Source organism: Populus nigra, chromosome 5 (assembly GCF_951802175.1).
Source record: "Populus nigra chromosome 5, ddPopNigr1.1, whole genome shotgun sequence".
Taxonomy (NCBI): Eukaryota; Viridiplantae; Streptophyta; class Magnoliopsida; order Malpighiales; family Salicaceae; genus Populus; species Populus nigra.
Genome location: NC_084856.1, coordinates 5,712,653 through 5,784,741, shown reverse-complemented (window position 1 = coordinate 5,784,741; position 72,089 = coordinate 5,712,653). Strand labels below are relative to the sequence as shown.

At 32.7% G+C, this 72,089-nt stretch overlaps 4 protein-coding genes and 1 long non-coding RNA gene across 6 annotated transcripts; 3 read left to right on the top strand and 2 right to left on the bottom strand.

The window, feature by feature from the left end:
* Nucleotides 1–18,474: 18,474 nt before the first annotated feature.
* LOC133693144 (probable methyltransferase PMT24) lies at nt 18,475–23,737 on the bottom strand. The gene is made up of 9 exons (XM_062114285.1): nt 23,425–23,737; nt 21,212–22,326; nt 20,982–21,131; nt 20,539–20,809; nt 20,343–20,453; nt 20,082–20,256; nt 19,630–19,899; nt 19,081–19,275; nt 18,475–18,992 (listed from the first exon to the last, which is right to left on the bottom strand). Exons 2-9 carry the CDS (start codon nt 22,289–22,291, stop codon nt 18,764–18,766), a joined length of 2,481 nt encoding a protein of 826 aa, XP_061970269.1. The 5' UTR covers nt 22,292–22,326; nt 23,425–23,737; the 3' UTR covers nt 18,475–18,763.
* Nucleotides 23,738–27,536: 3,799 nt separating this feature from the next.
* On the top strand, nt 27,537–28,692 carry LOC133693259 (uncharacterized). Its single transcript, XM_062114441.1, has one exon. It carries the CDS (start codon nt 27,625–27,627, stop codon nt 28,597–28,599), a length of 975 nt encoding a protein of 324 aa, XP_061970425.1. The 5' UTR covers nt 27,537–27,624; the 3' UTR covers nt 28,600–28,692.
* Nucleotides 28,693–38,107: 9,415 nt separating this feature from the next.
* On the top strand, nt 38,108–40,359 carry LOC133693720 (magnesium dechelatase SGRL, chloroplastic-like). The gene is made up of 5 exons (XM_062115002.1): nt 38,108–38,399; nt 38,894–39,070; nt 39,243–39,401; nt 39,521–39,667; nt 39,966–40,359. The coding sequence occupies exons 1-5, from the start codon at nt 38,229–38,231 to the stop codon at nt 40,062–40,064; spliced, it is 753 nt and encodes a 250-aa protein (XP_061970986.1). The 5' UTR covers nt 38,108–38,228; the 3' UTR covers nt 40,065–40,359.
* Nucleotides 40,360–48,837: 8,478 nt separating this feature from the next.
* Nucleotides 48,838–50,367, top strand: LOC133695483 (uncharacterized). The gene is made up of 2 exons (XR_009842445.1): nt 48,838–49,156; nt 50,106–50,367. It is a non-coding gene; the product is annotated as an uncharacterized LOC133695483 (long non-coding RNA).
* A 2,399-nt stretch (nt 50,368–52,766) lies between these two features.
* On the bottom strand, nt 52,767–58,325 carry LOC133695267 (TOM1-like protein 4). Of its 2 annotated transcripts, none has more exons than XM_062117178.1 (10): nt 58,174–58,325; nt 57,493–57,658; nt 57,104–57,182; nt 56,802–56,900; nt 56,604–56,717; nt 56,026–56,171; nt 55,403–55,484; nt 54,412–54,497; nt 54,146–54,337; nt 52,767–53,645 (listed from the first exon to the last, which is right to left on the bottom strand). In XM_062117178.1, the coding sequence occupies exons 2-10, from the start codon at nt 57,600–57,602 to the stop codon at nt 53,000–53,002; spliced, it is 1,554 nt and encodes a 517-aa protein (XP_061973162.1). In that variant the 5' UTR covers nt 57,603–57,658; nt 58,174–58,325; the 3' UTR covers nt 52,767–52,999. The 2 variants fall into 2 exon arrangements, with proteins under 2 accessions (XP_061973162.1, XP_061973163.1); XM_062117179.1 differs by having other exon boundaries at nt 58,088–58,273.
* Between the last annotated feature and the right edge of the window lie 13,764 nt (nt 58,326–72,089).

The window sequence follows — 72,089 nt, the reverse complement described above, 5'->3', positions numbered from 1 at the left end:
CAAGGTGAAAATGTTTTACTAATGGTGTTAGAATAAGGTATAATATAAATTTAACATGGACTTTAATGTTTATATCCAAGATAAATTGTTATTAGCATGTCTTATCTTTTTATCTTACTAATTCTTAATACCTTGCTTGTTAAATGGTTAATCTAGATTTATGTTGTATAACACTTGGTACATCGAATGCTTGATCCTTCATAGTTTTCGGCCGACATCGTTGTTATGATAGGAACTTGATTTGTTGTTAACATAAGCTAGCAACATGAATGCCTGATGATATTTATAAGTATGGTGTTACTTAGACAAGATAATTAATATGATCATGTTAATACTTTATAATGAGCCATTAATGATAAATCATCCGATTAGAACCTCCTTTGTGTGTGGTTTCTAGTTGAGTAATAAAAAGAGTTTATATTATATTTATTTGAAATACCATTAGTGAATCCTCTAACCTTGACATTTGTTTTTATCATTGTTTAATCCTTACATTAATCTTCCATCTCAAAGTTCACATTAATTTCTTCCTCTTCTTCTTTTTATTACTACTACTACTACTACTATTATTATTATTATTATTTACATTCTTGTTATATGTTATGTACGTTAAGTATGCTCTGTGTTTGATCAAGGATCCTGACATTGTTGGTCTTGCCTTGTTCATTCGCATCAGAAATCTGTTTATATTATATAATATATCTCTTTGATCTTTTCATAAAATCAGTATATAGGCTGGAAACCTGTGACCCGATCTTTTAGATCATTCTCAGGTATAACAACGCCACGTACTGAGTATTATTATTATTATTATTATTACTATTATTACTATTATTGTTATTGTTGTTGTTGTTGTTGTTGTATTGTTATTTATAATTTATACAATTAACCTCTCTGTGGTTCGACCCCGGTCTTGCCGGGTTATTTATTACTTTGACACTCCTGCACTTGGGATAAGACATCAATCTTTTGGTCGTGACAACAAACCTTGAGCAATCATCTCCTCCAACTTCACCGACCTTTTCAGCCATTACTGAAAATATCCAAAACGAGCTGAATGTTTTGACTTCAGAGAAACATTTTGTTCTTGACAAAACACTTTTCAAAAAGGATTTTTATTCGGCCTATAACTCTATAAAACGAATTTGGTTTTTTCAGAACTTTCTCGAACATAGAAGTGAAATACAAAAACAATTTTATAATTTCATCAAGCTACATAAAATACAGATTCTATTCTTTGATTGGTTCGAATTATATTATGCATCTGAACATCACATTTCATACCCTTTTGCATCCATTAAACATGCATGCCCGGTCACATCAAGGTCAAAAACCCCTGTATGGAACCTCACCAGCGGACCTACAGTTGAGTCTGAACACCCACCTTTGAGAAATATCCAAAAAACCCATAATAACCAGACTGTCGAGGCAGCCCCCTACAAATTTTCCACTGATGACACCCTTTCCAATACAAAACATATCATTAACCAAAACAACTTTACAAATACCAACCTTAACACCTTGGGAAAACAGCTTACAAGACTAGAAAAACAAATACAAAGAACCACTACAAGCTCGATAGACATTAAAACCTCAACTGACTTGAAACTAAAAAACCCAGTCTTCAAACCTTACCAAATTACAAAACCAAGCCAAAAACAACTCCAAGAAAACCAAACAGACTTTCTCAAAGCTATCAAAACACATTTACAACACCTTGACAGTTCATCTTTAATTGTCCCAGAAACACCACAAATAACTAACCCTTCCACCTCCACAAATCAAGTTAGTACTCTACATAAAAGCCCTGAGGCGTCTTCCGATGAAAGTACTTCTCAAAACCAACCTCTTACCCTCAACAAACTTACATGGCAAAATCCAAAAACGTCCACTGCTCCAGACATTTCTATAACCACTGAACCAACTATCCTTACTCAAAACAAATATAATGCTTCTTCCCTCTATGAATGGAATATAAATGGAATGTCCGACTACAATATCCTCAACACCCTCCAGCAAATGACTATGGCAGCCAATGCCTACAAAACCCAAACAAGAACCTCAGACAAAGCTATTGCTGAACTCCTTATTGCTGGTTTTTCTGGTCAGTTAAAAGGATGGTGGGACTACCATCTAACTGAAACTGATCACCTACATATCCTAAACTCCTTCCAAACATATGAAGACCAAACACCCATCCTTGACCAGTCCGGAAACACTATCCAAGATGTTGTATCGACCCTTATTCTTACAATCTCCTTACACTTTGTTGGAGACCCTTCTCATCTGAAAGACAACAATGTTGAACTCCTTTCCAATCTTAGGTGTAAGAAGCTCAGTGATTTTCAATGGTACAAAAACACCTTCCTTACCCGTGTCATGCTTCGAGAAGATTCAAACCAACCCTTTTGGAAAGAAAAATTCCTTGCAGGTCTACCTATTCTCTTGGGAGAAAAGGTTAGAAACAAAATCAAAGGCACCTTTACAACTAAAACCATACCATATGACCATCTCACATATGGTGAACTTGTAAGTTTCACCCAAAAAGAAGGTCTTAAGATCTGCCAGGATCTTAAACTCCAGAAACACCTAAAGTGGGAAATGAAACGTACCAGACAAGAACTTGGTAGTTTCTGTCAACAGTTCGACCTTTCCACTAAAAAACCTTCCTGCAGCGGAAACTGCTCACAACCAAGAAAACATCCAAGCCACAAACCCCCTTATAGACGATCAGCCTATAAAAATCGACAACAATTTTATTCCAAACCAGATTCACCTTACTACAAAAAGCCCTACAAATTTACCAAACCCCAAAGACCTTTCCAGTCAAAACCCAAAACAAAATTTGACCCCAAAAACGTTACCTGTTACAAATGTAACCAGAAAGGACATACGTCTCGTTTTTGCAAAGTCAATACAAAATTCATGAGCTTCAAATAGATGAAGATACCATCAACCAACTACAAAATCTCTACATTGAAGCTACAGACACCGACCACTCTTCTTCAGACACTTCTGAAGAAGAATTTCAAATTGATGAAATAGCAACTACCAGTGCTTCTTCAGATACCTGCACCAATTCCAAACAAATCAACGTCTTAACCCAAGACCAGGAATTCATCCTTGAAGCTATCAAAAGGCTTGATGATCCTCACCTTCAAAAGACCTATCTAGACATATTATTGCAAGATTTAAATCAGCCAGAAAACCCTCCATCATCTAACCACTCTATATTACCCTCTACCAGTACCAATACCTACGATCTTACAAAAATCCTTAATAAAAAGAAATCCAAAACCACTGTTACCATTCCAGAATTACATTCTGAGATAAAAACCCTCAAATCCGAATTACAATCCCTTAAACAAGCCCAACAAAAAGACTATGTCATACTACAACATCTTTTATCCAAACTTGAAAGCCAGTCTGATAGTGAGTCTGATACAGAAGATCAGACCATTGAAACTCATGCATTACCACATACACTTACAAATATTGAGCATATTCCAGATGATTTTCTAAATGTATTAACACAAATATCTTCCAAAAAATATTTAATTAGCATTACTCTTGTTTTCTCAGAAGATTTCAAACTTGACACCATCGCCTTATTTGACACAGGTGCAGATTTGAACTGCATCAAAGAAGGAGTGGTTCCAAAAAGATTTTTGCAACATACATCTGAAAAACTCTCTGCTGCTAATAATTCAAAATTACATATTGCAGGAAAAACTCAAGCCTCTATTTTCAACAACGGCCTCTCTCTTAAGACATTTTTTGTTGTTACAAAAGATATTAATCATACCATCATTCTCGGTACTCCATTCATTGACATGATCACTCCATACCAAGCACATCATAATTGCATTACTTCCAAAATTAATGGCATCAAACTTGTTTTCCCATTTTTAGAACAGTCTAAAACTAGAAATTTGAATTTAATTAAAGCATGCTCCATACATACTTATCACATCAATGCACTAATTCATGGCAAAAAAATTCCATTTACATGATTTACAAAACCATGTTTCTTTTTGTCGTATAACCAAACAACTACAAAACCCTGATTTACAAAAGAAAATCGTTGATTTACAAAATAAGATTGAGCAACAGATTTGTTCGGACCTACCTAATGCTTTTTGGAAAAGAAAACAACACATTGTTGATCTTCCTTATGAAGATACTTTTTCAGAAAAACTAATACCTACAAAAGCAAGGCCCATACAAATGAATGATGATTTAGAACAGCATTGTAGACTTGAAATTCATGATCTCGAGTCTAAAGGTCTTATCCAAAAGTCTCGATCACCCTGGTCGTGTGCCGCCTTCTATGTGAATAAAAATTCTGAAATCGAAAGAGGCACACCAAGACTTGTGATCAATTACAAACCTCTGAATACCGCTCTCAAATGGATCAGATATCCAATCCCTAACAAAAAAGATTTGTTACAAAAATTGCACTCTGCATTCATATTTTCTAAGTTCGATATGAAATCTGGCTTTTGGCAAATCCAGATTGATCCAAAAGATAGATACAAAACTGCTTTTACAGTTCCCTTTGGTCAATATGAATGGAATGTCATGCCCTTTGGTCTAAAAAATGCTCCATCTGAATTCCAACGCATCATGAATGACATTTTCAATGCACATTCAAAATTCTGCATTGTTTACATTGACGATGTGCTTATTTTTTCACATTCCATTGATCAACATTTCAAACATCTACATATTTTCTTTCATACTGCCAAACAAAATGGTCTCGTTGTTTCTAAAGCAAAAATTTCTCTCTTTCAAACTCGTGTCCGATTCCTAGGCCATTATATTTGCCAAGGCATTGTAACACCAATAGAGAGGTCCCTTACCTTTACAAACAAATTTCCTGATAAGATCGCCGATAAAACCCAATTGCAAAGGTTTTTAGGCAGTCTTAATTATGTTTTGGATTACTACCCAAATCTTAGCCGTCTAGCAAAACCCTTACATGATAGGTTAAAAACAAACCCCATTCCTTGGTCCGATCTTCATACCAACCTCGTCAAACAGATTAAGAAACAGGTCCAAACCATTCCCCTCCTCCATCTAGCTAACCCGTTAGCTCCTAAGATAGTTGAGACCGATGCCTCTGACATAGGTTATGGTGGAATTCTCAAACAAGTTCACAATGACAAAGAACAGATCCTCCAATATACATCTGCCCACTGGAATGATTGCCAGAAAAATTACTCTACTATAAAAAAGGAGATCCTTTCAATTGTTCTCTGTATTACAAAATTTCAAAGTGATTTATTAAATCAAAAATTTCTTCTACGTGTTGATTGTAAATCCGAAAAAGAAGTTCTGCAAAAAGATGTCCAAAATCTTGCTTCAAAACAAATTTTTGCCCGATGGCAAGCTATTTTAAGCATTTTTTATTTTGATATTGTGTACATTAAAGGAGATTCAAATTCCATTCCAGATTTCCTAACCCGAGAATTCCTTCAAAACAGGTCTTGATGCCTCCGAAAGCAAAGGCCAAAGACAAGGGGAAAGCCCCTCAAACCCAGCCTACAAAACCAGAGAACCCCAAACCTTCTACAAAACTCATGTCTTCAGCTATCTCAGCTGCTAAACCAATCAAATCTTGGTATGAGGCAGTTATTGAAGAACAAGAAGCTACAAAACCCCAACAGGACCAAGCAGACGCCGTCCAGCATTGGGTCGACACCATTTCCAAATCCCCAGAATTACTCCTGGCACTATAAAAAGTTTCTCAACAGACCTCCGGTGATTCTGTCTCTCAAACAGGTAGTATTTTTAAACCACTTTCAAAACATCAAGGAGGCATTTCCACTTCAAAACCCCTCTTTTCTTTACAACAAACCAGTTTTCCAAAAACCAAATCCAAATATATTTTCAAAACTACTTTTCAAAATATTTTAACTATGGAAGAAGGATTTTATCATGAAAACCCTTCCATTGCGGCTTCAAAAATTTTCCCTCCAAATTGGTACTACAAACCCTGGAATCTAGCCAAACCACAATCCTATTATGCCGCAATCCTTGAGATTACTAATTCTGTTAAATTCAAACACTTCAAACTTCATTCTGATCACACCGAACCAGCATATTCTACATGTATCATTCACAAAATCCTTCACCCTAAAAACTGGGAACAACCCTTACATCAACCTCTTTCCTTCCCCATACATTTCCGTACAACCCCCCAGGACTTCAATACCACCTATACATACTGGGATTACCAATAGGCATGGTTCAATGCCTTCCTCCTACAAAATCCAAACCATAGTCATTCTTGGCTTTTCTACTTCCATAATGACATGAATACTACAAACCTCCCCCTCTGGTTCCTCCAATGGTGGGACTACTATGGTTGTCATGTTGATTACCTTAAAGACCATCCTTTAGTTGAAAATGGCTACCTCCATTTCAAAAACAACTTCCAACCAGCCCCTTCTGAAAGGAAGTTCTCTTCCCTACTCATTTTCTGTACAAAATTTTTTGTGCCGTGGGTATGTTCATGGTTCTATGATTATAATTTACAAAACGGACATCCAGTTCTGGTTCGCAAGTTCAAAATCAAATGGTGGGATTCTTTTGCAGCTGAATCCAAAAGTTCCAAATTAGTAGTTACGGAATGGTTACAAAAACATCAAACAGCTCCCATCATTGATCATCATCCTCAATCAAAGTTTCTAGCCAGAAAGGCTCAAACGGCAGCTCTCCTTGCCTATGCTAGAACTGAGGAAGAATACCTACAAATAGTCTAAAGCATTATACAAAGCTAAGACCCGAACACGGTCTTGTCCCAATCCAGCTCATCTGGATCGACATCTCCTGCCATTTCCCTTGGAAATGATAACGAAGATGACTGTTTTGGTATTTTACCACCTATCAAGCGACATTAAAAAAAATAAAAATAAAATCCCAAACTTTCTTAGGCTCATCTGTTCAAGAGCCCTATTTTTGACTCACCTGTTTTAAGTCCCTTTTTATTTTAAGCCTGTTTGTTTTAGGCTTTCTTTTTACAAATATTACCTGTTACTACTACTACAAACAACCAATATCAGTGTCGGTAGTAGCAAGACAACAGATGAAGGTCCCATAAAAAACATGGGCATCTTCCTTTTCTGTCTCCACATGGGCATCTTCTGTCACCACATAGGCATCTTCCTTTTCTGTCACCAGGCATTTTGGCTTCTTCCATACCAACTCGTCTATAAAAGGGGACTCTAAATGCTTCAGAAGGCAGACTAATCTTTTCCCTAGAAAATTTTATTTTCGCCTAAAAATTTGTAACCTATCTCCATTCTCCTCTGTAACCAATATCTCCTGTCTTAATTTTGTTACAAATTTAAGTAAGATAATCTTATTTTTATCTACGTTTCTGTTATATCTGTTGTCGTTCTTTTATTCTTGTTACATTTAAGTATGCTCTGTGTTTAATCAAGGATCCTGACATTGTTGGTCTTGCCTTGATCATTCACATAAGAAATCTGTTTATATTGTTCTTTTCTTTATTCTTGTTCTTTTATATAATCAGTATATAGGCTGGAAACCTGTGACCCGATCTTTTAAGATCATTCTCAGGTATAACAACGCCACGTACTGTTTACTATTTATCTTATTACTATTTATTTGTTTACTTCTTGTTCTCTATATTTCTTCTGGTATCAGAGCCTATTAGGATCTGGGTAGGAATAGTAACATAAAAGCCAGTATTCTTAGAAAGAACAAGAGATCATTAGACTATAGGTATGCAACTGAATGGTGTAAGTCCCGTTTGAGTTTTAGGGCAATAAATCCATATAACCTGCAACCTATTTCCTAGTTTATCTTTCCTTTCTATGGATTCCGTCTTTCACAGGACTACTTCAATTTCAGCTTCCTCTACCTCTGAATCTTCTGAAAGCAGAAGGATAGTACAAAGTGAAGAGATAACTATTGAAGACTTTACAAAAAACATTGATGACTGGAAAATTTCAAAAATTTCTCAAACTCAGATTTATCAAAAATCTAAATATGATATTTTCAAAACAGATTTTACTATCAAAACTGAAAAGCGAGATATTCAGCTTACCAAACCTTTTGAAACCATTCAACTCCTCTCTCAAAAATCCCTACAAAAACATCTAGCCCGAAATTATAAATATATTCATGTTGGCCTAGTCTAAGTCGGGATAAAACCCCTTACAAAAGAAGGATTAAACACCTCTATTCTAGCTGTCCTCCGTGATGCTAGATTTCAAAACTTCCAAGACTCCCTCCTCAGTTCTATTGAGTCTAGCCTTTGTAGTGGGCCAGTATCATTTGACTGTTATCCAAACATAACCATATCCCTCAAAGACAAAAATATCTTGCAGAGTATGCTACTACAAATAAAGACCCGCAATTATGACATGCTCGAAGGATCTATCCCTGTTGCTCTCATATTCAAAATCCATTACAAAGCCATGTTCTCAGCCTTTGCCAGCAAACACAAATTCCAGTCTCAAAAAGGCGAAACACTCCTACTACAAACAGATTTATCCCGCTCAAACACTGTTGTCCCAAAAGCAATCCAATGGAAAGACATATCCCTACCAGAAGATTGGATCCTTGAAGGTGCAGCACCACCAGAACTACCACCACCACCTCAACCCAATGTCCAGATTAAAAATATTACCCAATACACAGATGGAAAAGTCAAACTGTCTTTCCACCGACACTCTACAAGTTCCAGATTCTCAGAAGCCTCTTCCTCTTCCAGTACAATAGATTTGGGAAGAATTTCCAAAATCCCTTATGTTATCAACATCCCTTACCACGAAAACCTTCCAAGAAAATCTACATCCGATATCCCTTCTCCTAGTTTCCAAAATGCAGACTATACTACAAATATACCAAAACCTGTCTATACAAACCTTGAGCAATCATCTCCTCCAACTTCACCGACCTTTTCAGCCATTACTGAAAATATCCAAAACGAGCTGAATGTTTTGACTTCAGAGAAACATTTTGTTCTTGACAAAACACTTTTTAAAAAGGATTTTTATTCGGCCTATAACTCTACAAAACGAATTTGGTTTTTTCAGAACTTTCTCCAACATAGAAGTGAAATACAAAAACAATTTTATAATTTCATCAAGCTACATAAAATACAGATTCTATTCTTTGATTGGTTCGAATTATATTATGCATCTGAACATCACATTTCATACCCTTTTGCATCCATTAAACATGCATGCCCGGTCACATCAAGGTCAAAAACCCCTGTATGGAACCTCACCAGCGGACCTACAGTTGAGTCTGAACACCCACCTTTGAGAAATATCCAAATAACCCATAATAACCAGACTGTCGAGGCAGCCCCTTACAAATTTTCCACTGATGACACCCTTTCCAATACAAAACATATCATTAACCAAAACAACTTTACAAATACCAACCTTAACACCTTGGGAAAACAGCTTACAAGACTAGAAAAACAAATACAAAGAACCACTACAAGCTCGATAGACATTAAAACCTCAACTGACTTGAAACTAAAAAACCCAGTCTTCAAACCTTACCAAATTACAAAACCAAGCCAAAAACAACTCCAAGAAAACCAAACAGACTTTCTCAAAGCTATCAAAACACATTTACAACACCTTGACAGTTCATCTTTAATTGTCCCAGAAACACCACAAATAACTAACCCTTCCACCTCCACAAATCAAGTTAGTACTCTACATAAAAGCCCTGAGGCGTCTTCCGATGAAAGTACTTCTCAAAACCAACCTCTTACCCTCAACAAACTTACATGGCAAAATCCAAAAACGTCCACTACTCCAGACATTTCTATAACCACTGAACCAACTATCCTTACTCAACACAAATATAATGCTTCTTCCCTCTATGAATGGAATATAGATGGAATGTCCGAATACAATATCCTCAACACCCTCCAGCAAATGACTATGGCAGCCAATGCCTACAAAACCCAAACAGGAACCTCAGACAAAGCTATTGCTGAACTCCTTATTGCTGGTTTTTCTGGTCAGTTAAAAGGATGGTGGGACTACCATCTAACTGAAACTGATCACCTACATATCCTAAACTCCTTCCAAACATATAAAGACCAAACACCCATCCTTGACCAGTCCGGAAACACTATCCAAGATGCTGTATCGACCCTTATTCTTACAATCTCCTTACACTTTGTTGGAGACCCTTCTTATCTGAAAGACAAAAATGCTGAACTCCTTTCCAATCTTAGGTGTAAGAAGCTCAGTGATTTTCAATGGTACAAAAACACCTTCCTTACCCGTGTCATGCTTCGAGAAGATTCAAACCAACCCTTTTTGAAAGAAAAATTCCTTGCAGGTCTACCTATTCTCTTGGGAGAAAAGGTTAGAAACAAAATCAAAGGCACCTGTACAACTAAAACCATACCATATGACCATCTCACATATGGTGAACTTGTAAGTTTCACCCAAAAAGAAGGTCTTAAGATCTGCCAGGATCTTAAACTCCAGAAACACCTAAAGTGGGAAATGAAACGTACCAGACAAGAACTTGGTAGTTTCTGTCAACAGTTCGACCTTTCCACTAAAAAACCTTCCTGCAGCGGAAACTGCTCACAACCAAGAAAACATCCAAGCCACAAACCCCCTTATAGACGATCAGCCTATAAAAATCGACAACAGTTTTATTCCAAACCAGATTCACCTTACTACAAAAAGCCCTACAAATTTACCAAACCCCAAAGACCTTTCCAGTCAAAACCCAAAACAAAATTTGACCCCAAAAACGTTACCTGTTACAAATGTAACCAGAAAGGACATACGTCTCGTTTTTGCAAAGTCAATACAAAATTCATGAGCTTCAAATAGATGAAGATACCATCAACCAACTACAAAATCTCTACATTGAAGCTACAGACACCGACCACTCTTCTTCAGACACTTCTGAAGAAGAATTTCAAATTGATGAAATAGCAACTACCAGTGCTTCTTCAGATACCTGCACCAATTCCAAACAAATCAACGTCTTAACCCAAGACCAGGAATTCATCCTTGAAGCTATCAAAAGGCTTGATGATCCTCACCTTCAAAAGACCTATCTAGACAAATTATTGCAAGATTTAAATCAGCCAGAAAACCCTCCATCATCTAACCACTCTATATTACCCTCTACCAGTACCAATACCTACGATCTTACAAAAATCCTTAATAAAAAGAAATCCAAAACCACTGTTACCATTCCAGAATTACATTCTGAGATAAAAACCCTCAAATCCGAATTACAATCCCTTAAACAAGCCCAACAAAAAGACCATGTCATACTACAACATCTTTTATCCAAACTTGAAAGCCAGTCTGATAGTGAGTCTGATACAGAAGATCAGACCATTGAAACTCATGCATTACCACATACACTTACAAATATTGAGCATATTCCAGATGATTTTCTAAATGTATTAACACAAATATCTTCCAAAAAATATTTAATTAGCATTACTCTTGTTTTCTCAGAAGATTTCAAACTTGACACCATCGCCTTATTTGACACATGTTGAGAACTTGATTTGTTGCCTTCCAATTTTATGTGTATAAAACCAGAGCTTTATTCATAGATAACTTGTTGAGCTAGCTACTCAAGGTTATCATTAATCGAATATGTTTAACGCTATAAAATTAGATCCTACTTAACTAATTTATATGATTTGAATGAATTACTTATGAGCATTTAAGTTATCTATGAATAAAGCTCTGGTTTTGAATCTCCTTTAATATACACAATATCAAAATAAAAAATGCTTAAAATAGCTTGCCATCGGGCAAAAATTTGTTTTGAAGCAAGATTTTGGACATCTTTTTGCAGAACTTCTTTTGCGGATTTACAATCAACACGTAGAAGAAATTTTTGATTTAATAAATCACTTTGAAATTTTGTAATACAGAGAACAATTGAAAGGATCTCCTTTTTTATAGTATAGTAATTTTTTTGGCAATCATTCCAGTGGGCAGATGTATATTGGAGGATCTGTTCTTTGTCATTGTGAACTTGTTTGAGAATTCCACCATAACCTATGTCAGAGGCATCGGTCTCAACTATCTTAGGAGCTAACGGGTTAGCTAGATGGAGGAGGGGAATGGTTTGGACCTGTTTCTTAATCTGTTTGACGAGGTTGGTATGAAGATCGGACCAAGGAATGGGGTTTGTTTTTAACCTATCATGTAAGGGTTTTGCTAGACGGCTAAGATTTGGGTAGTAATCCAAAACATAATTAAGACTGCCTAAAAACCTTTGCAATTGGGTTTTATCGGCGATCTTATCAGGAAATTTGTTTGTAAAGGTAAGGGACCTCTCTATTGGTGTTACAATGCCTTGGCAAATATAATGGCCTAGGAATCGGACACGAGTTTGAAAGAGAGAAATTTTTGCTTTAGAAACAACGAGACCATTTTGTTTGGCAGTATGAAAGAAAATATGTAGATGTTTGAAATGTTGATCAATGGAATGTGAAAAAATAAGCACATCGTCAATGTAAACAATGCAGAATTTTGAATGTGCATTGAAAATGTCATTCATGATGCGTTGGAATTCAGATGGAGCATTTTTTAGACCAAAGGGCATGACATTCCATTCATATTGACCAAAGGGAACTGTAAAAGCAGTTTTGTATCTATCTTTTGGATCAATCTGGATTTGCCAAAAGCCAGATTTCATATCGAACTTAGAAAATATGAATGCAGAGTGCAATTTTTGTAACAAATCTTTTTTGTTAGGGATTGGATATCTGATCCATTTGAGAGCGGTATTCAGAGGTTTGTAATTGATCACAAGTCTTGGTGTGCCTCTTTCGATTTCAGAATTTTTATTCACATAGAAGGCGGCACACGACCAGGGTGATCGAGACTTTTGGATAAGACCTTTAGACTCGAGATCATGGATTTCAAGTCTACAATGCTATTCTAAATCAGCATTCATTTGTATGGGCCTTGCTTTTGTAGGTATTAGTTTTTCTGAAAAAGTATCTTCATAAGAAAGATCAACAATGTGTTGTTTTCTTTTCCAAAAAGCATTAGGTAGGTCCGAACAAATCTGTTGCTCAATCTTATTTTGTAAATCAATGATTTTCTTTTGTAAATCAGGGTTTTGTAGTTGTTTGGTTATACGACAAAAAGAAACATGGTTTTGTAAATCATGTAAATGGAATTTTTTTGCCATGAATTAGTGCATTGATGTGATAAGTATGTATGGAGCATGCTTTAATTAAATTCAAATTTCTAGTTTTAGACTGTTCTAAAAATGGGAAAACAAGTTTGATGCCGTTAATTTTGGAAGTAATGCAATTATGATGTGCTTGGTATGGAGTGATCATGTCAATGAATGGAGTACCGAGAATGATGGTATGATTAATATCTTTTGTAACAACAAAAAATGTCTTAAGAGAGAGGCCGTTGTTGAAAATAGAGGCTTGAGTTTTTCCTGCAATATGTAATTTTGAATTATTAGCAGCAGAGAGTTTTTCAGATGTATGTTGCAAAAATCTTTTTGGAACCACTCCTTCTTTGATGCAGTTCAAATCTGCACCTGTGTCAAATAAGGCGATGGTGTCAAGTTTGAAATCTTCTGAGAAAACAAGAGTAATGCTAATTAAATATTTTTTGGAAGATATTTGTGTTAATACATTTAGAAAATCATCTGGAATATGCTCAATATTTGTAAGTGTATGTGGTAATGCATGAGTTTCAATGGTCTAATCTTCTGTATCAGACTCACTATCAGACTGGCTTTCAAGTTTGGATAAAAGATGTTGTAGTCTTTGGGGTTTGGTAAATTTGTAGGGCTTTTTGTAGTAAGGTGAATCTGGTTTGGAATAAAACTGTTGTCGATTTTTATAGGCTGATCGTCTATAAGGGGGTTTGTGGCTTGGATGTTTTCTTGGTTGTGAGCAGTTTTCGCTGCAGGAAGGTTTTTTAGTGGAAAGGTCGAACTGTTGACAGAAACTACCAAGTTCTTGTCTAGTACGTTTCATTTCCCACTTTAGGTGTTTCTGGAGTTTAAGATCCTGGCATATCTTGAGACCTTCTTTTTGGGTGAAACTTACAAGTTCACCATATGTGAGCTGGTCATATGGTATGGTTTTAGTTGTAAAGGTGTCTTTGATTTTGTTTCTAACCTTTTCTCCCAAGAGAATAGGTAGACCTGCAAGGAATTTTTCTTTCCAAAAGGGTTGGTTTGAATCTTCTCGAAGCATGACACGGGTAAGGAAGGTGTTTTTGTACCATTGAAAATCACTGAGCTTCTTACACCTAAGATTGGAAAGGAGTTCAGCATTTTTGTCTTTCGGATGAGAAGGGTCTCCAACAAAGTGTAAGGAGATTGTAAGAATAAGGGTCGATACAGCATCTTGGATAGTGTTTCCGGACTGGTCAAGGATGGGTGTTTGGTCTTCATATGTTTGGAAGGAGTTTAGGATATGTAGGTGATCAGTTTCAGTTAGATGGTAGTCCCACCATCCTTTTAACTGACCAGAAAAACCAGCAATAAGGAGTTCAGCAATAGCTTTGTCTGAGGTTCCTGTTTGGGTTTTGTAGGCATTGGCTGCCATAGTCATTTGCTGGAGGGTGTTGAGGATATTGTATTCGGACATTCCATCTATATTCCATTCATAGAGGGAAGAAGCATTATATTTGTGTTGAGTAAGGATAGTTGGTTCAGTGGTTATAGAAATGTCTGGAGCAGTGGACGTTTTTGGATTTTGCCATGTAAGTTTGTTGAGGGTAAGAGGTTGGTTTTGAGAAGTACTTTCATCGGAAGACGCCTCAGGGCTTTTATGTAGAGTACTAACTTGATTTGTGGAGGTGGAAGGGTTAGTTATTTGTGGTGTTTCTGGGACAATTAAAGATGAACTGTCAAGGTGTTGTAAATGTGTTTTGATAGCTTTGAGAAAGTCTGTTTGGTTTTCTTGGAGTTGTTTTTGGCTTGGTTTTGTAATTTGGTAAGGTTTGAAGACTGGGTTTTTTAGTTTCAAGTCAGTTGAGGTTTTAATGTCTATCGAGCTTGTAGTGGTTCTTTGTATTTGTTTTTCTAGTCTTGTAAGCTGTTTTCCCAAGGTGTTAAGGTTGGTATTTGTAAAGTTGTTTTGGTTAATGATATGTTTTGTATTGGAAAAGGTGTCATCAGTGGAAAATTTGTAGGGGGCTGCCTCGACAGTCTGGTTATTATGGGTTATTTGGATATTTCTCAAAGGTGGGTGTTCAGACTCAACTGTAGGTCCGCTGGTGAGGTTCCATACAGGGGTTTTTGACCTTGATGTGACCGGGCATGCATGTTTAATGGATGCAAAAGGGTATGAAATGTGATGTTCAGATGCATAATATAATTCGAACCAATCAAAGAATAGAATCTGTATTTTATGTAGCTTGATGAAATTATAAAATTGTTTTTGTATTTCACTTCTATGTTGGAGAAAGTTCTGAAAAAACCAAATTCGTTTTGTAGAGTTATAGGCCGAATAAAAATCCTTTTTAAAAAGTGTTTTGTCAAGAACAAAATGTTTCTCTGAAGTCAAAACATTCAGCTCGTTTTGGATATTTTCAGTAATGGCTGAAAAGGTCGGTGAAGTTGGAGGAGATGATTGCTCAAGGTTTGTATAGACAGGTTTTGGTATATTTGTAGTATAGTCTGCATTTTGGAAACTAGGAGAAGGGATATCGGATGTAGATTTTCTTGGAAGGTTTTCGTGGTAAGGGATGTTGATAACATAAGGGATTTTGGAAATTCTTCCCAAATCTATTGTACTGGAAGAGGAAGAGGCTTCTGAGAATCTGGAACTTGTAGAGTGTCGGTGGAAAGACAGTTTGACTTTTCCATCTGTGTATTGGGTAATATTTTTAATCTGGACATTGGGTTGAGGTGGTGGTGGTAGTTCTGGTGGTGCTGCACCTTCAAGGATCCAATCTTCTGGTAGGGATATGTCTTTCCATTGGATTGCTTTTGGGACAACAGTGTTTGAGCGGGATAAATCTGTTTGTAGTAGGAGTGTTTCGCCTTTTTGAGACTGGAATTTGTGTTTGCTGGCAAAGGCTGAGAACATGGCTTTGTAATGGATTTTGAATATGAGAGCAACAGGGATAGATCCTTCGAGCATGTCATAATTGCGGGTCTTTATTTGTAGTAGCATACTCTGCAAGATATTTTTGTCTTTAAGGGATATGGTTATGTTTGGATAACAGTCAAATGATACCGGCCCACTGCAAAGGCTAGACTCAATAGAACTGAGGAGGGAGTCTTGGAAGTTTTGAAATCTAGCATCATGGAGGACAGCTAGAATAGAGGTGTTTAATCCTTCTTTTGTAAGGGGTTTTATCCCGACTTGGACTAGGCCAACATGAATATATTTATAATTTCGGGCTAGATGTTTTTGTAGGGATTTTTGAGAGAGGAGTTGAATGGTTTCAAAAGGTTTGGTAAACTGAATATCTCGCTCTTCAGTTTTGATCTAACTACCGTCTCTAATCTTAAATGCTCATAAGTAATTCATTCAAATCATATAAATTAGTTAAGTAGGATCTAATTTTATAGTGTTAAACATATTCGATTAATGATAACCTTGAGTAGCTAGCTCAACAAGTTATCTATGAATAAAGCTCTGGTTTTATACACATAAAATTGGAAGGCAACAAATCAAGTTCTCAACATGTATTTAATATAGTAATGAGGAATTTATTATTTTAATTAAGTCTTATCCATGGAATTAATGATATATCATACATAACAATTATATATAAACGTACACCCCTTAGCATGCCATTCTAAATGGATGATTATAGACATATCTAAAATAATTACCTTGAGCCATCTAAGAGAACTAAATGGTCAAAATATAGGTAGTTGCTGTAAATCTTCATTAGTTTTTTTGCAAGCACCATAGTTGTATCCTTCTTCGCCATTCTTTCTTTGTCTTGAATTACAAAATAATTTTTCTATCTAAATTCTTACATTTCTAAATTACATAACATTTATATAATTGAATACGAAATCTCGAGTTATATTCAAGAGGAATTAAATGAAAAAAGAATTTTACAGCCCTAAAAAAATAGAGAAAAGATAGGACATGAAGGTCCTATCTAATCATACAATCATTCAACCATAAAACACATTCACATTACTTTTAATGTTCCTAATCATCCATCATGCATAAGAACATATTAATATGCATAAAAAAAATTTCATGCTTTAATTATAATTATTAGCTTTATATGAATTTTTAAAAATAAACTTTCTAATACTTAAAAATATTAAATCAAATTTTATTTGATAATTTCCCTAACTTGATAAATTTTATTTCGTATAAATTGTCATTGAAAAACCATTATTCAAAATTTAATAAGAAAATTAATCATATTAAAATTATTATTAATATCATAAACTATTTTAGGATCACATAAATATAATTTTTCAACTTAAAAATTCTCTTTATTTTAGAAAAATTATTTTTCTAAACATTATTTATTTAAACATGTTAATTAAATCCTAATCCTATTAGGATATCACAAAATTCAAAGAAATTAAATTAAACATTTTTAAGTCAATCCTAATCTAATTAGAAAAATTAATTTTACAATTAATTTAAATTAGAGTTTTCATTCTAAAATATAAAATTAATATTTTATACATGGAGAGCCAAAATCTTAATACTGCCCCAATTATACCCTAAATGTAATAGTGTATTAATTTCAGTGGAAGAATCATAATTCCGCCCAAAAATCCCTAATCTAAGCAGCAGGGGCAGAATCATAATTCTTCCCCTGTCATCTTTTTCTTTTTGCTACAACCAGCAGAGTACACTGCCCACGTTGGTGGCAGCTTTAGCAACGACAACAATGGCTTTTGTTACGCGCAGTAGCACGAGGCATAGCCCTCGCGTTAGGTGTAGCCAGGTGAGGTTGCTACCTCGCGCTGCATCGCGAGCAACAAGTCAAACTGGCACTGCAGTGCAGGGGCAGCAGCCCTTGGCTGCTGCTTCTCCAACCTCCAGTGAACTGGCCTTGGATTGCTGCACAGGCCAGTCATGCCATTACTAACATCGCTGGTGGAGGCGTAACTGCAATTGTTTTTTAAATTATAAGGATTCCGGCCATATCTGACCGTAGCCGAACCTTAAATATATCCCTGAGGAATTATTTCCAATTTAGAATCCAAAAACGAAGAGATTCACAGAGCTGTCTAGAGAATGATTATACAGGGAGTTGGAAATAATAAATTTGTGATAATCGTCGAAAATAGAACTGAGAATTTTTTAGGGTCGAATTGAGAAAACAAAATCTTTTACAACTAATTAAAATCCACAAAATAGTTTGAGGACTAATTTGAGATTTGCCAAAAAATCTTAAACAGCGACATTAACTGGAAAAAAGGAGCACCAACAGCATTATTAATAAAGCAATAAAGCAAAAGGAGGAGTCCCCTTGTACAAATTCATAGGGTACAACAAGCATCTACCATTAAGCAATTTTATTAATCTGGAAAAAAAATATCCATGACAAGTATACAGCCAACATCCCTAGCAAAAGAATTAGCGAGGGATGATTAAAACAACATTAACGATCATGAGGAAAACTTTAAGAATAACAAACTAATTAACTATAATTTTACAATTGCTTGTGGAGAAATACAGCTAATTGATACTAACCCTCAAATACCTAAAGATGGCAGAATAATACCTCGAAGACATCAATACAAGCAGCTAGGTAACCTCAAATGGAAGATACAAGCTGAAGCATCAGGTTTATATAATGGCTGACGTTATTGTTTCTGGCTCTGTAGGACGCCACATTGTCTTGTGAACACAAAGCAGTCCCTCATTGTCTTTTGAGTAAATCATCCGGATATCCCAGTTCAGAGATTTGGCCAGGCTCTCAATCTCACCAATGATTTCAACATTGTCACGCACGATCAGATTTCCTTCTGGCCTCAGTATCCTGTCAACTTCTGCTATTACTGCCACTAAGTTGCACCTGTGGCCAGGAAAACAACAGAAAATCAAGTCACAGAAATTATAGGGATCTCTTTTTTCTTTAGAAAGCGGCGATGTGATGAACAAACCTCTTTGTGAGACTGGAAAAGAGATGATCGGCATGGAGAAGATCGTAAGTTCTAGGATAGGTGTTGAATGATTCGCACCAATCATGATACATTCCAAATAAACCACGCTCGTAAATTATTGGAAGCGTGTCTGCAGAGTCAATTGGGACTACATTCATAACCCACACTTTCAAATCTCTCAGTGCCGCAGCAAACCTAACACAATTAAAGAAAAGCATAAGAAACTACTGCGTGTCTTACCATGGAAAATGGAAAACATAGTAACAATGATAGTGAGCTACTAGGGGAAATCCCCATCAATCACTAAAGACGAATAACATGCAATCCCATCAACACACAGGGATAAACCAAAAGACATGATCCACTCCTTTAACCAACAGAACAAATCAAAGAAATGTAGCTTGAGTCTATACCCCAATCAGATATATAAAAAAAAGCATACTTTCAACAGGATAGCAAACAGACAAGAGAAACAGTGTCTTTACCAAACATAACAAACAAAAGTCTGCTTAAATAACTAGCATAAGATAAAATTGTCAAATTGCTTACCCTCCGTATACAGCTCTCATGTCCATGATATTTCTCACAGAAGACCAGTTGATTCCCATTCCATTCAAATAAGATTTGGAAACAACATTTTTCCAATGGCCATAGTCAGCAGCAAAATCCTCTGGCGCAGCTTTACCATAAACTCCAACCTGAGAATTCAGCCAGTATGGTGGTTTCTCCAGCCTTTGTGGCCATTGCTCAGGCCAACGAGACCCACGCACTGATGCATCTTCAGGCACTTTATGCATGCATGCCTCAAGTGGGACATTCCTGAAGACAAACATCCATAATCGTAGTAATTTCAAGTTTCCTCAATTCAAAGCTTATAATAAAAGTGGCAGCATGTTTACATCACTTCAATTATCTATGCAAGTTATCATGAAAAATCAGGATGGGTACTTGCGGAAGAAGAAAGAGGCAATTCTAAAACCATGGGACAAAAAAGAAAGTACCATGCTGCATTTGCATCATCAGATTCTTTGCACAGTGGAGGCTCATTTTGGGGTCTATTATTATAACAGTCATTGGAAGTCGGTTTTCTAAATATTGCAGCACCAACACCATTTAGCTTGTCCTTTTTAATCACCACCAGATCCCAGCACATTGACTTTGTTAGTTTGGACATGGCTGCCATCAAAAAAAGAAAAGGTTATATCAAGGCAAGCCACATACTATCCTCTAGAAAGGAATGCAAATGTTAGAAAATATTCTACCTTTCCAAATGCCCACATCTTCTGGAAGCTTTTGATAAACTGGGGTGGCAGACCAGACAAAGTAACCACCAGGTCGCAAAACTCGATTCAGCTCCAAAAGAAGTTTACCACCTGCAAGGACTCAAAATATATCTCTGAAACAAGAAAAACAAGAAGACAGAAATTTTTACTTGAGTAGAATAGACACAAACATCACCTTCAACATGCCAAGGAACCCTACAGCGTGCGCAGTGAACAACATCAAAAACAGAACTAGGAAAGGGTAATCTCTTGGTGCCCATAACAGCCAACATTGCAGGGATTCCCCTTTCAAGTGCAAATTGAACCTGAGCTTCATGTTCATCCTTGGGAGCAAATGACATTGCAAGAACATCTCTTTCAAAAAGATAACCTCCAAAGCTTGCCACCCCACACCCAACATCCAATATCACTCTGGTTCTTTTTCCCCATGCAATATCAGGATGTGACTGCATCATTCATAGAAAAAATTGATCGCATTATACTCTTCAGCATACACAATCATATTTACACACAACCTAGATCAGTTAAATCAGTGTCTCATGCTCAATCTGTTGACTTAGTGATTGTACAAAATAAAGGACAAGAACTGCAGCTAACAAGTGCAATAAAGAAACTCACATCCTGGATAAAATCAATATAATGAAGAGCACCGTGCTTGAACTGAGTTCCACCACCAGGAAAAGTCAGATATTCACCAGTAACTTTAACCCAATTCTGATGTCCCTTAACCTCAGCAAGCTTGGTGTGGGGAACATTATAGTACCATATCTGCAACGTGAGCCAAAATAAATATTTCTGCCGGAGTAAACAGGAAAGTTTTTTCATCAATCAAGTGGATCAGTGTTTACCTTATCCTTGCTTTTAGGCCACTTAATTGAGCGTCGATATCCTTTAGGTATGGATACCAGACAAGTGGGGGCTTCTTGAGGGCAGTGCCTCTCTCGATGTTCATAGTGCTTTGTGCTTGAAAGCCTTCTTATAACATACCAATTATCAAGGCAAGGGACGTAATCTGGTCCAGCAGTGACATTACAAAGTTTCCATGCATGACCATTTTGATCCTTAGATATTGAAGATTGTTGCGATATCTTCTCTTTCTGTGACTCCACCACTTGAGTTGACCAAGCCCCATTTTGAGTATTAGTTTCATTTAGAAGTTCTGATTGTGCACCGGCAGGTAAAATCTCAATGGAAGTTTGATCATTCTCTTGACCATCCACGTTATTCTCAGTAGCATCGTCCTGGTTATTTTCATTTGCACTCTCTCCTGAGTCTGAGTTTTTCTCCCCCTCGTCCAACTCGGATTTATTTTCACCTGAGCTCTCCTCTGATTCTGTTTGCTCACTTTTATTTGTTTCATCACCTTGAGCTGGCATCTCTCCAGCTTCTGAATTTGATTCTCCATCTCCTGAATTTGACTCTCTATCCTCTGTTTTTCCATCCTTTTCAGTCTCTGTCTTTGGTTCCTCTTGAGATTCAGTCTTCTCATCCTGGTTTTCTTCAACCATATTCTTAGACTCAGTCTTCTCATCCTGGTTTTCTTCAACCATATTCTTAGACTCAGTCTTCTCATCCTTGTTATCCTCAACTGTACCTTCACTCTCTTTTTCAGTCACATTGTGGTCTTCATGGACTTCAGATTGGCTATCACTTTGAGAATCAACAGTGTTCCCATCTTCTTTGGTTGCATCATCCGGTAAATCACCAGGACTGTCTTCAAATTGCTTAGAATTATTTTCGCCAGCCACTCGTTTCACATCATTCACTTTCTCTTGGGAAGACGAGTCTGAATTTTGATCTGAAACAGATGATGACATAAACATCCAAGCCCCAACTAAACACAAAGCAACAAACACAACCACAGTGATTGTAGAACAGTAGTTGGATGACTTCTTCCCATCAACACGGGAATATTTTCCCATAGCCATGCTTGCTTTAATATTATGACGCTTGTTATATACACCTGCAATGTAAAATAACAAAAATCAGCTACACTACAAAACCCAACGCCTTAAATTAAAATTAACCTTATCACGAAAACACTAATGGGTAACAGTTAGGGGAAAGAAAGATAAAGTATGAAACCTGCACAACAATTGGCTATGTGCTCCCTTTTTGACAATCCTTTTTATCTAATTTGATATCTTATGATCAAGCACCTTACTACCTTAATTTCAGGGTGGTCTGCTTTTCTTCTCTTAGAAATTATGTTCCAGGACTCATGTCCACTTTCCCTTTTAACTTAAATTTTGGGAAAAAGTTGTCCTTTCTCGACTCGAATTACATCTTTAGTTTCGTTCTCTTTTTATATTCCTTTTCTTCGGCGACGATTTTATTTAAAACACCTTGTCTGCTTGCATACTACTATAATCAAGAACTGTTTCGTGAGTGAGGGAGGGAGGGAGATATGTACAGTACAATGAGAGTATTCTTTTATCCTTTTCACGCATCTCTTTAATCTAATTTTCCAAAAACTAGAGATACATTAAACCACCTATTACTAATGACTGATTTAAACAGCTAAAAAGTCAGAAATCACAAATAGATCAGAACTTTCAAGGAAAACAATAAATAAAGATCAAAATAAAGAGCCAAAAGGAAGGTATAAAATCTCTTACATGTATCAAACATGTAACATGCTTCTTACAAAAGAACAGTTTTTGGTGAATACAAAGGCAGAAAGAAAGGAAGATTTTAAGAAACTTTTTTTTTTGGTGCTGGTTAAAGAAAGAGAACCAGATCCACTCCACTAGTTTAAGTACAAAAAAAAAAACTCTTTTTGCAATAGAAGCTCAACAACAAACTTTGAAGTATTAAATGAAGAAGAATGAAACGACTAAACAATCTCAACTCTCAAGCACTCGATTGATTACAAGTCCTGATACATGCCATAGTAAAAGCAGACAAGCAACGTATCTACCAGACACATAGAAACACGCCATTATCACATAGAAACGCGCCATTATCTAGAACTAAATTATCAGGAACATAAGAGGTAAGATCAGCGCTCTGGTTAAAAGTAAAAACCCACATTCAGAAAGTGAAGAATTGATTAACTTACAATAAAATGCCGAATCCTGTCAAGGCTTTGATCATGTATTTTTCTAACACAACATTGTAGCAGTTTCAAGTATAAATCTTGAAGTTCTGTTTTGCGAGAAGCAGAGAGTAGAAGCGGGTTGTCAGAAATGAAGTTGCTGTGCTTGGATCTGAAATGGAAAACCCAAAAAAAAAAAAAAGGCAAAGCAACAACCTCTTTGGATCTCCTCTTTATTTTGTGAAGAATGAAAGAGGCGAAGAGAGGTTTTTAAACAGACAGCCAAGTGGGGAGCTTTAATAGCAGAGTGTCCCTTCTTTCCTTAGATAGAGGGCTGATGGTCAATAAAAGAACTATGTGTGAGACTAAAAAAACACTGCTGAAGTCAAGATCAAAATTTGCAACTCCAACTGGAAAGCACTGACCACATGCGTGTCTTTCGAAGTAAAAAGACTGACGGTGGGGGCATTACTCTATTGATTATCTCCGTCGACAGCATCTTGTAAATTGGTTTATACCGTGTGATGGACACATTTTCCACCGAAGTCCTGGGACCACATGTTAGCACTTGGACGACAGTAACAGGTAGAGTTAAACAGGGAGATGCGTGTGATGATGCTGAAAGGTTAGGGGCCTTATGGCTCAGTTTACAGGTCACACAAATCGGCAATCCTAACGAATTGCGAGTGCAAACAGCATGGCATTTGACATTTGATGGTGTTGGGAATTCCTTGATTAACCTGGCCAGTTTTGGACACTAGTGTCGGCTGCGGGATGAGGATGAGTTCTTATTGTTAACAACTGCAGCTCCTTTAGTCATGGCAATTTACTACCGCTGAAGTTCAAAAATCTAATAATATGAATAAAAACTTTTTTAGTATTTGGGATAGTAGTTAATTAATTTATAAAAAAATTAATTTTTTTTAATTTAGAAAACTTTCAATTTACTAAAAAAATCTTGAATAAATGTAATAAAACAATTTCAATAAGAAGATTCAAAGATCTTACAGTAATAAAATCAATATTTTTTTAGAAAAATATTAAATTACTTAAAGCAATAATAATAACTTCAAAGAGCCTTCAATTTCGAGGACCAAAAATTTTCTTACATATTATTAAAGAGATATGTCTCTTAAGAGATCTTATATACATCTATAACCATAAAGAAATCATTATCTTATGACGATTTATCATGTCTTTAAATTTTACATAATAAAAAATCATTTAGGATTAGATATAAAAGCCTAAAAATTAATAAAGTTATAGGCAAATAAGTTAGGATCAAGACTTGATTAAAGTGTCAAGTCCATACACTTTAGACTTGGCTATCCGTTAAATTTAGGCGTTTTGGGTTTTGAAACATGCCAGACTTACGTTACATGGACTTGGCAGGCTACCAAGTCCGCACATTATGAACTTGCTAGCCACTAAATTTAGAAGCTTTAGATGTGGCAAACATGCTAAAGCCATGTTACATGAACTTAGCTAGCAGTCAAGTCCGCGCACATTAAACTTGACTGTCTATCAAGTTTAAACATTTTAAGTATGATAAATATGTCAATCTTCTATTATATACACTTGACTGCCTACTAACTTTATGTACTTCTAAATCTAATCACTTTAAATATGTTAAGCATATCAAACCTATATTACTTAGATCTAGAAAACATGCTAAATTCACCTGACTTCATACTTTACTAACGGTCAAATTTAGATTTATGGATCTGGCTTCTTAGCGAGATCCATATGTTTTAAAAAGATTTCTAATCAAAATAAAAATCTTATTAAAAAAGTTGACCCATTGACTGCTAATACAATTATTTAAAGCCTGGTAAAGATCCTAATGGAGGGCAGAGAGAGGGCATGGGCTAGATGGTTGGATCAGGCGATAGCGATGTTGCCATGCATTACACGTATGCACCGACAGTCCCTATTCTCCGTTTTACTTGTTAACTGAAAGCAAGAAAACATGGTCTTGATCTGATCTACGTCTAAAGCCAAGAATCTTCATTGAATGAAATCATAAATGGTTACTCTGCACGATAGGTCCCGCCATAAATAAAAAAACCTTGCAACTTACAAGTCCTCAAAGCACATTATTATTAATCATTTCATCCCTTCCAACGTGACATGTTAACGACAAAATATGTGTGTTCTCGCCTGCATTTCCAAGGTGCAACTGGGCCCTTCAATTCAGCTACGGTCCATGGCAGAGCCTGGCCGGATTATCCAACTCTGCTGGTAAACATGGTGACGGCCCTGGGAATTTCTGACGAAGATGGATCTTTAACCTGGCCTAAAATCTTCGCTCCTTGTTTGACAATGAACTGTCGGTATTGGGAAGCTGCAAGATGGAGAGACAGTCGCTTGATCGGACGATAGATACATAGCCTGGGAAATATGAAGACCGCGTTGACGGCGACAACCTCACCACAACGGGTTCACACGTGCCCTGGTAGATATTTATACGATGAAAACTGTGACGTTGTTAAGGAAACGGTGGCATTTTGAAGACATGGAAACGACGTTGCATTGTTTTGAAAAGAATTGGTCTCCAGTCAGTTAGACCAGGATCTTTGAAATCTATCCTCAAAATTCAATTTAAATTTCAAATTCTTCTTGTCTATAAATTAAATAATTGTTAGCAGGAAGATTTATGAGAAATGTTTTAAAACAATACTCTTAGTTCTTGAAAGACCGGGGCTATCTCTAACCTGCCTAGAAATTTTCTATTTTATTTCAATTAAGTTCTTTGACTTTGTAATTAATTAGTCCTTAATTAATAAATTCAATTTCTCATTTTTTATCCATTTCTTTAAATTCTTAATAATTACTCTCTTATATTCTCATTACAACCCATCAAATTACAATTACAATTCAAACTAATTTGTTATCTAAGCCAGTTGGATCTTCATTCTTACCAACATAGAAATTTTATCTATAATTTATTTTAGGTAAGATATTTTAAGGTAATCATATCTTTTCTTTAATATAATCAGATATTAGTTATAGTTTTGTAGTAACTATAATACCAGGTAGTAGTTTTTAAAAAAAAAACATAAAACATTCCCCCACAACATAAAAAATAACTCATTATAATAGATTTATTTTTACCCATATAGATAGAATATCAATAGATTTTAGACACAACAATTATTAAAAATAAAAATCAAATAATAATATAACTTATTTTAAATAAAATACTTTAGAGTAATTGTATCTTTTATCTTTTATTTTTTATAACTAGTCAATTATCTTGAAGCTCTAAGGCGATATTAAATGTGCAAGAGAGCCTTCGTAAAGAAGAGATCTACATGTTTTTATAAAACTGAAGGCTGAAGATTTGATTAATTAATTTCTAGCTGCTACACGGCTTCTAAGTTCTAACAACATTACTTTCCAAGGAGTTGGGTGGAATTAGCTAGAGAGGAGGCGATAATACCTAGGTTATTTTGACATTAGCAACAATATAAACCAAATATTTAGTACATATGTTTTATTCAGAAGAAAGAAAAAATTCCATGTCGTCCATGTAGTATATACTCGTATTATAATTCAAATTAAACAAAATAAAAAAGATTCCATGTCGTTTTGGTGCGAGATTAGCAAATAGTTGATGGCAAACATGTCAAATTTTCAATACGAAAATTCATGGTATTTTTATTTCGAAAATTCAAATTAATCAACTACTTGCAAAATTCAAATAGGTTGAGTTATTCCCACTAAAAAAAAATAATGTCCACTTCTTGTTGTATTTATGAGTCATCACAAACATGTTGAGTTTAATTGATTTTTACGAGGTAGATTTTCAGTTGACATGAACGTATGGCTGGCTCTTATTATATGTGGCTGGCTCTTATTATATGTATCGGTAATTGAGGACAAATAGAAGCTTCTATGTGTGTGTTTAGATGTATCATATTATTTTTATTAAATAAAATTAATATGAAAATAAGAGGTAAGTGATTGAGCTATATACAGGCTAATTTAATTTCCACAAAATATAAGTACAGAAAATAAATTGTTGTGAATATTTTATATTTTCCATTTTTATCAACTTTTTAATTAAGAAGTCATTTTCAACCAATAATAATGTGATGAGAGAATTAGACGGATCCCTTTATTTGAGGCCTAGACTAGTTTGAGACCCAAATCCAACACAGCTGCTGCTTATATCAATCTCCCTTCTTCAATAAAAACCCCACCCAGGAAACTTGAGTAATCATGGATACCAAACAAGAAGAGATGCAATTTCTTGGTCTCTTCGGCATCTACAAACAAGCCTGCAAGATTATCTTCTCAAGGAAAACAATCTTCTCCCAGATAACCCTTGTTTTTATCCTCCCTACGTCTTTTGTCTTCATAGCAAACATGAAGGTATCAAATGCTCTATTTTCAAAAATCATTGAAGTAGTACAAGTGCCTCGGATGCAACCGCAAGCGGGTACCCCAGAACAAATCGAACTATGTCTTCCCAACTCCACTGGATGGACCCAACTTTTGTTTTTCAAGGCTGCATACATCACTTTCCTTCTCCTTTTCTCTCCTCTATCAACTGCTGCAGTTGCTTACACCATAGCTTGTATTTCTACAGGGCAAGAAGTGACTTTCAAGATGGTGATGCGTGCTGTGCCTAAATTTTGGAAGAGGCTTGTGATCATCTCCGCCTGTGCTTTCGCTGCAATAATTGCTTGTACCATGGGTACACTGCTAACAATTGCAGTCACTAGAATCTTCATGATCAATCGTTATATTCTTGCTATTGGTTTTGTTTTATTAGTGTTGTTCTTCATGGGGTTTGTCTATATTAGCCTTGTTTGGCAAACGGCTTGTGTTGTATCTGTTTCAGAAGAAGTATATGGGACGACGGCCATGATCAAGAGCAAGGCACTTGTAAAAGGGAAGACAAAGGTCATGGGAGTTATATTTCTGACGATGACTACATCTTATGTAATCATGAAAATAGAATTTAGTAAGCTTGTTGAAGGATCGTCGCTAGGAATAGTCAATAGGGTGTCATACGGTATTATTTGTTTCTTGTTGCTTGTCCTGTTGATTTTGTTTGAGCTTGTTATTCAAACAGTGACCTACTTTGTTTGCAAGTCGTATCACCATGAAAACATCGACAAATCTACGACTTTGGATCACCTCGATGCAGGTTATAATGACTATGTTCCTTTGAAGGCAAAGGATGTCTAGCCAGAGAAATAATTTCATGTTAGAGTAACTTTTAAAAGTATGACATCAACAAGAATCATTGTTATATATTGTTCTTGTAACATTGGTAAAAAAAAAAAAAAGTTCCTTCTTGCTCCTTGTTTAAGGGCTGATTGTAAGTTCCTTGTGTCATGAAAGGTGGCCAAGCTGTTAATGTTACGAGGGGTGCAAGTAAAAGTTAATTAGATAAAAATGTGGAAACTAAATTTAATGTCAAGAAACTTTAAGTTCTGAGAATTTGTAAAGTTGAGCCCCATACGAGGTTTTCACCTTAATTTGGAACAAGGTAGTCTTCCCCTTTTGAAACTATGCTGATAGCAAGCCTTTCGTCACTCGAAAAAGTAAAAAAAAAAAAAAAGGAAAGAAAAAATATCAAAGTCAAGTGATAAGCATTGCTAGGGCTAATCATTGTTATTGGCATAAAAATTATCTCATGACCATGTCATTCTAAATTGAGCTTGAATTTTACCGGACTTAATTTTCAAGTATGTCAATCTTCTGCGTCTCCACATGTTATGAGTTGCGAAGATATGACTAAAAACAGTCTTAAATTTTGTACGTTAGTGCTTGGCAAGTAGATATTCAATGGGCCAAAACTTTCTTTGGAAAATATGGAGGGATGGAATAAAAAAATGTTTTGATATTGTGATAATTTGTGGTTTAAAAAATAGATTTAGAAAAAATATTTTTAGTTTGGTTGGTTTGATTAAAATATGTGTTTGGTTAAAACTTTAATTGAAAATTTGAAATTATTGTTGACTAAAATACAATTAAAAAATGTTAGGTTAAAACTACGAAAATGATGCAAATAGTAAAATGAGTAAAAAGAACATGTGTATTGGATTTTTAATACATCATAAATACAACAATACAACATTATGATCTTAATTACTTTTATTGTCTCATTAAACTACCTGCAATCTCATCACGAATATATTCTATTTAAGAAGACCTTAGTATCTATAACTTTGCAAACGTGAAATTAATGACAATGGTTAAAAAAATCATCAGGAACAAAATTAAAATGATGATCATTTTTTTTTAAAATGCCACATCTTTCTACGACTCTCTTTTAATATAGTTATATAGTGTCATTGATATTATTATAATATGAACTTGCATTTTGTAATGATATGCAAGCATGTTTTGTAAAACTTTTAATCTTCTTTTCCACACTACAAATGTGCGTTCTATCACACAGTGTATTAACGAGTGTGCATAATTGAATACTTATAGTATATCAATTGCTCTTACGCAATTCTACATGAAAAACAAGAAGCATAAGTGTCTAAATGATTGAAAAGCAATTATTCAAACAATTTATATTTAGCATTAATGATAAAGAAGTATATTAGAGTTACCTTGAAATAAGGTATATATCTTGGATTCATTACAATTTCTTGTGATGTGTTTTAAAATTCAAAGTTTTCTAATTTTATAACATCAATTGTGAGAAAACATACTGCTCTTAAAACTTCATTAAAGTATCTACTAATAGTTTTGTCTAAATGCTAAAATCTTTGTTGAACTTTCCTATTCGAAACACCCAATACTAATGTATACAGAAACATGCTCACCTTTTCAATAACACTCATTTTTCTTGAAACTTTTAATCATATTGTATTTCTAAATCAAAGCACAGGCTTTGCAATGTTGTTGCATTTATCCTAAATATGTTAACACATTATTTCCAATGTTCTTGTAATATTTCATTAAATCATCTCATACCTATGTTGTATGAAACCATACTAGGTTCTTTATATATATATATATATATATATATATATATATATATATATATATATATATAATGCATGGAGAGAGCCTTGATCGTGCATAATATTAGTTTACGACAATCAAACTCTCTTCTCGAAAATGATTCACCTTCCTCATCACTAGCATTATCGTCATCGTCATTATCATCATTATTCGTATTGCCACCATCACCACCACTATTATCATCATCATCACAACCAACATTATTAACATAATCAATAACACGATTCATTACATTATCATAATTCTTATAAAAAATATTTCTTTAATAGAGCATTAAAACACTTAACGTCCATATTTATGATGACATAAAATATTTAGTATTTAGGAGTATCATAAATTATAAGAGATCATCAAATTGCGTCAAATGTCATATTTTATATCTCTCATCTCTTATCTCCTAGATATGGTAATGATGCAAATTTTTTTTCCTCCTCTTAGCTTTATATGCTTATGTTCATGAAAATATAAAGTTATATTATGATTTTTTTTGGCCTTGTTGTTCACTTGCCTTTCATATACAAGTTAAACATAATTTAACTAGAAAAATAAGTGTAAATTTTTCCTTTTACATAGCATTCAATTATACTCTTCATCGTGTTAGCTTTAACCCTTCAAACTAAAAAATATCATCTTTCATCGACAAATAAATTTCATCAAAATATCTTATTTATATCCCATGTATTTTCTTTGTATTTATCAATTAAATTCTCATATTTAATCTTCTAACAATCCATATAAATCAATAACTCTTCTATAATTTAGTTTTTTTTTTCCATAGATGTACCAGTTTCCACTTTATGTTTTCAAATTTCTTCCTCTAATTTTATAATTTGAATATACACATGGATAGATGCTTATGCATTCATTATATTTTCCCTTTTTCTTCATTTCTAATCACATGTTATAAATTTCTATCATATACATTGCAAGAAAACCTTTGCTTGAAAATATTAGGTTATATTATGATTTGTTTTTTAGGCCCTGTTTGTTTGCTGGAAAGTAATTTTTTTAAAAAAATTGAATTTCAGGAAAGTAAATTTCAGGAAAGTGAATTATTTTTGATATTTGGTAGTGTAATAGAAAATAAGTTGGAAAATATTTTTCAGTATTTGGTTATGTCATGGAAAATGAGTTGGAAAATAACTTATTAATTTTTTATTTTTTTCAAATTTACTAAAATAATGAGGAACAAATCTTACAAATTAAAAAGTTCAATGCGAATGAAATTGAAAAAAAATATAATTTCATAAATTATCTAAAATAAAATAAATAGTAATCAAAATAATAGAGATCAAATATAACAAATAAAAAAATTAAAAGATGAAGAAATTAAAATAATAATAATTACCATTTCATAAATTATTTCAAATAAAATAAGTAACAATCAAAAGAATGAGGACCAAATTTGATAGATAAAAAATTTCAATTAAAAAATGATAAGGGAAAAACAAATAACAATTATAAAAACGAGGACCAAAGTTAATATAAAAATCAAATTCTAAGGGATAAAATTGAAAAAAATATTCAAAACAATATATATATATAGCAATCAAAAGTTTGAGAATCAAATTTTATATAATCAGCAAATAATATGATATTTCTAAATTTTTCACAACTTCCAGAAAATGTTTTCCGTCCAAAATAAAAGGAAAACACTTTTCTGAATATCAAACTAAATTTTTCTTTGACCAGAAAGTGTTTTTCGTTGACCAACTTTTCTAATAATAAACAAACGCAGGAAAGTTTGGAAAGTGGTTTTCAGAAAACCACTTTCTGTTAAACATAAGAGACCTAGCTTTATTGTTCACTTGCCTTTCTTGTACAAGTTAAACGTAGTTTAACTAGAAAAAAGGTGTGATTTTTGCCTTTTATTTAGCATTCAATCATACTCTAGGTCATGTTAGCTTTGATCCTTTAAACTAAAAAATTTCACCCTTCTTTGATGAATAAAATGTCATTAATATATCTTCTTTATATTCTATATATTTTCTTTGTATTTATCAATTAAATTTTTATATTTAATCTTCTTACAATCTATATAAACCAATCACTTTTTTATAATTTAGTTTTTTTTTCTCATACATATACCATTTTCCACTTGATTTTTCAAGATTTCTTTCTCTAATTTTATAATTTGACTACACGTACACAAATGTTTATGCATTCATTATATTTTTCCTCTTTCTTTCTCACAAATCATATGTTCCAAATTTCTATTGTATAGATTACAAGAAAACCTTTGCTTGGAGGATTACATTTCATTTTGTTTTTGTCTATATTAATTAACAAGCTAATTTTTTTTGGACTCACCAAATGGAGTGAATATATATATATATATATATATATATATATATATATATATATTTTGGAGACCAGAGGTGGTGAAAAGCACAATTACATTAATTTATAACTGTATAAATGCACCACTTGTATTAATTAATTAAAAAAAACTAATTATGTATTTACAACATTTCAGTCACTTATACATAAACTTTAATCAAGATATTGACTTTTTTTTCTTTTTTCTTTAAATGTACTTTATGACTATTTTGATTTAGAACTAAATCAATTAAACAAAGAATCATGGTGCATATCAACTAGGAGATCCTATTGACTTTTGAAAATGTGATGGCTATGTAGGTTGCAATACTATGACCAAACAATATTGTACTACAATTAACTTCCAACTACATGTGTTTTCCATATTTTAAATGTTAAACATTAGTTGTTGAAATTGTCCAACTAACTTTTAAAATTTGTTATTCTTATCTAAAGGTCTCATCCAAATTTCCTCAAATGCCATAATGCTAAAAATTAAATTAAAATTATTGAAGTTGGCCAACAAACTTTTAAAAGTTATTATTTTAACCTAAAGATCTTTTCCAAATTTCCTTAATAACAATACAAGTTAAATATCAATAACCATTAGACTGTTAGGTAAACAAGTTATAGTACAAACTTAGAAAGCATCCATATAATCATAATAACAGTAGGGCTATTACATGTCTCTTGCAATAACGGAATCAAGAAAATTCAAACTATAGTGCACACAATGAAAGATAGGCATAACTAGAAGAAATGTTTTTTAATAATAAGGCATAACACAATCACAATTAAATAAGATCACTATAATTTACTCAAACCGTGGCTCTTTTATCAGAAGTGTCCAATAGACAATAGCACAATATATCATCCAAACTATTTTTAAAACAAAAAAAAATTAATATTAAGGCATGGTTCACCATTCATATTAAACAAAAACAAAATTAGCAATCTATTAAGTATACAACAAACTCTTTACAATTGACAATTTTCATTTAAAGACCTCATTTTATCATTATAGAAAAGACATTATAATTATTCATTGCACAAATAGCAAAATCAATTGTCATAGTCAAAACACACATTACATAAGCACATAGATACATATAAAAACACATATTAAAAAATACTAGTCAATTATCATATTTTTTAAGAAAAACACAATGACATAAGTAATTTAAAAGAATAAAAACACACATTTAGTTCTAAATCTTTAAACTTCGATCAAACATTCTTTTTAGCCAGAAAAACTTTCTATCAATATCTCCTATTGCTACTCACCCTTTTGCTCCTTAAACAAAATAGCTTAGTAGAGAAAGTATGCTAGTCATCACTAAAGTTAATTTCATCTATGGAATAAAGCTTTTTCATCACTTCTTCAATGTTACACCTTTTATTATCTTTAGAACTAGAGGTGTCATCACTCTTTGTCAAAACACTATTAATAAATTGATCCAAATATGAAAATAATTGAGCTCCTATTCAAGAACCCCTTCCTATTTTTTCCTCCTTGAGTTGTAGAATATTGTCTAGCTTTTCTTTTGCCACTACTATATGTGCTATTGTTGTTTGTCACACTGAATCAAACTACCATGTTACTCACATCATCTATAAAATTAAGAATAACATTTTCATTTGAATCACCACTTCCTTCCTCTAGATTAACATCATCATCAATAACATTCCTCATTCCATCATCCTCATCCTCATCATCATCATTATACTACAACACTTTTGAAAAGGAAGCCAAAGCATATTATCTAGTAACCACTATATTACTGAATATTATATCATATTTTCTATAAAAGATGACTCAATACCAACATGCCTAAACTTTTTTACTCCTCTAATTTTTTATATAAAACAAATTGAATATAATTAATGAAACTTAATGAATTCATCAACTACATAAATAAGACACATAAAGTGAAAAGATGAAGTTCTTAACAACTAACCTGGATTTTTACTTTCCACTACTCATCAGTTGTAGAAATAGTTTCTAATTCACTACTTCAACCAACACCAGTTTCATAAATTAACTTTTTTTCGATATCCTCTAATTTTTTTGTATCATTGTATTTGTTCTTCAGTTGCACATTAGTGAAAAGCATGACTAGTCAATTATTTGAAGACAATCATCACAAATCTCTAATCATTTGTATTAAAATAAGTATTTGGTCCCATTCCCATCTTAATAACTTTGATGCAAATATCATGAAAAATATGCAACATTTCCTTTGTTCAAAAAAGTTTATCTTGACTTTCAGAATCTTCCATTGCTTTATTTGATAACCAGATTAAAAAAAAACAATTAAAGACATATATATGTTAGAGTAATTAAAAAAAGGATTAAACATTTGCGACAATATGCAGATTGTAAAATTGACTTGCCTCAAGAAAAATATCAAATATAGATAAAAATATATAAGAATAGAATAAAACAATGACAAGTTAAGAAAAAATTGACTTGATGAACTCAAAACATTCCACAAGTAACCCAATTGCAAAAGTAGTATGAAGATTATATCATAAAAATAGTTCAAAATTATTGTTGAACTCTGATCTCTAATTCAGTGCAAATGTTCTTCCTATCTATTCAAGATGTATTAATAGAAGCATGACATACAAACAATTACTGCACCTTTAAAAATATTTTCTGTAAAAGATTCAATTACTAGCATACTATGAAACTACACTTTACAAGCATGAGTTAATAAATAAAGCATTGCTAAAGTATAGCATTCTTTGAATAAAAAAGCCAACAAAAGTCCACCAAAATACAAATTCCACACCATAATTAAAATAGTATTACACTACAAACATGAAATTATTTGCTATGAAAGATTTATTCACCAAAATCTAATGATATGACATATTAGAGGAGTGAATGTATAGTATTACATCAAAAGAATCATGCTTAAACATCCATTCAAGTGACTTTTAAATATAAAAAAAGTATGAATGAATATGTTTGAATCAATCTATAAACTATTTGCACATTTGGTAACATCAATTTATTCAAGCTCATAAAAATTAATGTTATACCAAAAGAGAAGGTGAAGTAGCATGTTTGAACATCCATATGAAGATAGTGTAAAAAAATAACTTAATAACACAACAACAACAATATAGAGACAAACTTTAAGACATTTTCAACTCAAACCTACCTAAATATTCAAGATCTTATTTATTGTAAAATCAAACAACAAGAACCAAGACCAATAGTTATTTACAAGGAATTGTATATAAAAGATTTACCCTAAAACCCTAAAATCTAAAGGAAATGAATCAAGCAACAATAACCCATGTTTCAATTCAATCAAATTTTTACTATGAGTTAATGATTTCTTAAGCTAAGAAATAGATTACTAGCTTATCAACACCTTCTTTGTTGTTTCTATAGAATTTTCAAGCAGTTCTTCTTCTTCTTGTACCACAAAAAACAATATGGAGTTGCTTTCATTTATGCCATAATAGAAAATAAAATTATAAAGATAAAATGCAGAATAGCTAACACATGTGCAGATGTGAGAAAAACCTAAAAATATAACAAGTCTTTATGTTTGGTTTTTTAAAAATAGAATAAAAAGGTGGTGATTTCAGTTATCAATACAAAAATAAAACATCTAAAATAAAGAAAACCCATGGATTAATCATCATGTTTACTTACCAAGATCTATAAGATAATTGGTAATTGAAAAGTTGAGTTTGTATTCGGACTAGAGATTTGAAGAAAAAAGCTTGATAGCTTGAGTAATGCAAAACATATCTAATGAGAAGATGATGATTTTTTTGGTTTGATTATTTTCTAAATTGAGGTCCAACCTTAGTAAAAGCATCTCCAACTTGTTTCACATGAAATTGAGGTTATACTTCAATTTAATATGGGACCAATCCTTTAAACTATAATTTTTTTTTATATAACCAAACAAGTATAATTTATGTTTGGGAGAAAAAACAACAAGTACAACACTCTTAGACACTTTTTAAGGCCCATTTGTTTCAAGAAAAGTGATTACTTTTCAAAATTTCATGTGTTTGTTTACCATTACAAAAATTGATAAGATGAAAACACTTTCTAGTCAAAACAAAATTTGACTTGGTTTTTAGAAAAATATTTTCCTTTTGTTTTGGACGGAAAATAATTTTTCAGAAGTTGTGAAAAAATACAAAAAATATCTTGTTATTTATTAATTATATAAAATTTAGCCCTCCATCTTTTAATTGCCATATATATTTTTTTATTTTTTATTTTTTTCATTTTTTTCTTCAATATCATCCCTTAGAATTTTAATTTAATTTTTATATCAATTTGGTCCCTATTCTTTTTATTTTTATTTCTTTTCTCTTATCCTTTTTTTAATTGAAGTTTTTTTTATTTATTAGATTTGATCCTTATTTTTTTATTGTTATTTATTTAATTTGAAATGATTTATGAAATTAAATTTTTTTTCAATTTCATCATTTTTTAAGTTTTTCTTATGTTAGATTTGGTCTCCATTATTTTGATTACTATTTGTTTTATTTGAAATAATTTAGAAAATTAGATTTGTTTTTCAGTTTCATCCTCCAAATTTTTTCTCATCCTCCTTCAAATTTTTTCTCTATCAGATTTGGTCCTCATTCTTTTAATAAACTTGAAAATAAATTAAAACATTGATAAGTTAATTTCAAACTCATTTTTCATGACATAGTCAAATACTGAAAAGTATTTCCCAACTCATTTTCTAATAAATTACCAAACATTAGAAAATAAGTTACTCTTTAGGAATCTCTTTTCCATAAAAATCACTTAAAAAACTATATTTGCTAATAAACAAACAGGGCTGAAATTCATAACAAATCTAATGGACTAATTAAGAATTGTTTGATATTGTAGTAGTGATTGCTCTTTAAATTGTTTTTTTACTTGAAAATATATTAAAACAATATTTTTATTGTTATTTAAAATTTATTTTTAATATTAATACATTAAAACAATCTCAAAATATAAAAAAATAATTAATTTTTTTAAATATTTTTATAACACAAAAATAAGCCATATAAAAAAAATTAGATTTGAGATAATGAGTGCCGGTCCCAGTTTTGCCACGTCATCGCATTATCCACAGCATCTTATCAAATATTCAATCAGCAATGATGACCTGTCACAACATCCAATTCCATAACCAATCACCATTTCTTTTTAATTCATTTATTTAATTGTGAAGCCCCAATAATACTATCTACCATTCATTAAAAAAATTCAAATTACTAGTTCTTTTTTTTTTAATCGAGAAATATTAAATTCAATTTTAAAAAAAATGTGTGGAGGGAATGCTTGATAAAGATTTTTGGACATGTGGGGTCTGAGGTGAGAATCACAGTCCACAGGACCAAAACTGTGAACCTCAAATCTCCACATACTCCATCACTCTCTCTCTCTTTCCCTCCGTCAAGCTAAGTTTGGAGAGAAGACAATGGTGAGATGTGAAAGATGAAGGAAAGAAAGACCTTGTTATGCATTTCCCATGGCCTGTCATTGTGCTCACTACTCATTTTCACCATCACCACCACACAGGCAATCTTTATCCATCAACAACAGCAATAACAGCACCAAGTTATCATTTAAAGGATCCAAGCCTGCTGTTCTTTCCTCCTTTGGCAATAGCAGGGCTTCCTGTAATACGTTAGTCTCTGAGGTATTCTCCTCGCCTTTATCTCTTCACCAGGCCTATGTGCAGTGGCATTGTCATTTATTGTATAATTAATTATGAAACTTGCAAATGTTAGGCGTTGGGCATGGTTTAAAGGAATACTAGAATAGGGTAAAACATGCTTGCAATTGAGACTCAAATACACTTGGAATTCTAACATGATGCATTTTGCAATTTATTCAAGTTTTTTGCTGTATTTGCATCTTTATTATTGATAGTGAAGGGCGTGAAGCGATTAATTTCCACAGAAAAAATGATAATTTGGTGAAGCACAAAGGACGAGTGTTTCTTTCCTTTACATGTACGTGTATATAGTTGATTGGTTTGGTCTACCTAGATTGAGTCTACACGACAGTCACTTCATTTCAAGTCATGTTTGCGATCTCTGTTTCCGAGCCAATGTAACTTTCTGCAAGAGATTACAGTGGCTCATTCTACCTATCAATGGTGTTGACTAGCTGCCTGTTTGGTGTCACTAGGCAGTTAGACTTTTGGGTCCTCCGGCAAAATTTGAAGCTTCAAAGCTGAAAGTAGTCTTAATGGGCGAAGAGATGAATCAATACTCTGCAATTATCCCTCGAACTTACATCCTGTCTCATTGTGACTTCACAGCAGACCTAACCTTAACAATCTCCAATGTCATCAACCTAGATCAGGTGTGTTCCTATGATTTAACTTTCATTTCCCTTTCTTCTCTTTCTTTCCTTGTTCTGCTTTTGGTCTTGGAAAAAAATGTATTTGTTACTCTTGTGTAAGAAAATGAAATTGCTCACTTAGTTTGACAATCGACCTGGTGGTGATTATGAGCTGTGCACAATGTATATGCAGCTAAGAGGTTGGTATAGCAAGGATGATGTGGTTGCTGAATGGAAAAAGCTAGAAGGACAATTAGCTCTACTTGTCCATTGCTATGTAAGCGGACCCAATCTCGTGCTAGACCTTGCTGCTGAGTTCAGATACCACATATTCTCCAAGGAAATGCCTTTGGTAAGTGTTCTCTTGTGCGACTCCATGTACTTGAGGATAAATCTTTGGGCTGTTGCATACACTAGTACTCTCCACCATTTGTGTAGTCATGCTCAGAATTTTGATTTGATGCAAGCCAGGTACTTGAAGCTGTGTTGCATGGAGATTCGACACTTTTCACAGAGCATCCTGAGCTAAAGGATTCTTTAGTTTGGGTGTATTTTCATTCTAGCTCACCCAAGTACAACCGGTTAGAGTGTTGGGGGCCACTCAAAGATGCTGCTCAGGTAAAATCTATACTGCCTAGCCATGGATTGATAACAAGTAGGCACACGTAACACAGGAGCTGCTTTACATCAATGACCAATATTGCCCTCATTCTGTTTGAGAACGAGGAATTCTCTTCCTGCCATGGCCTTCTTTTCTGAACAACAATCCCCAAATGCTGAAAATCACATTTGATTTAATCCAGACAATTTAATTAGGACCAGAAGGTCTAAGGTTCTTAGAACTATTGGGAATTATGGTCTGTGCTTGAATTGCAAATGATAAGTGAAAGTGACGATTTACTGATTGATTTATCAGGGGCGACCAGGGGATCATCGAGGTTCTTTTACCCGTCCTTCGAGAAAGTGGGGAGGACCAAAGTCCATTTTCCAAGCTCTTTTTGCCTTCCTTCTTTGATGTGCTTCCAATAGGCCGCATGATCTCAAAGGCCAGTTTTCATGGCCAGAGCTGGAAGGAGGACTCTGTTTACATAACACAAACACCAAAAAGCTCCATGGTAATAAGACCAAAAAAAAAAAAACACCCAAAGTTGAAGTTGCAGCAAAACAAGGATTGTTCGAGGGACAGTTAATTCTTTTGCAATTAACTTATTTGTTTCATTGGAAATATCGATTACCAATTCTTGTACAACTTAGAACATTTGGATATGATTATTGGCTGATGAAATTAAAACACTAAAGTTGGAGTCCTATTCTATTCTCTCGCACTCTCTCCCAACAAGGGTCTCGGTCCTGCATGCATTTCTAGGACACTGTCAATAGACAATTGCATAATTAATTACATCTTTAGCCCCGAGTCTGAAGCATGTATGAGATCGCTATCTATAGCTAACAACCCGATCAAGAATCCTTCCAATCTGTATTTAACCCAGTGGAGTGATTCCTCTAGTATCTGGTTTACTGAGCAGAAGAAGAAATTAGGAAAGAGGGGCTGATTGAGGCGAGAGAGAGAAGGAGAGGAAGAACTAGAGAAAGAAGGAGAGAAAAAAGGAACCCACAGAAGGAATTAACAATTGTCCTTATTTATTTTTGCGTGTCATTCTGCTACAACAACCAATATATATAAGCAGAGCAGAAGATGGTGATGGTGCTGGCTTCGACAACCTTCTCAGTAATGAGAATTACAATTTATTGAAACGGTGCGAATAAGTAAAGGCAAGACACTAGCTTAACATGGTGCGTTTTGATGGTAACGGTCATTTCTTTTTTATGTTCGTCTCACTCCTCTAGTAAATTCTTTGTAACTGAATTTACCTATAACGAATCTCCCCCCTTCATAACCACCTTGTCCTCAAGGTTGAGTGAGGTAAATTTGAGTTTCACTTCGTTAATGAATTCCCCTGTTGCTTCAGCTGGAGACAACCCTTGCTTGTGTACTAAGATTTGCGTTGCTGCTTGCTGACCCCTTTTGATCAGCCTTCGATCTTGGATTGCTTGGGGTTGTAGCGTAGGTTTTGGGTCCATCAAGTAAATCATTGTGCACCATTTTGTTCCCCTAATCATTGTGCACCATTTTGTTCGAGACATGGAAAACAAGATGGATTGTTGAAGAGAAGGGAAGATTTGGCTCGTAGGCAACTTCTCCAATCTTCTCAATAAAGGTATAAGGATCATAATATTTGGCTGCTAGCTTGTGGTGGTGGTGATGAAGCACTGATTCTTACTTGTAAGGCTGTAGTTTTAAGTAAACTGAATCACCTACTTTAAGAACTCTTTCACTTCTTCTTTTATTGGCTAGCTGCCTCATTTTATTCGGTGACTTGATCAAATTCTGTCTAATTATCTGTAGCATATGCTCCTTTTTATTGAGATAATGGTCGACTGCCTCAAGCAGGGAGTCTTTAGGGAAGTATGGAATGTAAATAGGTGGAGAAAAACCGTATAGTTTTGTAGGGAGTTAATTTAGTGGTTGTGTGAAAGTTTGTATTATATCACCACTCATTCAATGACAGCCATTTTCACCATTATGAAAGGGCATCTCTTGTCATGCGCCTGAGGTAGTTCTCCAGACATTTGTTGATAATCGTAGTTTGCTCTTCTGAATGAGGATGATAAGTAGTGGAGTGATGTAGGTTGAACCCTTGTAGACCGAACAATTACCTTGAAAACTGACTTTGGAAATCAAAGTCTCGATCACTAACTATGGTGGCCGGAAGACCATGTAGTTTATAGAACGAGTCCATGAAGGTTTTTGCTACTGATCTAGTAATATAGGCGTGTGAAAGTGTCATAAAGTGTGCATGCTTGTTAAACTTATTCAATATTATGAATATCCTTATTTTCCCTTAGATTTAGGCAAACCTATTATGAAGTCCATACTAATGGATGTAAAGAGTGCTGCTGGAATAAGCAAAGGTTGTAATAATTTTGGGCTAGCCACATTTTCTGACTTGTATCTTTGACATGTAAGACATTCCTTCATGTATTGTCTGACTTGCTTTTATTGCTTCTTCTAATAGAATACACTACCAATGCTCGCTAATATGACTATAGAACCAGAGTGTTCCCTTAAGACTGTATCGTGGTAGGTGGCTATTAGAATATTTTGTAGCATCATGTCGTTTCCTACCATCAGTTTTCCCTTCCTGAAAAGATGACCATCACTCCATTTGTAATGAAGATGTGTAGCAGGGTCTTTAATTAAATTCTATATGGTTGATTTAACCTTGTTATCAACCTCTCAAGATCTCCTGATGTTAGACAGTTTGCTAGTGAAAACTATGGATAAAGCTAATGCATTAAATTCACTATTGGCTATTCTAGAGAGAGCATCAGCTGCTACGTTCTTCTTTCCCTTACAATATTCAATTTCATAATCAAAACCTAATAGTTTAACCAGCAAAAAGTATTGGGAAGGGGAGGTTATTTTCTAATCCAACATGTATTTTCTTCCCCACAATTATTATCTCCATTTGGTTACTGCCTATAGAATAATCAACTTCTCTCTCTTGTAAGTGGACAATACTTGTTGCCTAGGCCCCAAAGCTTTGCTGATGTCGGCTACAGGGTGTCTCCCCTACATTAACATTACATCAATGCCATAATCTAATGTGTCAGTCTCAATTATGAATGGTTTGTTTAGATCAGGTAAGGACAGGGTTGAAGGATTAACCATTACCTCCTTAAGTGATTCAAATGCAAAAGTAGAATCTTGGCCCCAACTAAATGCATCCTTTTTTTATGAGTTTAGTTAGAGATTTGCATATAGTCCTATAGCTCTTCCCAAACTTATTGTAGTGACTTGTGAGTCCCAAGAACCCACGTAGTTGCTTGATGTTCTATGGTAATGGCCAATCCCTTATAGCTTGTATCTTTTTAGCATCTGTAGCCACCCCTGCCTTAGCGATAACATGGCATAAGTACTCAATCCTATCATTATCGAAGGCACATTTACTTTTCTTAGTCACCAGTTTGTTTAACATGAGTAATTCCAAAACAACCTGTAGATGCTTTAGGTACTCCTTGAAGCTTCTATTATGAATCAAAATGTCATAAAAAATACTAAAACAAACCTCCTTAATTATGCTCTAAACACCTTGTTCATTAAGCTTTGAAAGGTAGATGGAGCATTGGTGAGATCAAATGGCATCACTAGAAATTCATAATGTCCATTGTGTGTTCTAAATGTTGTGTTATGGACATCCCTAAAGCATATCCTGATCTGGTGATAGCCATATCTTAAATCAATTTTTGAGAATATAGTTACCTCTGTTAACTCTTTTAATAGCTCATTTACTAAAGGTATAGAAAACTTAATTTTAATGGTCAACTTGTTGAGGGCCTATAATCAACACATAACCTCTAAGAGAGGTTTTTTTTTCTTTACTATTACCACTAGTGAGGCGAATAGGTTGTGACTTGATTGAACTGTATAGGAATCAAGCATTTTAGAGATCATTTTTTCCACTGTATCTTTCTATAAACTAGAATACCTGTATGGCTTAATATTAATAGGTTGAGCTCCCTCTTTTAAGGGAATAGTATGGTTTTCAATTATGGAGGGGGTAAACCTACCTGAAGGGTGAACATATCATGGTAGGTGTGAAGTAGTTTTTGAAGAGCTTCTTTTTCTTTCCTTTTTAGATATTTTTTTTCCACTAATAATGCATTCATCTCAACACTTGTATCAAGAATCATCATCAAATTACATAGGCTAATATATGTTAAGCCTCACTTTCTATCTAGTAACCTACTTATCTATCCAAATTGAATTGATTGCAACTTCACAAATTCTTCCTCTATTAATGTTACTTTTTATCTTTACTAGTCAAAACTCATCCACATACTCTCGTAGTTACATACAATGTCCCCTAAAGTGGCCAACCAATGAATGTCTAAGACCATATTGCAAGCATCCAGCTCCATTACAAACACATTAGCCACTGAGTATATTCCTTATATTTTCCACCTAAAATCCTTACACATTAGCCATTGATAACCTTAACTGTTACAGGGTTGATGGGTGTTAGTGCACATTGTAACTTATTAGCCACCCACATATTTATGAAGTTGTGTGTGCTACCAGAGTCGATCATGATAAAGATAGGTAGCTTATCCACTTCGTCAGTCACCTTGAGGCAACTAGGGACTCCTTCCAATGCATTCATAGAGATGTGAGGGTTAGTGATTTCTAGATTATCCTTTTCCTTTACAGTCTTTGTTTCAACCTTTTCATCCTCTTTTTCATCTTTCACTATACATATAGAGTATAATCTTTTTGTTCTACATCTGTGACCTAGAGTGAATTTGTTATCACACTAAAAACACAAGCCCTTAACCCTTCTCTCTTCTATTTATCTGCTCCTGATAGTTCTAGTGAGTCTCATATTAGGCTTAACAGGGAAATACAGTTGAGGGGTGGGTAGCAAGCCTAAGAGTCTAGAAGTATATGGGGAAAGATTTGGGGGGAGTTATAGGGTTTGAATAGGGTTTGATGTTGGGGTGTTTTATATTGGTTGATGTTGCTTACAGGTATGGCTGGGTGTTTGATATGGTGTTTATGGGATCTTTTGTATACGATAGTATTTTCTTGTAAACAAGACATGTTATAGGCTTATTTAAAGGATTTTGGTTCAAACATTTTAACCAAATTCTATATCTCTATCTCTAGCCTACCCAAAAAGAAAACCAGGGCATACCTTTCATTTATCTCTGCATGATTCCGTAGTATATCGAAGTCCTTAATATAAGTTTCTAGGTCACCTCCTTGTTTCAAATCCTTTAACACTTCTAAAGGATCCTTCTAACCATCAAACCTTCCATATATTGCTTCTACATATTCATTTCATGTCACCACTCTACAACCACTACTCTACATGAAGTTTTAATGCCAATACAGTGTCATAACATCCAAATAGTAAGATCCTAGCTTATGTTTTTCTAGTTCTTGGATCTCTTATATCTCAAAGTATTAGTTGTATTTATACAACCATATATGAATGTCTTCCCCTTCAAAAGATGGAAAGTCACTCTTAGGTTTATGGAATTTGTAATGTTATCCATAATGTCAATCACTCTTTACAGCCAGCCTTTTTTAAGAGATGCGTAATTGTTATCGGTTATTACTTGACTCCTTTGTAGATACTTACAGCTTTTGCAACAAGATATTTTATTGATGGGAAAGGCCAGTGATCAACTCCTTCAGCCTCATTAGTCTTGTGTCGTTAGCTGACTGTTGTTGCCTTTGCTATTCTAATAACCTCGTCATCTTATTATTCCACTGCACCTGCTCCTTGTTAGAGGTTTCCATTATGTCTTTTAATTTCTTTGGATCTTGGGACCTAATGTCAGGAGCCATTGTTTTGGTCTAAAGATATGAAGCTCTGATGCCACTTGAAGCAGGTATAAGATCATTATCTATAGGTAACAACCCAATTAAGAATCCTCCAATCTATATTGAACCCAATGGAGTGATTTCTCTAGTATCTAGTTTACTAAGCAGAAAAAAAATCCACGGAAGAAATTAACAATTATCCTCATTCATTTTTATGTGTGTCATTCTGTTACCACTGCTAATATAGATAAGCAGAGTAGAAGATGGTGTTGGCTTTAACAACCTTCTCAGTAATGAGAATTGCAATTTATTGAAATGGTGTGTATAAGTAAAGGCGTTTAACATGATGTGTTTTATTGGTAACGGTCATTTCTTCCTTCTAATCGTCTCACTTCTCTAGTAAATTCTTCATAACTGAATTTACCTGTAATAGAATTGTTAAGGAATCGACTTAAAATGAGATGTAGGAAATAAATGAAAACCAGAATAAAATACAGGGCGATAAAACCAAAGTAAGATAAATTTGTGGATACTCTTTCTAAAAATACATTAAAAAATCATGAAATTTTGAGTGGCTATTTGAAAATGAGCCTTAAAACTAAGGCAATATTAATAATTTCTTGAAATTTTGAATTGGGTCCTAGCCCGCCTAAACTAGTTTGTTTTTATGCTTTTGAAAAAAATATAATTTTTTTATTTTTTGTTTTAAATTAATTTTTTTATATTTTCAGATTGTTTTGATACGTTGATATCAAAAATAATTTTTTAAAAAATAAAAATATATATTATTTTAATATATTTTCAAGCATAAAATATTTTGAAAAAAAAAAACTATATTCCTAAACATATAAAATGAGGCTCTATTTAGGGATGAGGTTATATTGGAAACTCAGGCCATTAAGAAAAACCACAACTTCAATTCAAAACGAGATATGAATCATGATTTCAACAGGTATCCGGCCGCCACTAAACACAGATTGTCTGATCATAAATTTGGTTGCCAGGGATGATGAAAATTGATTAAACCCATTCTAGGTCAGCTAGCATCACTGTTTTTGTTTTTTCCACGAAATTCCTTGTAGATGTTGGGAATTGCCAGCTGGTCATTAATTAATTTTGAAGTATTAACCGTAACCATAAGTTTAAAAAATAAAATTCCTTGAAGGACACCTATCAATAAACATTAAGTAAACAAAAGCCATTTTGTTGTTAATTTGTTTTGATTGTACGTGCATGGATGAAAAATGGGATAACGGAAATGTTGTCGTCGCCGGCTGAGATTGTGACCCTACGGAACCCGGAATAAATAGTATATATTATCTGCATTAACTCACTTTCCGTCTTTCTTTCTTGTTATGATACTGTTAATTCTTTTTCGATTAATTTAACTGATCGGTGCATCCAAAATCAATTTAGATGGAAAGAAAAGGATGTACGATTTTGTAGTGTTCCCGTCGGCAAAATAGATTAACGTTTTGGAATGTTCTGATGTGAACAAACACGAATTTGGTGAAACCAAAGTTCGAAATGGATCTTTAGCGAATCAATAAAATATATCATAGTAATATGGTCAGTGATAGAGAACATTTCTGTTGCCGGCTTATTTCTTTTTTTAATCTTTTTTCCTGGGTCGTGGGAGTGCTAAAATCCATGAAATCATAGAAAAGGGTGGTGCTAGTGAATGATTTTAGACGCCTGAATGTAATAAAAAATCTGATTTCTTTCCATAATACACAAATTTAAGTATGAATAAGTGATCTATATCATCTAAAACTCAAATGAAATGAACTTGAGTGAAGAATATTGATGATTAATTAAACGGAAATTGTGTTAGTTTACACATGATTTGTTTGAGAATCATTCGGGGGAAAGGTGGCAGAAGCAGAGATGGTTTTGTTCTGCTAGAAATACATTTTCGAGAGAGATCTACAGGTTATTTCATGAGCAAAAGAAGGGGAAAAAAAAGGGAAAAGCAATGTTTACTCTATTTTTCTTATTTTCTTCATTAGCAAGATTATTGGGTTTTGGATTACTAGTCTCTTCCTGTTCCATTTATATCGAATCTCCTTTAACAATTCTTTTTATATATAATAATCAAATAAATTGAAATCATATTTAAAACTTAAAACTAATCCACACTAAATAAATCTATCATCTACACAATTAGATTATGCCTATTTATATAAATATATACAGGTTATGGTCATGAATGATGGTTATGACATGCACGCGTCATGACATTGATGGAGACTACCCTCCTCGATTAACAACTTATATTCATTAAATATATACAACAGGCAGAAAAACATCACAGATACAAGAAATAAGACATTATACGAAGACAATATAAATACGGGAATATTGCTCCTCCGACTCTAGTTGTCCCCGGCATATCTGCTTTACAGTCACTTTTGGCACCCTTATATCTAAAACTGAACCGGAGAGACATAACACGATGATGGAGTGCAATATTATTAATGTAGAGCTCAGAGCCAGAGGGAGTGACACGGAGAGAAACAGGGTCCTACTCCCACCTGCAAGAGGACGCGTAAAGCGGAAGATTTTTAGAAGTCTCTTTCATGGCCTTAAAGTTACAGCAAGAGAGATAAGTCGTCGTCTTGTTTGTAAATATTTTGGATAGGGTTCTTGCTACTTGTTATGAATCTGTGATGGCAGCATGACGCATAACAGAGCCTCTAAGTTCCTTGCAAAACAAGTTTGGTTTTGGCTAGGTGACATATGCCTTAGAATTGTCCAACTCCATAGCACCATAAAAAGGATTTAGTAAACTTCTAATCTCCTCTCCACCTATTCATCAATCCTTATTGTTTATGGAATTGTATATCCCTAATTAATTTGTTTCCAGAATACTATATACAGTCCTTTCGAATTACTTGAAGTCCATTCCTATATGTTTGCGTGAGCCCCTGCTCTTGCTGTTCATATATAAATATAATTAGTTTAATTTGCCTTTTATCTTATGGTTCGCGTGTATGCTTAATTAATTTGTTGCCCATATTTTGAATCAAGAGAAACAACTTCGAAGTAAGAGATGAGTGATGGAAATTATTACAAGTATGTTTTTCCATATAGAAGTTTTACGAAACCTCATTGCTCGTATCAGACCATGCATGTTGTGGATGGATACGTGGTCCTAAAATCGATTTTGTTCATGAGCTTGAGAAGTGCACTTACCAAATGCATGAGACCATACTACAAGACCGATCGACATCTTCCAATACGAGAATCGCCTCCAAGCTTCTTTTGCAGCCTTAAAATTAGACACATCATCCGTACCAAATAATAATCACAAAACAGTGTTTTAAACTGTTTATGAAGTTAAAAGTGTGAAAGAGGCAGGAAGGTTCCTCCTAAAGCTAGCATTTAACGGGTTGCATATTGCCTCCCAAGGCTGTGAGGAGCACTGAATAGCTCATGCAGTCTCTTCCTCTCCCTCCCTCCCTCTCAAAATAATGGATAAAAGGATCATAATAAATGATATCGAGGGATTACAAAATCTATCCCAAAGAGCAGTAGCTGCCATGAGAAGGAATGACAAGAAGAGGATCCACTTGCCGCCAGTCAGAGGACGCATTAAACGCAAGATTTTTAGCCTTGTTTACAAAAAACTGAAGCTTGCAGGCCATAATGCCTCCACCTTATCTTCTGATCAAGACCTGCGCGCAGCCAGAGTTGGCCATGCATCTTTCATTTCCGTAATGTTTCATTGTTTCTTTTCTTAAAAATCTTGATATTTATTGTTTCTTCCTCGGTGAAATTATGATGTAAAAACGAAGGGTTTTATGATCAATTTCAGTATGCAGTGGATGAATGATTAATTAAGAGAAGGATCGAGTCAATTACTTTAATTAATTTCTTCCTTTAAAACATTAACTTGATGAATCTCTGAGTTTCTTACTACTCCAAGAAATATTGAAGCCCCATCTAATTACATAAATACCTGAATCTCACACGTTTATGCTTATGTTTGAGCATGTATCATGAAGGGAGGTCGTCTACATTTCTGTGGAGACCTCAATTGGGAGATTTGTTCGTATTACCTCCAAAAATCTTTTCTTTCTGCTGCTGGTATTATAGTGATATGATGTTACATTCCATCAAAGAAATCTATATACAGACCTTCCCAGCTGATTTCGTTTTCCTTTTCATGCATGAGCAAAGGAAGATTTATTGATCTGCGTGATAATGAACCAAGAAAGTATCCTTCATCATCATGGACCAAAACCCTCCTAATTAATCAACACCAACCTACATGCCAAAGTGAGAAAAATAACATAACAAAGCCTAAAATTTGTCCTTTAATCTGTAATAATATTTCTCTGTGGATTAATTTAATTAACGCAGTCTCGATCGATATATATATGACCATGAACTAGAGAAAAAGATTGATATGTTTATATATAAAAGGAGGGAAAACTATAAAGAAAATAAGTTCGTTAAAATATGATCTTATATAGCTATGTTGAATTATTAATTTGATCAGCAGCTAGTCCTTGATTGCTTAATTAATTGTTTTAATTTGGATATTGCACTCATATAATCCCATAAATGTATTTGACATAAATCTACAAATATGTGTCCGTATATGTATATTTTAAATCTAAGGTTTCTTGCCAATCTACGCTGTACCTTTTGCCCTTGCAGGTTAAGTTGGAACTATCATAACAGTTCTCTTTCGATCAGAGAGTTGGTCAAGAAGCACGACATATTCATGAACAAAGAGTTCAAAGAGACACCGGGAAAGGGAAAAGGCCCCGGCAGTGGTTTCGTATGATATGTGTGTCCATGTCAGAAATGATAGCAATACTTTCCAATCCAATCTACAGGTTTGCTTGGTTATGTATACAATAATATATATTATATTTTAAAATTTTATCTAATAATTTAAATTTTTAAATTAAAATAATTATTTAATAAAATATTAAAGTTTTAATGACCAAACAAATATAATTAATAGCACAAAATAATGACTCATACAAGTTTTAAACTCAAAGAGTTTGTACTTAAAGAGGTATGTTAGAGAATAATATAAATTATATCTTGAAATCTTATTTAATAACTTAAAATTTTATGTCGAGATGATTCATAATATAATTAATAGTGCAAAGTAGTTGATCTATACAAGTTTCAAATTCAAATAGTTTTCACTTGAGAGAGTACGTTAGATAATAATATAAATTATATCTTGTAGTCTCACCTATCAGTTTAAGTCAATTAAGAAAATAATCAAGATAAATATCTAAATAAAATATAATTAATAGCATAAAGTAGTTGTCATGTACAAGTTTCAAACCCAAAAAACTTTCACTTAAGAAGAGTGTTAAAAAATAATATAAATTATATCTTGGAATCTCACCCAACAACTTAACATTTTATGTTGAGATGATTATTTGATATCATTTGAACCTAATTTGGTGCAGTTATTAAGAAAATAATCAAGATAAATATATTTTATTATTTTCTAATCGATAAAAGAAAGAATTCAAGGAATTGAATAAATTAAGACAATCAAAAGATTATTTTTATCATCTAATCAAAAAAGATAATCAAGCATTTTGTATAATTTGCTTTATTTTATTTCCTTATATGTCTTGTTGCATGACTATATAAACTTTACATGAATTGAATGTAAAACATATAATGAGTTGAATGTAAAACATATATTCTGTTTATCGAATAATATCATTCTTTTTTATTTTAAATTTTTATATGCTATCAAAGTCTTGATTACTAGTTACAAGTTTGAATCTCATCATCCAATTTTAATTCATTTAAAAAAGATATATTAGATAATAATATAAATTATATCTTGAATTCTTACCTAATAGTTTAAACTTTTAAATTGAAATGATTCTTTAACTATCAAATATTTTATTTGCTATGTTTTTCAATGACACCTCAATTCATTTTTCTTTAAATCTTTATTGTTCAAATAAGTCCAACTCGATCACCAATAATGTTATGAAAACCATCATCATGTCTTTTATGATTTTTTTTCTATTTCAAAGTATTTAGTAAAATGTTTATTGTTATATCTAATTAATAAACATAAAAGTTCGACTTGGAATTTGATTCACGATGCATAATTCTTTCACGCTATGTTTTTATGGCTATAAGCATGTGATAAGTTCAACCTAATTATTAATTAATTAAGATCATTTATTGATGATGACCAGCTTTATTAATAGATGAGGTTTCAATGGCAATAGAAGTAGTGTTAATGCATGTAAAATTCATAAAAATTAAAAGTATAGAGTGCGTGTTAAAGAATAATTAACATATATATACTTGGTCAAATATTTTATATAATTTTTTTATTCTATTTTATTATATATCTTGTTATATAATTATATAACTCTATATGAATTTAATGTAAAATATATAATTAATTTATTGAATAATAACATTTTTTCCATTCTAATTACCTTGTGCTCTATCGTCAAGTTCATGAATGCACCCAAGTAACTTCTGTTAAAGTAAGGGAGAGGCTAGCTTGTTTTAGTGACACGCGTTTTCATTGTTTTGGCATGCAAATGTTTGTGGATAGAAGAAGCATCAATTTATTTAATTTAATTTTTTTTTCTCGTAATTCTGAATGGTTTTGATATGTAAAACACTTTAGTAAAAGCATAAATCAAATGCATGACCAAACACAAAACGAAAAACCTGTTGAGAAAAGGAAACATAAATGTTGGAGGGGCTCAAGGATTATTGGTGACTTGCATGGTTTTAGTTCTATTGTCTGAATTCTACTGCCTATTAGGGGACTTGACGGGCGATTTATATGGATAAGCAATAATGAAAAGCTTGGTTATGATATCCTATAAAACATCTTTAACAATCAAGTAATTATCAGTATACAGTGTATGATTAAAGTTCAAAACCAAAAAAACAAAAAACAAAAACCACCAGTATAAGAAATAGACAGAGAACGAAAAGCAGCCGAGCAGAGTCAGAATAGGGCGCTGCTCTGCTTGCTTACTTCTGGGTCATTTGTGTGAGGGATAAAGGACACAGGAGCATGGCGCTCGAAATACTGAAAGAATGCTATTGCCTACGGCTCCAGTCAACACAACCACCGCACAGGACCACCCACCCCTCCCGCAGATGGATTTTAACAATGTACAACTGTACATGGAAAACCGCCGAGTGCTAATATTACGTGGGAAGTATACGGGCTAAAACTCAGAATAGAAGAGAAAAGAAAAGGAAAAATTACAAGAAAGGGGGTAATTTTTTTAAAATAATAATAATAATAATTTAAAAAAAAAATACACAAGCTGCTGGGATGTTAGTGCAACAATATTATACAACCACATTCTAAATATTTATGTACTGAAATTAATTCAATTAGTAGTTCATGATCTCCTTTCAACATAAGCCTCTGCTAAACAGCATAGATGACATAACCCAACGTTTATAACCAACTTTTATTCAGTAACAGGCAATCAATCCCATGGTCTGATGCAAAACCTGATAACCTACAAGGAATAAGAAGCTGTACCAACACGGATGAACTACACCAACTACTCAGTCCCTCAAAAGGACCTGTTGTTGGGTTTGGAAGGTGACGATGACTTGGATCTTGCAAAATCAACCAGATCTTTGAAGAGAGCATCTTCTTTTCTTGCTTGTTTGGGAGGGGTGGACGGATTAAGGGAAAGACTTTGGGTTTGACCAACTAAGCTGTCATAAGAGGAACCAGAACCGCTGCTTGAATTAGAAGCACCACCCGGTACACTGTGATGCTGGCCAAAGAACTGCTGTCTTTGATTATACCTGGAAGGTGGTGGTGGAAGAAATCCAGGAGACTGCACATCCCAAGGTGCTGGGGGCAGCCGATCACCAGATTGGCTTAATGGAGCTGGTTCATCATACACGGGCAGTCCAGTTAGCACAGGAGAGGAGTTCATGGCACTGGAGGGAGGGGAAGAGGCTGGTAGTGTTGGAGAATATGGTGGTGAAGAGCTAACATTCAGGACTTTTAAGGATGTGGGTTCTGATGTTTGCGGGGGTCCTTCTGACTTGTACAAATCACCACTGAGATAATCAATCATGCCTGAGTCCGCGCTAACTGACTTCTTTGATGAGGAAGGAGGAGGAATAAATGGGCTAACTCGTCCTGGTTGAGTCCTAACACTGACTGGTTTCCGGCTTAGTCCTTGTGAATTATCTCTTGATGACCTGTGGTAGCATGATTAAACCTAGTTAGAATGGGTCTTTTCCCTCCTTTCTTTTGAAAATACTATGTTTTAAGATCAGAAATCTGATGGTTCAATTATATGATTTATGCCAACTATCCCCAAATAAATTTCCCAACCAAAATGAGAAAGATCAAATACATCACGAACCAACATGATAGTCAGTTTTCCAAAGCTTTTTAATTGCAGAATAAAGCAAGGCAGTGGCATATATGAAAAGAAAAGAGGTTCGAGGAATTGGCATTCCCATATGAAAAAGTGCATCCCCACAACTTTTTGTTTCACCAGAACATTCCCTTGCTGAAATGTTTTGACCATCCAATTGTGAGGACTTGCATCTTAAATTTGCTAATGCATGCTCCATAGGTAAATCCAGTAAGAATTCCCCCGTCACACCACACAGAACAATGAGCATAACATAAGTGAATACAGTAAATGCAAGGGAGAGGGGAAAACTATTGCAAAAGTCTTTAGTATGGTTACCTGTGCGCCAGCTGGGCAAAATCATCTTCTAACTCATCATCCTCATGGTTAATATTAGCAAGAGGCACAAGTGATGTTTCCATTTCCCTTTCTCCCACAATAGGGGTTCCTTTTGCAATATCATCATGCTGACGAAGTACACGCTGCAGGTTATCATTCAGTGCTAATCCCTGACATAGAAGCTCCTCATCTCTGAAAGAGCACTATATTTGTCAGATATGTCAATAGCAGAAATTAAAAATATATATGAGAGGTCTAATTCTTACACTGTATTGTTAACAAGAAGCCTGACACGCTTTTGGTAAGAACAGCATTGGTCAACAAGGTCAACAATCACTTCTTGCTTAACTCCCTGCCATGGTATCCAATAATATAAGTACATTGCACAGATTACATTTTCTTCTAGAATGCTATCCAGACAAGAAGTTGCAGCCTTGATATGTGCAAGTTCTGTCTCAAACAGAGAACATGACAGAGAACTGAACCGGACAAGACTTCCTGCATCTATTGTTTGATTATTTACTTTTATTTGATTGATCAGCGTTTAATTTAATTATTATTTTAAAAATTTGGAGTTATCCTATTAGTTTAGTTGTCAAAAGTAACTCTTGTTAACAATGTAGTTTTGTGTCCTAACCTACTTATAAATCCCCATCCGCATTTGTTTTGGGATTTTATTAGTGTTTTATGTGTTACGTACTCCATTTGATTGCAGCTTTGAAAGTTAAATTAAAACCATGCATGGACCCTCATATTTCAACATTTGGTCAAATCAACCCTCTATTTTATGCTTGACCAGTTAAACAACTGTCAATTTACAATGAATTAAGCTCCTCATCCACCTCGTGCCTATTAGATGACAGCCACATGTTGCTATGTGCAAACATATAAATCAGCAAAGGGTTACAGTCATTGATAAATTGGAGGGAAAGGGTTTTGATTTTACCAAATTTTAATACCGGGGGGACCATGAATTATTCTTATACTTTGCTATTGCTTATTGAGTATTGAAAGTGTGTTCTTCCTATGTTGATAATTATATAGTTTTTTTTCTGTCCCCTTTCTTTCAATCCAGAACTCCATATATAGTAGTGAGCAATAAGGTCTAATATATCTATCCATGAAGAGCTGACATGGCACAGAGATCCCGCTTATGTTATGAATCAAGGAAATTTTCACAAGCGCATAACTGCTTATCTTAGCCATGCTTTGCTAGAACAATGAGAGAATTCCCACGGGACAAAAACCAAATTTTACCTCAGGGTTCTTAGGATCCAAGGCACTAAGGATTTCCATTAACACATCTGCTATTCCGTGAGCACTTTGAATCTCAAGCAAGCTGCAAAATAAACAAATTTCTAATGTAAAAAGATCTAGCAGTAATCAATCGTTAATACCCAGCACAAGAAAGACCAGTTAGAAAAATGAAAGATAGAAAGCAAAACACTGATGACAAAATGAGGCTTTTATTATTTAGTACTGAATTGCATAATCAGAAGCACCCTAATACAAAGCAGTTTTAATTAGTTCTTTTATGATTACTGCCACTTGTATCTATGGCTGATGTATTGGTCATGCAAGCACACTTACAATCTATTCTAGCTACATACAAGATTGATTACAAAGTAAATTCCAACTGAGTTATAGTATTTTCATTTAAAACTAGGAATACATGAGCAAGCTAGAAAGGTAGATTGGGAAAGAATATGATAGCTGATGCAGTAGTCAATCAACATTATGCAAGAATACTAATGTACTTCACACACCTATTTATGGAACAAATAAATGGAAAACATAAGTACCTCTTTGTAGTATACCTATTTAACCCTAAGCTGGGGAATGAATTGAACAAACAAAAGCCAGAACAGTCCAAGTATTACCTGAGGCCAGAAGCATCAGCCTGCAGAGAGGCTTGAATAGCAGCATCTTCATATGCTGAAGGTGCATCAGCTATAGGCTGTGTTTGGGGAGGAGTAAAGAATGGTACGCTGTTCTCTGCTTGTGGCGGAAATTCAACTCCTGAAGCCTGTCAGTTATCCAACGTTTAATCTCATGAAATAGGGCTTCATGAACACATAATGAAAGTAAAGGTAATGTGATTTCTGATATTAAAGGAGCCACCTAAAGCTGATCAGCTTCAAAAGGAAAAGAGTTTAAAATCAATGGCAAGTCTCACACACTGTGACTTATGGAATTACAAGTAACAATAATGAAATTAATCAGGCATTGACACATAATGGCAATTGAGAATGATCCTTTTAACTTTTCCAGTCAATAGACTGTAAGTTATAACCATCATTCTAAAATCATTAACTGGCATGTATTGATCTAAGAAGGAAACATGAACCAACAGGTATAAGACTCATGGAATTCCATGTACAACAATTCTCTGTAGAACTGCTGGCTCCAAAATAAAAGGAAATTGATATGAACGAAAATAGGTGGAGAAACCAATTACCCTTAGTTCATTATACGCAGCATAATATTGAGGATACCTTCCTCTTTGTCCCCCAAAAGCTTCTTGCCATGTATCTATCAGAATAAGTATCTTTTCTCGCACATTCAAATCTGGCTGCTCAATTTCACAACAAGAAAAATTGAGATAGGGAACAGGAGAAGAGAGATTCAAATCACTGGAAAAAATTGAAAGCAGTACCTTCTTTTTTACGATTTTAACCATATCATGTAAGATATCACGTTCGATGATTTGCTGAAACACACTGTCACCACAATTTTTGCTGAGAGTCTCCAACGCCTGTATCATTCAACATATAAAGAGAGGCACAAAGACGTTCAGCTCAACATCCATGCACAACCACAATTTCAGAAATGTTCAACATATCTGAACAAAATTAAAGAAAGATGGAGCAATTATGTATAAAAATTGTGATGTGTACAGCTTGTGATACAAAATTATAAAAAGCATGAGCCAAGTCTAGAAAGTTTGAAAATACTAACGAAAAGAGCTAGGAGTTGGATTTTAGGATTTTTGCTGCCTAGTCGCTTCTTGAGTATTTTTAAGGCATCCTTTGCTTGCCTGCAAGACAAATCCAATTCAGAGAAAAATCAAGATCAGCATAATTTAGGAGCAGAAATCAAAATGAACAGACTTAAGGATAAATTTCAGTGCTCTAAAATAAAGATCTTTGGCAAAATTAATATATTCATACCAGCTCTGACCAACCCCATAACACACACTACTTAAACACTCTATTTAAATGAAGTACTGAACAATACTAACAATAGTACATATTCGAAATGCAAAATAAGCAACACTCAAAGCGAACAGTTTGCACACGAACTTTACCAAAACAAGAAATTTGAAAAGAAACGAAAATCGTATATACCTAGGATCCATGTTGATGATATCACATAGCTCAATGTTTACAGCCCAGTCTGGGCCAATCAGCATATCACTGGTTGCCCTCTCCGCACAAGCCGCAGCAGTATTAGCCATGATTATAGAGAATCACAAGATGGTTCCTTAGTTTAAGCTCGGTATCCCTTATTATCCTACAAAGCAAAATAATCAGCCACGTGATCAATTGCAAAATCCAATCCTGAAACTGTACAAAATTGAAGTGATACAAATGACTTGGAACATAGATAAACTCATGATAAAAAATGAAAAAGCAAATTATCACCAATAGAGCAGCTAAGACATGATTCTCCATCAAAACCCATTAAAATTCAAATAGAATACAAAAAATCTCACAGCAACTTCAACACGATTATATTCATAGTGTATAAAAATCATCAAACAAAAACAAATTCGACCCAAATGGATTAAAGCAAAAGGAACCAACAACAACTGAATTGTATACAGGTGTATAAAACCCCATATCAAACTCAAAACCCAACAAGAGAACAGTAAGAACCATTAAAAACAAGCCCTGATTATCCAAATTTAAGACAATAAAAGAGAAAATGCGAAAACCCCACCTAATAAAAAGCAAGGAAAAAAAAAGACAAGATGTCAGAAACAGAAGAGAAACTATAGGGAGAAGGGTGAAGATCTTGAAGCGTACCTGTCAAGGACAGAGGGGTAGAGAGAGAATAAGAAATGTCAGAAAGGTAGCAATTTTGTGATGGAGTGTAAGAGAGAAATATGAAGTTTTGTGGGGGAGAGGAGAGGTTGTTTTGTTTGTGTTGGTGGGGTATGGTACTAACCATTGCTTTCCTTGGGTGGGTCAGCCAGCCTTTTGCCTTTGGGATCAACTTTTGGTTTCCCATTTAGTCGTATTTTTCCTTACATTTCTAGAAGAAGAAGAAAAAAACATAGTCAAATATTAAAATGATAGTATTTTAACTATACCTTGAGAATATTGTATTATTATTATTAAAAATAATAAAAAAAGTACCATTAAGATTTGTACAATATGTCCTTTTGGTAGATAAAAGGGGATTAACACAACGGAAAAAAAAATTGCAATCAATATTTTGATTTGGAATCTTATTGAAACTTTTTAATTATTTTTAAAAATTTATTTTTAATATTAAAACATCAATACAATACAAAAAAAAAACAAAATTAAAACTAAAAAAGATTAAAAATATGGTTAAATTATAAAGACAAAGCTGACTTACATCTTAGAATAATAAAATAAAAATTTAATATTTTCATGAAAAAAGAATCATGATGATGTATTTCAAGAATTTATTTACCTGTACTATGAAGCTTTCACAGGCTATGGTAGATGAATCTTGCACTCCGTTGTATCTAATTAGCATGCTTTATGCGGTAGCTATAAATAATCTCATGAACATGCACGGTTAAAATAATTTTAAAAAATTAAAAAATTTAATTTTAAATAACAAAAATTAAAATTTTAAAAAAACAGCATTTCTAAAAATTTTTTAAAAAAAAAAGATTATTCCTTCTGAGAGCAGAAGAAGCTACAATAAACGCGTTTTTCTATCTAGATTCTAGGCTATGACTTTGGACCCCACTAAACGGAGCCGGCATATTTCGCAAATGAAAAGTCAATGAATCCGTGGTGGGACCTGAGCTCGTCATGCTTGTTGACCGGTTCCTAGCCCGAAGGAGAAGGATACAAGTCCAAAACCGCTGGTCTGGGTCAAATACCGTGCATCATCATCCTCTCTAAAAGCGTGTTTGGCAGTGTGGTTGCAGGTGCTTTTTAAATAACTTTTCGTGCCAAAATGCATGCCAAAGATGTTTTTTCATTTTTTAAAAATCATTTTTAACATCAGTATATCAAAACGATCCAAAATGTAAAAACCATATTAAATTTTAGCAAAAAAAAAAACAAAAAAATTTCAAATTTTTTGGGAACGCGGCCGCAGCCGCGTTCCCAAACGGTCATTAAATTAAGGTTTGACCTTTCCATTTTCTATGCCCATCTGTCATTACTGGATTGGATATTGGTGACCCATTTGGAAAAGAAGGGTTCTGTTGCAAAATGATGCTGTCATTTACTTACAGGTCGGGTGTTACATCTGAAAATTGTCTATGGAAAAAATTAATGCTGTTTTTTATGTTTGGTTAGAGTTGTTTTCAGCTTGACATCGAATTTAATGATAGGCGATTGTTTAAATATAAACTAGGTTACTTCTCTCACCATACTATACCAACAAAATTTGAAATAAAAAAAATTATAATATGATTTTTTTTACATAGAAATGGAGATATATTAAATTAACTCCGGTTAATCTGTCAAACTCATAATTTAAACTTCAAATTTTATTGAGTTTAATAATATTTAAAATTGATAAAGTTTGAAAAAAAAGTCTTTAAAATTCAATATTCAAGACAAAGATTGCAAAAAAAAAAATTAATTATTCATTACATTTCAGAATATATTATACAAATAGGATATCAAAGTTATTTATAATTTAATTTTTATAATTCTTTGAAATTCTTAAATGATGATAATTAAATTAATTAAATGATGTCTTAATTCATGGTTTGCTTATGCATTTTATGTGGTCAATATATCGATTACTATATTTAACATTATTTTTACAAAAACAATTATATTCTAATAATTTAGAAATATCTTTAATTATTATTTTGGTTGCATGTATTTATTAGGTTGCGTACTTTGTTATCAATATTTTTTTAAGATAAAAATAAATAAATCTTGATTAGAAACTTAAATATCTAATAAAATTAAATTTAAAAAAAGTTATTTTACACACACACATATTCAATTTTTCATGCATTAATCAAATCCTAAATATTTTTCATATATATTTTTTAAAAAGATAAAATCATGTTTTTATCATGTTTTTTTAAAACGCAAAAATGAATATCGTTACTGGTTTATAATTATCCATTAGGGTTTGACCAAAATAACAAAAATCTCATAACAATTAGTTTGTTATTTGGAATGTTAGAAATTGACTATATCTAGGAAATAAATGTGATGCTAAACTAGGTCTTATAATGGTATGATTAATCCAATAAGGATTTGTTTAGCAAAAATCATTTTTTTTTCTTTAAATAAAACTGCCAAAATAGACTTAAAAGCATGTTTACCAAACATATCCTTAGCCAAAAATTCTTTAATAAAAAAGGTTGAAAATCAAACAAAGCCTTATATATCTAACTCAAATTTGACCCAAACAGGTTAACCCAAAATCTTTGGTTTAACTATAAATCGAATAAAAAAGCAATAGTTTGAACCAAAAACCAAATCAAAACCCAAAACATATCAAACTTGCAAAAACATGAAAAGTTTTGTCAAAAAAGTATCAAAACCCAGAAAAACTTAAGAACATAGAGAACATGCTCAACAACATAAATCAAGATTTAGACCAAAAATAAACAAACCAAAGACATAGGCATATTGGAAATCAATCACTGAAAATAATCAAGCATCAAACATTAACGATTATCAACCAATAATCACGATTTAATCAAAATAGGTTTTGATGCAAAAACAAAACTCTATGATTAAAACTAAAAAAATCATGATTATTGATACAAATTAACCCTTGATTATTGATTAATCAAACCTCATAAAGTTGTCAGTGCAAATAATTGTACCAAAACTGGTTTAAATCATGAAACTAGTACAATGTTCTTCCTAAGAACATGAAGAACAAAGATCCATAAAACCTAGAAAATTATCAGCTGCTCCCAAACCCAGAATATGCATTCCAAACCCCAAAACCAAGCCTTTTTAGTTCATAAAAACCACATTATCATTGTTACATATAATTGAACTAACATGAACAACAAGCAACACTAAGTCATCATAATCATGTTTAATATCCCAATTTCTAAAACTGTCAATTAAAACAACAAACATATTCAACAATTTTGTGTTCAAAACTGGAATTTTAACATTTAATAGGACTCATACAATCCTAAAAACCAAAAACATACATCAAAACAAACATCAAAATGTTACTGCCACCTTTGAAGGACTCCAAAACTATTCCATTTAAAAAAAACAATTATCCAAAAATTCTCTAAATATTCAGCAAACATTAACAACCAACTCAAAGCAGGATTAAATAAAGAAAAAAAATATTTTTATGTATTAATCAAAATCTAAGCTTAACACAATATAACACCAAAACAAATCCAAAATATCATTAAAACATGCAAGGGAGAGCTAGGGTGTGCCTTATGGACATCACCACCTAGATTAAAGGAATTTTATACCTTCAAAGCTTCACTAATAGTTGTTTCCCTTTATGCTTTTCTTTTGTAAAGTTTAGTTTTACAACACTCAAAGCTTAAGAAATCCTTGTGTAAGCTCTTGAACCTTCACACTTAGCTTTCTTATCAACATTTTCTTTCTTACCCCCCCTGATTTTTCAAGGGGTATTTATAGGCTCTTGCAAGGGTTCTTTTATCAAGGTTTGATCATGATTGATCAATGCTTTAACCTTTGATTCAAATGGGAGGGTTTTATATATATTTTAATAGCTCAAAGCTTTGTACCTTGCTAGTTTTGCAATAAACCTGGTTTTGGTGGTTTTGGTAAACTTGGAGACCAAAGAGTTGTTTCTAGCCTTTTGATCTTGAAAGAAATATGTTCAACCCTTAATAAGAACCTATTAAGAAGGTTTGAAATGTGAACACATGAAAAAACTATCAGTAGTTTTACACAATAGGGATCACAGTCGAGGCTGATTGAGTTGACTACTTTTGAGGTTTCGCTAGAGCAATTCTAATGTAAACATCATCGAAGATCACATGAAATTGGTATAAAAGGTTCACACATCTCATTTGAATCCAACCTTGTTCAATTTAGAGGTCTGTAACTTCACATCCATTAGTTTGAAGATGCAAAATCGATCCGTCCAAGAGCGTCTAAAGAAAAAGATAAATAATGGGAAGACAACATGTTGTTTACCCCTCTATTCTAGATAGTGTGTTTTGAACATGAACCATAAAACATGTCGTCTAGGTTAGCCACCAAGAAATTAGGGTTTTTAATTTGATATCTTGCCAAAATTCAATGTAGTCCCTAAACTCTCAAATCTTCTTGAATATATCCTTAATTACCCTTTAACTTTTAATTTTATATGATTTTGTCCTTGCCAAATTCAATTACCACCCTATAGTTTAGCATTTTTTTCATTTTCATCATTGGTTTCTGATTTATGCATTTTGATCCTCAATTGACCATTTATCTTTCAATTTTCTTTATTTTGGCCCGTGATTCTATCGATTTTAGTTCTTGAAGTCTCAAGTCTTTTACAAATTAGTCTTTGATTTTGAATTATTTCAATTAAGTCTCTAATTGCCTTTTAAACTTCAATATTTATGCAACTAAGCTCTTGATTTGACCAAGTTAACTTTTCAAAATTGAGATTTGACCTCTAAACTTCAATTTCTTCCAATTGAACCCTAAATTATAGTAAAAAAACTAATTTTTCTTGCAATTAAGCCTTCACTAAATTTAATTATACCATAAAAAATTCATATTGAATCCTTAAACATCTAATTTTAAATTTTCCTTTCTAAATTCAATTTTCCAATTCAATAGGCCTTCACCAGTCCATATTGAACTGTCAATTTTTTAACCTTGTATATTTTGATTATCTCTAACTAGTATTTGGCAATTTTCAAGTGTTATTCATGTTCTCTCCACTAATATATTTTTTTTCAACTTTTTAAATTTTTTTGTATTTCCTTTTCCTGATTTTTTTTTCTTTATTGATTTTTTTGTATATTTTTATGGGGGGCTAAAATGGGTAACAACATTAGCCATTATTTTTTGGCATAAAATGATGCAATTAAAAAAGAATAGTGTACGAAAAAAAAATCACCACTACTATGTTTTACCTAGGCGTTTTAGCATAGTACTAGGTTGTCACCTCACATTATATTATTAATCGAACTAGAACCCTTTTGGAAAGAAAAAATTAAAAATCAAAATCAAAGGACAAAAACAAAACTTAGATGACCAATAAATAAATAAAAGAACCCAAAACAAAAGGAAAGAGCATGTGTTCAAAGACAACCAAGACGACTGGTAATAATATGGTTTGGATTTAAAAACAAAACTCAAAATGACATTTAAAAAAAAATATTGAAATAGAGACATATTGGATTGATCCGGGTTAACTGGTCAAACCTGCTACCTGAGTTATGAGAACATGATACCATATAAAAAGCAAATTAGAAACATTAATCCTATAGAAACCAAAGAAAAATATATCGCGAAGACCAATTCAAAATAAACTAAATGTTAAAGGATGAAATTGAAAAAAAATCATTTCTTTTAACAAAAACCCAACTTTAAAGGATGAAATAAATAAATAGAATAACCCAAAAAAGGAAAATGGTTTGATTTATTTTATTAAACTATTTTTTTAATTATATGATAAAAAAAATAAAGTCAATAAAAAAACTTATGAAAAATATAACATGGATAAATATTTTTAAAAAAATCACAAAAAACCAAACTTGAAATTCATTGATATCTAGTTAGGAAATATAGGTGTTTTAATTTGAGTAAAATATTTGGTTGTTTTTTAACGAAGAAAGATTCTTAAGCTAAAAAATCTTAGTATAAAAATGATTTTCATCTCAATTTTAAGAGAAAAATTCTTTAATTTCCAAATAGAAAACATTGTGAAAGGTAATGAAATTTATTTATTTTTATTGGTGATTATGAATTTTTTTAATTAAGTAAAAGATTTATAACCTTGTTTACATTTTTCTAAAGATTATAATTATACTAACCATGAGAAAAACAATTAGGCAAAAGTTGATAATAGAAGTCGAACTTGCATGATGGAAGCTCAATAAATTTTAGTTTAACACTTTAAACTCTTAGAATTCAGAAATGCTTCTAAATCCCACTTTTCTCTTAACAAAAACCATTGTTTTTTTTTTTTAAAAAAAACAAACGATATATCATTTATAAGCTTCGATGATTTTTTGATCCAAGAATCCAATTCTCAACCATTTTGACAACAAAATCTTAAAAAACATTTTAGAGACCTAATTAAACCCAATGATGCAATCAAATAACCCAAAATGGGTTAAAAAAAACTCAACCCAATTCATTTTATTATGATAAGATGACTAATCAAAATACAACTTCCTTCTCTGAAAGAGCAACTAAACCTTCACTATGTTCTAGCTTGTTGAACTAACTCAATGAACTAGAGAAAACATCTCTATCCAAATCCAAAGCAATCCACCCAAGCCAATAAAGGCTAGCTAGTCTCTACAAGTTGAATCTTTAGAAATTCCATAACAGGCAACCATTGTCTTCTTGTCTTACTAAGCAGCAAAATACCACGTGATAAGTTATTTATGTAAGTTTGTTCAGGCACCCTTTGTATTATCAGTATAGGGGAACGAGTCACTTATGCAATTCAAGAATCAACAATCTTGAAAGTTCAAACTACTTGAAGTGTTAGCCCTTCAATTGCAATTAAAGAGTTCATAAGTGTTCTCTTATTTATTGTTAGTACTTGTATTTGTTGTTTTTAAGTGCTCCCATGACTTTGTAACTCATATCTCAAACTTAGAGACTGAAATGTAAGGAAAATAAACTTTTAAAATAAAATTAAAATTACAAAACATTTAGGAAGCATAAAGTAAGAGAAATGAAAATATGAGGATGAAAAAGAACTTTTTCTTTAAATTTTAAATTGGACATGAGTTTTCTCCATATATTACACTTTGGCCCTCTTATTTTTAATTTTTCTCATCCTTTACAGATTTTGATAAATTGTTTATTAATTTTGAACATAGAAGAATACAATTAAAAAAAGGGTTTGAGGATGAATAATAACAAAACTACAATATTTTATCTAAGAGTTTTAGTGTAGTATCTGATCTGATCTAATCTAATAATGTCCATAAAACTAAAATAAAGAAAATTTTATTTTTGTCTTTTCCAAAAGCACTTGGACATTTAAACCAAAAAAATAAAAGATACATGTATTCTTGTAGACTGTGAGAAAGAATTTATATTGAGCTTTAAACTTGTTTGGCATTGTATTTTCTATTATTTTTCAAATTATTTTTTGCTCGAAAAATATCAAATTGATACTTTATTAATTATTTTTTTAATGTATTCATGTTAAAAATAAAAAAAATATTATTTTACTATATTATTAATTAAAAACATACTTTTAAAAACACATCTTGTACTACAATACTAAACACATGTAAGCTAATCACTTGTTACTTAAAAACTAAAATGTGTTAGGTGAACACTATGTAGCCAACATTGTTCACCCCTTACAAAAGATTGTGGATGGCCTTATTTTTTTTAAAAAAATTCATTTTGGTTTTCAAAGTTTTATTTTGAGCGATTTGATCCTGATTGAAGGCCAATTGATTTTAATTTCTTAGGCAATGGTGAAATTGGAAGAATATGAAAAAAAAAAATAAAAATACATCAAACGTGGGTGACGTGCTAGAAGTTTCGGGAAAGTTACACTTTGGTCCTTTAATTTTAAAAATAACACAAATTATAAGATTTTGGTGCCTTAATTTTTTTTTTCAAATGCAATTTTGGTATAAAAAGTTTATTTTTGTTATTTTTTAGTCCCTAATTGTGAGAGGAGAGAGAGAGAGAGAGAGCATTGGATTTCGATAGTAGAGAGAAAAAAATATCATTGACATCAATTTAGGCCACCAAAACGGTTAATGTTTGTATCAAATGGTTCCATTTTATGAGGAGAGTTTATATTAGGTGTTTTTTTTATCTTTAAAGTTCATAAAAATACAGAAATGAGCTTGGTTTGATTTTTTATTTTGAGTTGATTTTGGTTTTTAGGATGGTTTTTTGGTTATTTTAAGGTCATGGATATGTTTATCATGATTTCTAAGTTATTGCTTTAAGTGTTTTGGATCAAAATAGGTTGAAAACAGGTTTTTGAGTAAAAAAAACATAAGCTCCAATTTTTTTTTACTTCAAAAAAATTTGGAGTGGACAACATATCATCTACTCTAGTTGCGATTAAAAAAAATAAGGGCCTAGTTGTGCAAGTCTAGATGGAATGGGCTAGAAAAGCTGGCCTAACTTGCTAAACCCAGCAACGCGTAACCTTTGTTTTTTTGTCTTTCTAATTCTTTTTTGAAATTAATGCTTTTTTGTATGGTTTTCTTCTCTGTTTTTAATTTAAATTTAGATTAATACCCATTCTCTTTTTCATTTTGTTTAGACAACCTCTCTTAAATGACAATTATTTGTTATATACATTTAAATTTTGAATATTTTTTTTTCTGATTCATCAGTAAATTTTTTAATCTTTTGTATAAATGATTTTTATTTTTGAATATTAAAAAAAATTATTTTTGGATAATATTTTTAATATGTGCAGTCTTTCATGGTGTTCTTTCTTTCCCTTTTATTGTATTTAATCAATTTAATTTGTGTCTTTATTTCTATTATCGTTTGCTTAAATAAAAAATTATTTTAATAAATAAATTTAGCAAAAAAAACTGAGTAAATATCCTAGATTGTGAGATTAAATATATTAATTTATATTTGTCTCATAATTTCTCTATTTATATTTTTAGTTATTGTTTGTGATTTTTTTATTTATTAATACACATATTTTTTTATTTATTTAATTACAAGGATGCATAAATTCTTTAATTTTTACTTAAAAAATTTTAATTTAAAAAATACATTAAAAAAATTTGTATAAATAATTTTTTATTTAAAAAAATATCTGACTCACGAGAAATTAAGTGTGAAGTATCTAGTTTGACCATGGCGCGTTTGTGATTACAGTGGCATCATATTTTTGTTTTTTTTTTTTGTACAGGAGAAATGAGGAGTGGAGGGGAAATTGCCCATTGTCTGCAGCTTCTTACCTACCCAATTGTCTATATAACCTCTCCAATTGTTTATGCACAACGAAACTTAAATGTTGTGCTAATCTTCCTATCGGAAGAGGACTTGACCAAGAAGCCCGTCAATTTTCTTTTTATATTTTACAGTAAAGTTAATTTTCATATCAAGCAATCCGAAGAACACATTTTCTGTCGGTTTAATATATTAAAACTAATTTAAAAAACAAAAAATATAATATTATGCCCCATATTATACCCCCAAAATGGGTTATGCCATATGTGTCAATGACCAAATAATATTTCCAAAAAACTGGTTTAAGTTAATCATATAAAATTTAACCAAATAAATGCAACCCAACCCAAGTAACTAGCCTTTCGAGGTCAAACTTTGTCACCAAATTAGCCTAAGGATTCCAAACAAGGTGGGTGGACCAAACTAAAAGTCAACCAATAAAACCAGTTGGTGAAGTACCAAATTAAGGGGTATTTTTATAGTTATTCCTAAAAAATTGCATTTGGTGGCATTCCTACTCTTTTATTCTAGCATATATTATAGGGGCTTAATTTCAATTTACCCTTGAGGTTTGGGACAAATCCAGTTTCTTCCCCCTAGGATTTTGATTGCCTCAATGCTCTCCCCGAATTAACTAACAAATTCTTTTGAAACCATAAACTTTTGAAGATTCATTAAATATAGCCTTTTATAAATAATTTGACAATATAAAATCTTCTAATTTCAATTAAAAGGTTCAAATGATACCACATATATTACTTATATTTTAAAATATATATAAAACAAATTATAGAAAATAGTAGAATATTCATACCTATAGAGTCGGGCTTTTTCCCTTTCTTTTCAACTCATTTATATTTGGATATAATTGATTGGATTTTGGCTTGACTATCCAACCTAGGGTAGTCATATAGCTTTATAATTTTGAATAAGAAAAATCATAAAAAATATAAACAAATTTACCAAGAAAAAAAGATAGAAAGATTCTAACCCTCAATAATTACTTTGAATTTTAATACAACTGCTTATAATAAATTGGCAAGAGATCAACGATTGTGTGAGTTGCTCAAACAATCTTAATTCACCTCTTTCATGACGGCAGAACATATAATTATAACTATTTGTACCATAACAAATGATTATCTTGAATATAATTGTTTTATCAAATTACACTTAATTTTACATTTGTTTTCATTCTAAAATTAAATTATAAGAAAGTTTGCTCCTTTTTTTTTTTTTTTGCATTTCGAGGAATTTTATTAAATTTGTACGTGTATCACAACTCTAACAAATTTAGGTAATGATCTTTTTTTTTATGTATCTAGGTTCAAGAGATGAGAAAATTAGGAATACAATCAGAAAGACATACTTAACTTAAGGCACAAAATAGAAACCTTGAAGGCCTATTGAATGGAGGGGCATGGGAACGTGTCCCACGAGAGAGGCTAATGTGTAGTTAAACATGTAAAGTTTTTAGCACGGTTTGAAAGTGAGGTTGGACCATGTTTATTTAAATTTTAAAATTTTTAAAATTTTTTTAAATTAATATTATTTTAGTAGTTTTTTAATCATTTTGATGTATTAATGCAAAAAAAAACTATAAAAAAAACATTACTTTGGTTTATTTTCAAGTAAAAAACACTTTGAAAAACAACATTTACCATATTATCAAATAAGCTTTTAGAAGGTGTTCAAGATAGTAGTAGAAATTATTTTTTAAAGTATTTTTTATTTAAAAATGTATTAAAATAATATTTTTTAAAAAATTTATTTTTAATATTAGCATATTAAAACGATTCACTAACACAAAAAAAATTCATTTAAAATAAAAAAATTTATTTTTAAAAAAAGCCCTGCCAAATCACAGTGCCAAACACCCCTTAGTCTTTATTGGAAGCAGATCGAACTATCAAAGGTACTTAGGCACCGTTTGGGAACGCGGCTGCGGCTGCGTTCCCAAAAATTTGAATTTTTTTTTTGTTAAAATTTAATATAGTTTGTATGTTTTGGATCGTTTTGATGTGCTGATGTCAAAAATAATTTTTAAAAAATAAAAAAAATCGTTGGCATGCATTTTAGCACGAAAAGTTATTTGAAAAGCACCCGCAACCACACTGCCAAACACGCTTTTACTCGACAAAGAAAAAACAAGAAGATAGGTGCGGTTGAGAAATGAGATTTCCTCAATTCTTTTATAAATTGTTATGCAAGAATATTTAAATTGAATTATCTATATTTAAACTGAATTTAATTACTAAATTAAGTTTTTAAATTCTAACCTAAATTCCTAAGAATTTAGTTTAAAATTTAGAAATTGAATTCAAAATATTCATTTTCAAATTCTATTTGATTTGAGTGGAGCACAAATTATACATAAAGAGGAATTTTAAACTATATAGAGCATATAAAAAATATATAATTGTTTGTACGTTTTAACTGATAAGTCAAATATTGCATCACGTTTGAGGGCCAGCATTAATTGATTTTATCAAATATATTATTGTTTTGTTAGCTGATAATTATATCCTTGCAACAATATAAGAACTTAAAAGTTGTTTATCCTTGGACATTTGACTTTATATATATATATATTATGTTGTAAATCACATATATAGTAATTTTTTGAACCTTTTAATTGCTATCTATTTGATCAAATTCAAGAACTCTTAGGAACTGAATTTGTTTTTTTGGTTTTTATAAGTTGTGTCATAATCTAATTTTGGTAGGTTTATGCTTTGCTTATGTGGTTTAAGCCAATTTCTAGGTTTTAGGCAAATTTTGGGTTTTTCTAGATTCCTCTTGATTGTTAATTATTTGCTTATCTTAGATCAATTGATTCTTGAAAGTGTGAATGCCTGGGTTAATGTTCTTAGTTATCAGATTCAATTTCAAGCCATTCTTGATTTTTTTTTCTTATCAGTTACATCATGCTGGTTTAATATTTCATGCAGCATCTCCTTGCATCCTTGATTTTATTGAAATTTGGTCAATTGCTACGTTTGAATTCTGGGTTCTTCACTTTGTTTCCTCTTGCTTTTGAATGAATTCAAACAAAAATCTTTTTTTGATCATCATTTTTTTTTTTACATATGAGTTTGGTTTTCCAGCTTTTGTATTCAGGTTGCAAAGCCTAACCCATATGATTGGGTTAAGTCCATCAAGGTTAAATGCATGCTTGATTGATCATAAGTTTTCAAAAGGAAAAATGATTTTTTTCTATTAAATATGTTTGTCAAATGCAACCTTAAAGTAATTTTGGCTGTTTGGTAATGTGGTTACGGGTAAGGTTCACCCGCAACCACATATATCAGCGTTTGGTAAAGAAAAAAAAATGATTTTGTTTGGTAGGACCCACCAACTTTGCAGCTGTGCCGCAGGTTTTGAAGAAGCATCATTTTGTTGCTTCTCGTGGGGATTTCTAATGAACAGTGAAGCACGACTTCACTGTCGCACTGTTCACTAAAGTGAATAGTTTTTTTTCTTCAAAAAACCAGTGCAGTTAATTGATTTCACTCGCATTGTTCACATGAATGTGAACATCAATTTTTTTTTTGTTTTTTTAAAAAATTAGTTTAAGGTGAATTAAATTTACTCGTACTGTAATCTCAATTTTATTCCTGATAATATTTTACATAATTTTTTAGTTCTTGTCGGATGAATTTTGTACGTAATGGAATTGTAGATAGTTTAATGGAACAATAATTTTTTATATAAAGTATAATTTATTTCATGATGTAATAACAATAGTTAAATCTACAATATTTAAATTAAAAACCATAAATATTAATATATGTTTTTTAAAATTATTTTATAACCTCAATTTCAAAAGCATTCTTAACCAAACACATTAAACTATTTTTTATTTAACCTCAATTCCAACCACAGTTTTAACCAAACATATATTTTTGCAACCCAACCTCAACTAAAAGTACTTTTTATAAAATAATTTTTTTCAAACCACAACCATAACAACTACCGCAATACCAAACACACCAGACTTTTAACTAGGGATGCGTTTGACAAACACACTATTAATTTTTTCAGCAGTGTTTCATTTTTTCATTTTTTAGTGTTTGCCGAACACAACCTTTTTTTCTAATTAATTAATTAATCCAATTTTATATTTACAAGGGACCTATTTGCAATAATTGTTTTATGTTTCTTATATTTTGTTTCTTATTATTTTATATTTGAGATTGTGATCTACACGTGAGGTGTTTTTCTGGTAAAGAAAAAAAAATGATTTTGTTTGGTAGGACCCACCAACTTTGCAGCTGTGCCGCAGGTTTTGAAGAAGCATCATTTTGTTGCTTCTCGTGGGGATTTCTAATGAACAGTGAAGCACGACTTCACTGTCGCACTGTTCACTAAAGTGAATAGTTTTTTTTCTTCAAAAAACCAGTGCAGTTAATTGATTTCACTCGCATTGTTCACATGAATGTGAACATCAATTTTTTTTTTATTTTTTTAAAAAATTAGTTTAAGGTGAATTAAATTTACTCGTACTGTAATCTCAATTTTATTCCTGATAATATTTTACATAATTTTTTAGTTCTTGTCGGATGAATTTTGTACGTAATGGAATTGTAGATAGTTTAATGGAACAATAATTTTTTATATAAAGTATAATTTATTTCATGATGTAATAACAATAGTTAAATCTACAATATTTAAATTAA

Excerpts from the sequence above, each read along its gene's own strand:
- LOC133693144 (XM_062114285.1), bottom strand. The coding sequence starts at position 22,291 with ATGGCTATGGGAAAATATTCCCGTGTTGATGGGAAGAAGTCATCCAAC. Across the intron at positions 20,454-20,538 it reads GGTTCCTTGGCATGTTGAAG|GTGGTAAACTTCTTTTGGAG; the intron begins GTGATGTTTGTG and ends GAGTCCTTGCAG. Across the intron at positions 19,276-19,629 it reads ATGAGAGCTGTATACGGAGG|GTTTGCTGCGGCACTGAGAG; the intron begins GTAAGCAATTTG and ends TAATTGTGTTAG.
- LOC133693259 (XM_062114441.1), top strand. The coding sequence starts at position 27,625 with ATGGATACCAAACAAGAAGAGATGCAATTTCTTGGTCTCTTCGGCATC.
- LOC133693720 (XM_062115002.1), top strand. The coding sequence starts at position 38,229 with ATGGCCTGTCATTGTGCTCACTACTCATTTTCACCATCACCACCACAC. Across the intron at positions 39,402-39,520 it reads TCTCCAAGGAAATGCCTTTG|GTACTTGAAGCTGTGTTGCA; the intron begins GTAAGTGTTCTC and ends GATGCAAGCCAG. Across the intron at positions 39,668-39,965 it reads CACTCAAAGATGCTGCTCAG|GGGCGACCAGGGGATCATCG; the intron begins GTAAAATCTATA and ends TTGATTTATCAG.
- LOC133695267 (XM_062117178.1), bottom strand. The coding sequence starts at position 57,602 with ATGGCTAATACTGCTGCGGCTTGTGCGGAGAGGGCAACCAGTGATATG. Across the intron at positions 54,498-55,402 it reads TGGATCCTAAGAACCCTGAG|GGAGTTAAGCAAGAAGTGAT; the intron begins GTAAAATTTGGT and ends ATACCATGGCAG. Across the intron at positions 53,646-54,145 it reads TTTGCCCAGCTGGCGCACAG|GTCATCAAGAGATAATTCAC; the intron begins GTAACCATACTA and ends ATGCTACCACAG.